Raw genomic sequence first — 70,921 nt, 5'->3', positions numbered from 1 at the left:
TCTCTGCCCTTTGAGCCACTGTTCTCTCCCCTTTAGTGTGCGCTATGCATCTGCGTTATACATTAACTAGATCCCCTTAACACAGGAATGCTTACTCGCCAAAACAAACAAACAAACAACAGCAACAAAAACAATTTCCTCCTGGTGCCAGCAAGGTAACTCTTTAGGAGGTAACCTTCCTTCCTTAATCCTGTAAGGGGTCACAATGACCCACCACTTGCCTTGTTGAACTGTGTAAACTGTCAGTGTATTACTTTGATGCATAACTCTTTAATGTATAACACTTTGTCTCAAAAACGTATATAATTGTGCTTTGACCTCTAATGGGTGGCACAGTCCTCAGAGCTTTCTGAGAGACTGTCTTCTGGGTTATAATCCTCAGGTTGGTTCAAATAAAATTCTCTATTTCTTTCTTACATTGACTGTTGATTAATTAATTTTTTTTATCTGAGTCCTTAATCTGTGAGGTCTGACACTATCTCCAGGTAGATGATGTTAGAATTGAGTTAAATTTGTGGGACACTCAGTGTCCGCTGAGAACTGGAGAACTGCTTGGTGACCTTAGCAAACACAAATTGGATTTTGTTTTTTTTTTGACTTAAGACATGAATTCAACTATTTTGTTTTTGTTCTTTGCACTCAAGCCATAGATAATTTGTTTTGCTTTTCATGAAAATTAGTATTACGGTCGGAATTGAAGAGCTGGGCACACACGTGGTGTTGGCTGTAGGGGAAGGGGAGTAAATGCCGCTTCTATTTTGTCTGTGATAGCTGTCTGTGTGTGGAGAGCTGGGACTCAGCCATCTTGTTTCTCTTGTTCACTGTTCTCTCTTTTAGTGGTTATGTAGGTGTCCATCCTGTGGAGATAGATTGATCTTCAGAGTCGTTGCGATCACTGGCAGTCCTCCATAATTTCCAGGCCTTTGATTGTCTCAGTGAGGACGTTGTAGAAACAAAGGAGAAATATTTCTAAAAGCATGAGCTTGACGCTGCCTAGTGGTTCTGGCGACTGTTCCACACGTGAATAATAAACGATTCAAGGGAGAGAATATATTAGCATTATTTCATGGAAACCACTGCAACTTTGGCAGTTTTTCTGCCATCCATGCGGTTTTACCCAACATGAACTGACAGTGGGTTTTGGTGTCACCATTGATGATAAGAACATTCCTTTCTTCCACATAGCTCTTATTTATTTATGGCTGCGTTGGGTCCTGGTTGCTGCAAGCAGGTTTTCTCAAGTTGCAGCGAGCGGGGGCTACTCTTTGTTGTGGTGCGCGGGTTTCTTATTGCGGTGGCTTCTCTTGTTGCGGAGCACCAGCTCTAGGTGTGCGGGCTTCAGTAGTTGTGGCTCGCGGGCTCTAGAGCGCAGGCTCAGTAGTTGTGGCACACGGGCTCAGTTGCTCCGCGGCATGTGGGATCTTCCCGGACCAGGGCTCGAACCCGTGTGCCCTGCATTGGCAGGTGGATTCTTAACCACTGCGCCACCAGAGAAGTTCCTTCCACATAACTCTTATATGGTCTTTCTCTTTGGCATAGCCAGCTGGGTTACATGCATTTTTTTTTCCATCCAAATTACTCCATTTAGCAACACAAATTTAAGAAGGGACACCAATGTACTTTTTCCTTCTTTTAGTTTCTGGTCATGATAGTAGGTGGGTTTACCTTGCACTAAATCTGCTTGTGCTAGTTTGAGTTCAGCAAATGTTCCCCAATCATGTGCCCCACTCCTCACTCCCAGGGGTGAACTGCCCTGTCCCATGACCTTGGGTGCAGCCACATGTGGCTCAGAAACTGGCCACTCCATGAAATATTCTCTTTCTCATCCTAGAACCTGTAAATATTACCTTGTGTGGAAAAGATATGAGTAAATCAAGGATCTTGAGAGGAGGAGCTTATCCTGGATTATCCAAGTGGGCCCTAAATGTCTCTTTATAGGAGAGAAGCAGAGGGAGCACTGACACACACAAGGAGAAGATGACGATGGTGGCAGAAACTCGAGTGATTCGGCCACAAGCCAAGGGATTCCTAGAGCCACCAGGAGCTGAGAGAGGCAGGAAGACCCACACTTAGAGTTTCTGGAGGGAGCGAGGCCCTGCCGAAACCTTGATCTCAGACTTCTGGCCTCCAGAACTGGGAGAGTCAATTCCTGTGGTAAGCTCCCCATTTGTGGTAGTTTGTCAGGGTAGCCTCAGGAAGTTAGCACATCATGGGCCCTCATTGGGCGATGGCAGGTTAGAAGGGATGGTGCCCACTTCCAGAGCAAGGGCCTCTGGTGCAATGAGTTGCACTTCTATCCTGCACCCCGAGACCTGCACATCCCAGAGAGGAGCTGCTTCCTGAGCCCAGAAGGAGAACAAGTGAGTGGAAACTGCAAGCTGGAGCCAGCAGCCACGGTGCCCAGCAGCCCTGGAGCTTGCCGCTGAAAGTCACCGAGGCTGTCTTTATGCAGCACTATCACAGAAGAAATGGGGAGCAGGGAAAGTGGTCCCCACCTCATATGGCAGGAAACTTCACAGAGGCTGGAAACCAGCACTTCTCCTTGTGTAGTGATACCGTTGCCTGTTTTGGTATAGAGTGTTAATAGCACAAGTGGAGGTTGTTAGCTGCATTCAATAAGGTTTTACCAAAAATAAATACATAAAAAGATAAACTTAGAAAAGAGCTTGGCTCGTTTACAACTAGGGGTGAAAGAGAAAGGAGAGAATGCTGATTCCAGGTTTTATCAATCAGGATTCTCCAGAGAAACAGAACCAACGGCATGTATAAAGAGAGAGATTCATTGTAAGGAATTGGCTCACATGATTGTGGGGCTGGCAAATCTGAAATCTGCAGGGTGGGCTGGAGACCAGGGAAGAGTTGGCGTGGCAGGTCCAGTCTCAAGGAAGTCTGAGGTCATTGGGGTGGGCTAATCCTGTATGATTGGTGTCCTTATAAAAAAGGGGAAATTAGGACACAGACCCCCACGAAGGGACAACCATGTGAGGACACAGGGAGAAGAAGGAGTCTACACGCCAAGAAGAGAGGCCTCAGGGCAAACCAGCCCTGCCCACACCTTGATCTCAGGCTTCTGGCCTCCAGAACTGTGGGAATATGAATTTCTATTGTTTAAACCATCCAGTCTGTGGTACTTTGTTTTGTTAGTACTAGTAAATTAACATACCAGGACTCTGGGTAGCCGTTGGGCTGCTGGTAACAGTTTCATAAAGTTGCTTTGCTATTGCCATTTTGAAAGCACTTGTGCTTATAAGTTCTGTGCAGTATACTCTTGAGAAGTTTTGTGGGTGATAAACACCTAGAAGACAGGATCTGTCTTTCGTTGATGAGTGTGATTAATTATGTCCCTGAAATATTAAACCAAATTCTTTCAGCTGACTAGGACGGTCTAAGAACTCAGGGAAATATTTATGCATGAAATGATACAACATCTTGGATTTTTTTTTCAAAATAATCTAAGCGAAAGGAGGGCAGATGTATAAATGAGTCAAAATTAGTCTTAGGCTGATAAATGCTGAAGTCCAGTTCATTTTACTATTTTTTCTACCTTGGCACATATTTGAAATTTCTCATTTTTTTTTTTAAAGAAAAGAACTCAGCTATTTAACACATTATTTTGGTTCTTCTTGAGTCTCAACCACAAAGACTTTGAGGTCACCCTACTTGGCCTGACCCTGATCATATGGTCATAACCAAAGTCATGGCTATCTCTATGTTTAGCATTCGTCCTAGGAGGGTGTAATTTTATTATTGTCCTCATCTCTTTCCACTGAGAGTAGATGAGTTCTGCCTTGAACACATTTTGTATCCCTGTATAACCATAATGTTCACTCACTCCAACCTCCCACAGGTTTCCGGTGATGGCCATATTCATTCATACAAACAGGCAAAAATCCCCTGGCCTCAAAAAACTCAGAGAAATAGTAATACCTTCTGCTTCTTCATTAGTGTTCTCTGGCACACCCCAGTTTCAATGTGTGATTTTTTTCAAAAAGAAACATCCAGCTTTGTTATATCCCTTTTTGTCAAGCCATCTGTGAATGTCCCTGATGAGAATGTGAACCCTACCACCTGTGGAAGAATGAGCTTCATTTTTACTGCATATCCTCGGTGATTTGAATAATGGACAACTAAATAGGTCCTAAGGGAAAATTTGGCTAAAGAAGTCTGTGGTAGGCAGACTGCAACCTCCCGCTTCCCAAGATCTCCACGTCCTAGTCCCAAGGACCTGTCAGTAAGTTCTGTCACACAGCCAACAGGGCTTTGTAGCTGTCATTAAAGTTGCAAACCTTAAGATAAAAAGATTATCCTGGATTTTCCAGTTCAATTGCAGGAGCCCTTAAAAGCAGAGAACTATCTCTGGCTGGAGGAAAGAAAGATACAGCACAGAAGTCAGAAAGACTGGAAGCTGGAGGAGGACCTGCCCTGCTCTCGGTGGAAAGGATTACCTGGAGAGCATGAGAAGGAATGTGGGCAGGTTCTAGGGGAAAAGACAGTCCAGCACTCACAGTCAGCTGGGAAATGAACCTCATCCAGACAATCCTAGTGAGCCTGGGGGCACAATTATCCCCCAGAAAGGAACATGCAGACATCCTGAATTGAGGTAATGAGACTCAACAGAGGAGTGAGGTGTGCCTGGACTTCCAAACTGCAGAACCTCAGGATAATAAATGGGTTTTGTTTGAAGTCACTACATTGGAGGTAATTTGTTATGACAGCAACAGAAAACTAATACGAAGTCTGTTTTAAAGATAACTAGGAGAGTTTGGGTTAATAGAGAGGCTCTTGAAATCTACTTTGCTTTAGAAATAAGAGCCCACTTGCGGCTGGTGAACCTGGAGGATATCTGAGTACTTTGGGATACAGAGTCACTGGGCCTTGCTCTTTCCTTCTTCAGAACAGCAGTCACATCTCACTGGTAAGCCTTCCTAGGAGCAGAAATGTACTTCCAGTGGAGACAGCACAGGTCCTTGAAAAAGTGGATGGCATGGAAGGTCCTATTTTTATGGTTTACATTCAGATGAGGACTTGGATAAATTGAACATCTGATTGGATTTGAGAGAACATTTAAATGAGCATGAACAGTTCCACTCTCTAATTGGATAAAACAGCTAGGCATGTCAGCCAATCAGAACACAGATACTTCAGCGGCCCTTCAAATAGCGCCCCTAGCGCCCCTGTCTGGAACTCTTGCCATCAGAATGAAGCTGGGTTACTCACAGGAAGGCAGGGACTTTTCAACATGGGGAAATCTATAAATATGACTCAGTGTTGATAGATGAAAAAAGTTCATAATCATTACTGGTAAAAAAAGAAATAACAGGGCTTCCCTGGTGGTACAAGTGGTTGAGAGTCCACCTGCCGATTCAGGGGACATGGGTTCGTGCCCCAGTCCGGGAAGATCCCACATGCCGCAGAGCGGCTAGGCCCGTGGGCCATGGCCGCTGAGCCTGCGCGTCTGGAGCCTGTGCTCCGCAACGGTAGAGGCCACAACAGTGAGAGGCCCCGCGTACCAAAAAAAAAAAAAGTATAAGAATAGTCTATATATAAGATCATGTGATTTGCAAATAGAGGTGGTTTTATTTCTTCCTTTTCAATCTGGATGTTTTCTTATACTTAAAATCCTAGGGACTGTATTAAACTGTTCATTTCTAATCTAGGCTAATGCTGTATTCTATCATTTTTTTCTAAGTATCTCTCTTAAAAGAAAATTCTTTAATTGGATTGAGATACAGATTATAATAAAACTTTTATATGACATATATATATGTAATAAAACTTTTCATAACTAAATTGTTATTTTAAATGAGTTAGAGATTTTTAAGGCCTGAAGTATTGAAGAAATGCCAGGCCTCCAGGAAAATTACTGCTAAACTATTAAGAAATATAAAATTCTACTGATAAACAAATTCTCCCAAAATAAAGGATGAAATAAAACCTTTTTTTTTTGCCTTCTGAAGAAAATATAATGTTGCTATTAAAATGAATAAAGATGACTCACCAAAGGGGAAAAAAAATTACAGACTGTAGTCACTTATAAATAAGTAAACAGAAATTATACTTTAAATATTAGCAAACTGATTCCAATGCATTAAAAAATGACAAATTGCAATTGGAAACTGCATAAATGGTGTTGGCTAGTGTGTTGGATGAGGTCATTTTACATCCCTTTGGAGATAAAGGGTGAATGCACCAGGATGGCCATAGGCGATATATAAGAAAGGAGACACATTAAAGTAGAAATCTATCAAGGAGTGTATTAGTTTTCTAGGGTTGTATAATGAATCCCACATACTGGGTGCTTAAGCAATAGAAACTTATTGTCCCACAGTTCTAGAGGCCAAAAGTTCAAAATCAAAGTGACTGCAGGGTCAGTTTGTCCCAGGGCCATAAGAAAAGTATTTGTTTCAGGCCTCTCTCCTTCATAGACAGCCATCTTCTCCCTGTCTCTCCTCACATTGTCTTCCCTCTGTGCATGTCTAGCTGTCCAAGTTTCTCCTTTAAATAAGGACATCAGTTATATTAAATCAGGGCCCACCTTAATGACCTCATTTTACCTTACTCACATCTGTTAAAGACCCTGTCTCCAAGTACAGTCACATTCTGAGGTACTGACGGTTAGGTCTCTAACATATAAATTTGGGAGGACACAATTCAACCCATAATGGAGAAGGAATTAATAAGCAATGTAAAACTTGTTTTCTGAATCCACCTATGTTGATATGTTTCCTGCTGGAAACTGGAGTGAAAGCTGATGGGCGGCACAGCTCTTCTGACAGTGGAGGGAGCTCTGAAGAGAGCCATTGGTTCTGACGCTTGCTTGGAGCTGGTGTACTTGGTGCCCTCAGACACAGTGTACTTGGCCAGCTCACTGGGCAGGAGAAGGTGCATGCTGTCTGCACCTTTCTGGAAGTGATGGTCGAGCACCTATTACTAACGCACCAGGCAGGAACGTGCTCAGAAAAGAATTCGTCTCTCTTAAAAAAGACTTCCCCCTCTTCAGACACCAATCACAACTTCAGGATGTCACCTGTGCTTCTGACTGACTGGTTATAGATCAGAGGCTTCCGTGACCCCCTCCTCAGGTTCAATTAATTGCTAGAGCAGCTGACAGAGCTCACAGGAACATTTTACTTAACTAGATTAACAGTTTATTATGAAAGAGTAAAACTCAGGGACAGCCAGATGGCAAGGCATGAGGGAAGGGGTGCAAAGTTTCCACACCCTCTCCTAGTGCACCGCTCTCCCCAAATCTCCACATGTTCCCCAACCCTGAAGCTCTTGGAACTGTCCTTTTGGGTTTTTACGGAGGCTTCAGTACTAGGCGTGACTGATTAAACCATTGTCCACTGGCAACTGATTCAACCTCCAGCCCCTCTCCCCTCCCTGGAGGTGGGGGGAGTGGGACCCTCTAATCACATGGTTGTTGCCCTGACAACCAGCCCCCATCCTTAGGGGCTTCCCAAAATCCCTCATAAAGATAACAAAAGACACCTTTATTGCTCTTATCACAGGAAATTCTAGGTGTTTTAGGAGCTCTGTGCCAGAAACAGGAACAAAGACCAAATATATACTTTTTACAATAAATCATAAGATCACACACACTTTCATTGGCCTTACTTTCAGGGACCCCACCAATTTCTCTTTGTGAAAATAGGAGAAAACTCCCCTCCTGGTTCTGGCCAAGGGAGGAGAAAAGCAACCATTGTGAAATATACTCAGAATGTTCTCCACAACAGGGGAAGACAAGCAGAGCTTTATCCCACCAGGGAAGGGCATTTCTCTCACTCCAGCCCCTCTCACCCTCCTGTCTCACCTAAAGAAGGCAAAACAGCTAAGAAACACCTGTGAAGGTCATATCCCAGGGACACAAGATCACCAAGAGATTGAGATTTAATCACAGCATTATGGCACACTCCCCCTGCTCACAGCCTACCACCACCCTAACAGGGCTCTAGTATAATAAGAGCACATCAGGTTTGAGAGAGCTGTAAGAGGCAGACTGTATCTGAGACAGAGTTCTTAGAGAGGCTCAAAGACAACAGGACAGACAAAAATAAGGACCTCAGGAGAATTTAAAGCTTCTGGTGCCTTGAGTTAAAATCAACACTAAACACAGCCCAACTCTAGTCCAGACCAGCTCCAATCCAGAATAACATAAATCCTCACACTCAAAGCCAATTAGCCATAGTTCATATTACCCAGTACATCATGTCCAGCTTTCAACCAAAAATACTAGCCATTTCAGAAGGCAAAAAAAGACATAGTCCAAATTCATAAAGAAGCATAGAACCAGACTCAGATATGACACAGGTGTTGGAATTATCTATCAGACCAGAATTTTAAAACCGTGATTAAGATGTTAAGGGCTCTAATGGATAAAGTGGACAGCATACAAGAACAGACAGACAATGTAGGTAGAGAGATGAAAATGCTAAGAAAGAATCAAAAGGAAATGTTAGAAATTGAAAACACTAACAAATGAAGACTGCCTTTGATGAGCTCATCAGTCAACTGTCTATGATCTAGGAAAGAATCAGTGAGCTTGAAGAAATGTCAATAGAAACCTCCCAAACGGACATCTAAAATGAAAAAAAAATAGTAACAATAAATAGAAAACAGAATATTCAAGGACTGTGGGATAATTACAAAAGGTGTGGCATACATGTAATTAGAATAGCAGAAGGAGAAGAGAGGAGGGATAGAAGAAATATGTGAATAATGGCTGAGAATTTTCCAAAATTAATGATGGAGACTAAACCACACATCCAGGAGGTTCAAAGAACACCAAACAGGATAAATCGCAAAAAAACTATACCAAGGCACATCATATTCAACTACAGAAAATAAAATATGAAAATATCTTTAAAGAACCAGAGAGGGAGAAAACACTTTAACTACAGAGAAACAGGATAAGACTTCTCATCAGAAATTACGAAAGCAAAAATGTGTGGCATGAAATATGTAAAATGATGATATAAAAAAGTCACCAACCTAGAATTCTGTATCCAGCAAAGTTATTCTTCAAAAGTGAAGGAGAAGTAGACTTTCTCAGACAAACAATAATGGATGGAATTTCACCAGTAGACCTGCTTTGCAAGAAATGGTAAAAGGAGTTCTTCAAAGAGAAGGAATATGATGAAGGTCAGAAACACAGATCTACATAAAGAAAGGAAGAGTATTACAGAAGGAATAAGTGAGGGAAAAATAAAATCCTTTATTTCTCTATTCTTAATAACTGATAACTGTTCAAATAGTAACAGCAATAATATATTGGATGATAATGACAGCAATGTTATAAGGGATGGAAGGGAGGAAATGGTAATACTCTATTATTCCTGTTTCTAAGTTACCTGCACTACCCATGAAATGAAATAGTGTCATTTGAAAGTGAACTGAGATTGGTTATAAATCTATATTTCAAACTCGAGGAAATCACTTAAAAAAGCTTAAAAAGAAGTATAATTGGTATGCTAAATTGAGGATAGGGTATGGAATCATATCACAGTACAGCCATGAAAGAGATCTCTAAATATCCTTAACGCCCATAACCACTCTCAAATGACAGCAGTTACAAGTCTTCCCCAATTAGAAGTTGTTATTTAATGCATTGATAAAAGTGTACATTTATAACTATCTGACAAATTTATATATATTTTGATAATTTGTATATATTTTGGTAACTTATTTCAATATAATTGATTCTTTGCAATTTTGTATTTTATGCATTTAAAAACATTCTGAAGCATTTTACTTTATGCATTAAAAATATTTTTAAATATTATGAGCTTTATCAAACTACCAGAGTGGTTCATAGAACCAAAAAAAGAAAAAAAAAAAGATTAAAATTCTTGCCATCTATTAAAACTAAACAAAAGTGAAAACTCCTAAAAAAAGAAAAAGTTACAAAGGCTCATTAGGAAGGGTATTTAAGATGTGACAGAATTCTTTCTTACCATTGAGGCAGTGGGGGTTCACTACAATGGAGATAACCTCAAGCTGAACCTCATAAAATGGATATAGACACAATGGAGACGCCATTATAAGGAACTTGGCTGGGAGAGTTTTTAAATTGGAGAATGGGTGCTTCAGAGGAACTTTCATGCTTCATGCATTCTGTGGATACTCCAAGGTAGGTGATGATGTGAGGGAGCAGGGTGGACCCCATCCGCCCATACTGAGTGTCATCTTCTCTTGGGGTCCTTGTTATCAGGCCAAATGTGGAGTGCAAGCTTCTAGAAGTTTCTTCCCTCCTTGGCCCATAGAGGAGGAGGAGAGTGCTGAGGAAAAACAAGGGAGCTGTGCACGGAGATGCAACACCCACGATGACGCCAACCGGAACCCAGACCCGACGCCCACCCCAACCCAGACCAGCTCAGCCTGCAAGCTGACTGGCGTGCTCCACGATGCCAACCTGACTGTGGGGTCAAGCCCATGCAAAGCAAAAACAAGGGGCAGGCGCCTAAGCAGAATGCCTCACGGACCAATCAGAGCTTAGCCTGTCATCACGCTGCCTGGCACCTGGCCAATGGGAAGGCGGCAGCCTATATAAAAGCAGGCAGGCTCGGGCTTCCCTGGTGGCGCAGTGGTTGAGAGTCCGCCTGCGGATGCGGGGGACACAGGATCGTTCCCCGGTCCGGGAGGATCCCACGTGCCGCGCAGTGGCTGGGCCCGTGCGCCATGGCCGGTGAGCCTGCGCGTCCGGAGCCTGTGCTCCGCAACGGGAGAGGCCACAGCAGTGAGAGGCCCACGTACCGAAAAAAAAAAAAAAAGAGGCAGTCAGGCTTGCCACTTACGCGTCAGGGAGCAACTGAGGAGGCTGTAACAGCCCCTTGGGTTCTCGGGATAGCAGAGAAATGGCACGAACAAAGCAGACGGCGCGGAAGCCCATTGGCGGCAAAGCACCTCGCAAACAACTGGCTACCAAAGTAGCTCGGAAGAGCGCGCCAGCCACGGGGGGCGTGAAGAAGCCGCACAGGTGCTGGCCGGACACTATAGCACTGCGCGAGATTCGTCACTACTGGAAGTCCCCAGAACTTCTGATTGGTAAGTTACCCTTCCAGCGCCTGGTCCGGGAGATTGCGCAGGACTTTAAGATGGACCTGCGTTTCCAGAGCTCGGCTGTAAGGGCACTGCAGAAAGTCTGTGAGGCATACCTGGTGGGTCTTTTTGAAGACACCAACCTATGTGCCATCCATGCCAACCGTGTCACTATTATGCCCAAGGATATTCAGCTGGCACGCCATATCCACGGAAAATGTGCCTAAACTGCGCAAGCAGCCATTGATCTCACCCCAAAAGCTATTTTAAGAGCCACTACCTGCTCACAAAGGGCACTGTACACAAACCAAGTAGCGGGTGCCTTTTCTCTCCAATAAACCAGAGGCCTAGCTAGCTGTGTGTCAGCGTAGTCCCTTACTGGGTTTTGTTTCTGTTTTTTGTTTTTGTTTTGCGGTTCGCGGGCCTCTCACTGTTGTGGCCTCTCCCGTTGCGGAGCACAGGCTCCGGACGCGCAGGCTTAGCGGCCATGGCTCACGGGACTAGCCGCTCCGCGGCATGTGGGATCTTCCCAGACCGGGTCACGAACCCATGTCCCCTGCATCGGCTCTCAACCACTGCGCCACCAGGGAAGCCCCTTATTGGGGTTTATTGATATGAAATCACTGGTTAGTTCCTAGTGTTTGAAGACGAAGAGATTTTCCTTTGCAAGTTAACCTTCAGAACAATAGCTGATCATTTTGTGTGCACCTGGTAACAAGTTTTCCAACCCCATAGAACAGTCTAAACTTGCTGAGAAACCCTACAACCACAGAGGTTCACCATGCTCCCAATAGTTGAGCTGTTTGGAGACAACCTGAGCATGGGTTTGAGGAAAAGAGTGTAAAGATTGCTTTTTTCCTACATTGGTGCTGCTTGGAAGCTTTTATTGAGGCTTTATTAAGTTGATAAAAGCGAAGCACTGTCAGGTCACTAGTCATACAAAGGGGACAAAATCCATTCCCTACTGTCCCTGTTTGGTCTGCACTTTCAGGATGCTTACAGCTGAGTGAAGGAAGTCTGTACGTAGAAGCAGTTAACATGCAGTGTGCTTTAGTGATAGCTCAATGTTGTCAGTATGCAAGAGTGGGTTTCTGAAGTTTCTTTGAGCCCAGTTTGTTATCCAGTAGACTTAATATTCAAAATCTTCATCAATTAAAATAGTGCACACAAAACTTTTTATTTAAAAAAATTTTTTTTAATAAATTATTTTATTTTTGGCTGTGTTGGGTCTTTGTTGCTGCACGCAGGCCTTCTGTAGTTGCAGCGAACAGGGGCTACTCTTCATTGCAGTGCATGGGCTTCTCATTTATTGTGGTGGCTTCTCTTGTTGTGGAGCACGGGCTCTAGGCACGCGGGCTCAGTAGTTGTAGTGCACGGGCTCTAGAGCGCAGGCTCAGTAGTTGTGGCACATAGGCTTAGTTGCTCCGCGGCACTGTGGAATCTTCCTGGACCAGGGCTTGCACCAGTGTCCCCTGCATTGGCAGGTAGATTCTTAACCACTGCGCCACCAGGGAAGCCCAGTGCACACGAAACTTTTGAAGATTGAAACTAGTATCTTTTAAGTTTTAGAGTATATGTAAGTTCATGGGTGACAAGTCTTTGAAGGGCCATCTGAAAGCCAAGAGTGTCCAGGGACAGCTATGTTCTGGTTCTGAAGTCAGTTCTAACCTTCAATACTAGACTCCTTTTAAATAAACCCAGGCCTGAACTCTGTGCCTTTTTTGTGCTTTATGAAGTCTTTATCTTGCAAGGAATAGACTCTTGAATTCATATGATACACCTAAAGAAAGCACCAAATCCTGACTGGATCTGCACATCACCTGGTGACCCGAAAGTAAAGATTTCCTGGAATGACATGTGGAATTGAAGCTTTTCCAGGATATCCAGACCAGGCCTGTTGGAAGTTGGTCGCCAAGCCTTTGGTGGTGACATACTGCAGGTTATCTCCAATATCTATGATCTTGGTAACATATGGATTTCAGATTAAAAGTTCCTGAGAGATCTCCCTCCTACCCCTCCTTTTTACTCAAATGTGACCTTAATAGGTTTCCAATCTGTGCGCTTTCTTTCCAATGTGAAAGAAAGGACCCAGGAACGGTCCTTCCTGACATTGAGACAAAAAGTCACTGAAACTAAAAAACCTGACTCTTGATCAGCAGTGTTTTCAGAGAAAGATCTTGATCAAAAGGGAGTAAAGTAAAAAATTAATAAACCGAAACCTCAATTAAATAGAGTTAGGGTACCAGAACAGGGAGCTGTCATGCCCTGAGATGGTAGCAGAGCCCAGCAGGAAAAAGAAAGACTCCTCTTCTTTCCCTGCAAGGACTCAGGCAATGGAAAGACATGGACTCTTTTTTCTTTCTTTCTTTCTTTTTTTTACTATAACCCTTCCAACTTCCTTTTCTCTATAAAAGCATTCATTCTCGTTCCCTTACCTTGTGGGCGTCTTGCACAAGGCTCACCACAGTTGCAGACCCAGGATTGCAATTCTCTGCTGATCCAGAATGAACCCATCTTTGCTGAAGAAAACTAGTTTATGTGTTTCAGGTCAGCAAGTTAAAAGGAAGTCACTAGGGTGGTCTGGGCCCTAATCTCACGTGACTGGCACGCTTAAAAGAAGAGGAGATTATGACATACAGAGGGTCGTGTGATGACACAGGGAGAAGACAGTTGTAATATTGTGATTTACAATTAGAAATATATATTTGGTCTTCCTCCCCATTCCTAGTACAGAAATCCTAAAACCTTTGGAACTTCTTAAGTAATTAGAGTGATAATGGTGTCTTTTGTTACTCATAGCAAGCCCCTTTCAATCACAACAGAGTTTATGTTAATGAGGTGATTTTGGAAAGGATAAGGGCTGGTTCACAGGGGAACCAACCCTGTGATTAGAGGTTTGGAACCTTCATTCCCACCCTTGACCTCCAGGAAGGCTACAGCAGCTGGAGGTTGAGTTCGACCACCAATAGCCAGTGATGCAGTCAACCGTGCCTATGTAATGAAGGCTCCATGATAATCCCTGTAGTACTACTGGAGATTTTCTAGGTTGGTTAACAAGAACTCATACACGTGCCGGAAGGGTGGTGCACCACAACTCCGTGGGAACAGAAGCTCCTGCATTCAGGACCTCACTCTATGTATCTCTTTATCTGGCTGTTGATTTGTATCCTCTAATATCTTTTATAATAAACCAGTAATCTAGTGAGTAAACGGATTTCCTGAGTTCTGTGAGCAACTCTAACAAATTAATTGAACCCAAGGAGGGGTCATGGGAATTTCCATCGGTTGGTCAGAAGTACAGGTGACAACTTGGACTTCTGATTGGCATCTGAAGGGGGAGGAGTCTTGTAGGACTAAGCCCTTAACCTATGGGGGGGTCTGATACTATCTCCAGGTGGATAGCATCAGAATTGAGTTGAATTGTAGGACACTAGCTGGTGTCGAGGATTGCTTGGTGGTGTGCGGAAACACCCCCTCCAACACACACACAGAAGTATGTTTTTCCATAGCAACTACTGTCTACATGCCAAGGAGAGAGGAGGCCTCAGGAGAAACCAGGACTGCTGACACTTGCATCTCAGACCTCCAGCCTCCAAGACAGGGAGACAATAAATGTCTGTTGTTTGAGCTGCCCTGTCTGGGGTATTTGTTACATAGCCTGAGCTGGCTAATAAATTTTAATAATTACAATTAAAATTAGTGTTAGTATTAGTTATTTCCCTCCCTCCCACCCAGTGGTGGATTTTTGGCTTTGGGGACAAAAGAGATTTTTTTTTCACTCTTGCTCTGGTGGACAGAGCTGAAAAATCATGAGACTCTGGAGCTGTTGGTCACAGCTTTTATTGTCATGTGGAAAAAATCAGAATAAAACAGCAGGCACTGAAATAGCAGAGATGGGAGATGAAAGACAGAGAAGGCTGGTGCTAGGGACTATGATCTCATTGTTCCCGGGGGGCCTGCTTGCTGAGAGCCCTGATATCCTTTGATAAATGTACCAGACTTTTAACCCAGTTCAAATTGGGGTTTGTCCTTTGCAACCAAGAGTCCTAAGAAATATAACACTGTCCTTATTGTGACATACGGTGACTGGATTGGTTTACTCTCATGATTCACAATTACATAAGATAAAGTATTTAAAGTGCATTCTGACTTGAGTACAGCGAGCCCTGGTGGCCAGTGCCTAGAGGGCCCCATGAAAGGAAGGGCAGTGGTGGTGCTAGGAGTCCACTCTGACTACATGCACACCTGCACTTGTTGGAGAAATATAATTAAAAACAAATTTAAAGTGAGAAGAGAAAGAAAATAGTTTATTCTTCAGTAAGGACAAAACCAGAACGTGATGTACATCACCAGCAACCTAAGAGACTACAAAGACAGAAAGAAGTCTCATTCTTTTACAGAGCTGAGTACACGCAACCCATTCAATACTTTAGGCACATTTTGCAATTTGGAGGCAGGTGATAGCTGAAGTTAAGCTCATTTCCTCTGGGGAAGTGGGGAGATGTGATTATGAAGAGGATCAGAATATGCCACCCCAAAATATGCCACTTTGGCATGTGGATTATTTTGAGTTGATGGTAATTGAGAATCAATAGATGCAGAAAGACACCTTCTCAGAGCTTCCCTTATCTGACTAAAAGCAGAAACTTCTGAGAAATTAGGACTGCCATAAAGCCCCTCCCTGGGGGAGTTTTATGGGCATGAAGAAGATGGAAAGTTGCACCAAGATGAGTGCACAAACAAACCTCATTAGACAACACTTACCTGCCATACATTTCCTACTCACCTTCTCACAATGTAACACCTTTTGGTAAAATGGTATATAAGCTTCTGACTCTAACCACTTCTTGGTTTTCACTTTTCTGTGAGTGCCCCCAAGCATATAAAAGTATTAACATCAGTAGAATTTGTATGCCTTTTCCCCTGTTAATCTGTCTTTTGTCATGTTTGCAGGTACTGAATCTAAGAGGGTAGAGGAAAAGTTTTTTCCTCCTCTGCAATTACATTTCAGAGATGGCTTCCGGGTGCTTGGGGAAACATTCCTGAGATGTGAGACTGACAAGGTTAGCCACTGAAAAGATTTATATACATTTGAAAAGGACAGAGGGAGAAATTAGGAAACAAAAGGGAGATGGGAGTGGGGGGAAAGTGTCCCCTTAATTTCAACAGGCAGAATTAAGCCTCTTATTTTTAATTTGTATTTTCCCTTATACATCAGTTCTTTGCCTGTTGCCCTCATACCAGCGTGATGTGGGATATTCAAGAAGTATTTGTAAAAATGCTGCATCAGCCCCAGACGTTCATGCTCTGTTTGGACGCCCCAGGTTATTGGGATGAGAAATATATCACCTTCATGATAAACTAATTGGAAACAATCTTAATAGCTTCAAAAGGGAAAACTGTGAAGTCATTAGGAAGAATCAGATAGTTCTTACATGTCTTGATAAACTGTCAGGTTTAACAAAAGGCAAGTTGTAGAACAGCATGCATAATATGTCATCATTCAGATAAAAATAATAATTAGATGATTGAATATGTACCTCTTGAAGAATATACAAGGAATTCAATCTTAAAAGGGAAACTAGGAACTGAGAAAACCCCCAATTGAGGGAGACTCAAATTTCACTATAAACCTGTTGGAATTCTTAAGTTTTATACCATTTCTATGGTTTCCTTTCTGAAAATAAATAAAATATTTAAGTCACATCAGCAATGTAAATTCTGAAACATGTCTTATTTCGACTTTTATAAGGTAAGTATCATTCAAAATTACAGAACTCTTTACCTGAATAAAACCGATCCGGGTACATTTTTAAACAAAAGGCCAATGTCTGCTTTATCAGATGTTCCTTTTCCTGTTTTATGTCTAACAGACAACACCATGAAGTTACTTAAAATAAGAATCAGCTTCCCCCTTACTGTCACCAGTGGTTACTCAGCCAACAGGTCTTCCTGAGCTTTCACAGACCCCTTCTCCTCCATGGCACCTGCAGAAGACTTGTGCCTTGAGGTCACAGAATAACAGGCCTGATTTACACCATGAAGCCCTCCTTCAAACCAAGTTTGGGGCCAAAATCTGAGGTTGTCCTCCTCCTGAGTTACATGCCGCCCAGTATCAAGAACTGTTACTTCCTTTTTACTTCAGAGACTTTATAGAACCTTCTTCTAAATTTATTTTTATTGAGATATAATTGGCATATAACAGTGCATAAGTGTAAGGTGTAGATTTGATACATTTATATATTGCAATATAATTACTGCCATAGCACTAGTTAACACCTCTATCACATCACATAATTAGCAGTTCTTATTTGTGGAAGGAACAATGAAGACCTAATCTCTTGGGACTTCCCTGGCAGTCCAGTGGTTAAGACTCCACACTTCCAATGCAGGGGGCGTGAGTTCAATCCCTGGTGGGGGAACTAAGATCCCACATGCCGTGCGGCGTAGCCAAAAAATAAAAACAAAAATACAAAAAATCTTAAAAAAAAAAAAAAAGACCTAATCTCTTAGCAACTTTAAATTTATAATACAGAATTGTTGACCATAATCACTAAACAGTGCATTAGATCTCTAGAACTTATTTATCTACTGGTTACAAGTTTATACCTTAAATAGCATCTCCTCCCACAGAACGTTATGGGCAACTCCCCTTCCCTCTCCACAGGAGCTGCACCCACAAGCTGGGAACTGCAATTCAGGCAGAACAGAGTTTTTCCAATGGGTCGCCCCCTGCCTGCCCCCCGCCTTATGAGGACATATGGGTTGCCTGTCTAATTGACCCCACCAGGACCTCTCTGATTGCCCACCTGCCTGGTCCTTGAGAAGGAATGCAGGTAGAAACTGGAACAAAGCAGAGGAAGGAGCCCTGGCTCACATTCATCACTTACCAGGTACAGAGAGTGCAAACTGAACAGAGGGGCACAGTGGCTCTGGCTGTGAAGAAGAGCCTCCAGAAGTGGGTAACACCAGATCCCTAAACAGGAAAATCCATTAGTTGTCTAATAAAAACAACTTTGGACCATCATGGACTGAAGGTTCGTGTATCATCTTGCTGTCTTTTCCTTTCTCCCGGGAGACCCTGCACAGCTCCTCTGCTGGGAGTTCGCTGTTGCAGTGAGCCCATAAACACAACAGGGGTGTCCTCCGTGTTCTCAGGCTGCCTGGCTGGGATGTCCACTGGGTTGCCACCACTTCCTAAGGTAGCTGAGGCCCCAATAGATGCTGCCAGCCATCACTAAGGAGCCCTGTGTCTCGGGTCCCAGTGGCTCAAAATAATTAAGGGCTTTGTGAAGCCAGAGGGTGACCTACTGGCATTTTCTGGAATAACTGGCTTTGAGAGCTGGTGACCCCCATCCTGGCAGTTGGCAATGTTCCAGTTGGTAGAGGCCATGAACTGGCCTCCTGAGAGAGGACACGTTACAGTGAAATCCCCAAGAGGCTGAAGGGGATTGGGACGTGCCACCCCAAAATATGCTCCTTTGGCATATTGATTTTGAGCTGGAGGCAATTGAGAAACAACAGATACAGGAGGAGCGCTCTGTCCTCCCTCTCTCTGCCTATAAGCAGGGCAGAAGTTTCCCATTTTTAAAGAAAATTTCCATGTGTAAAGGTGCCCCCTCTCTTATACCAAAAAAAGGAGAGGGACTCATCACCTGAGATGAGACTGAGATGAGTCTGCATAAACAACCTTTATCTGTCATTAGTGCCTCCCATACATTTCCTTAGTTACCTTCCCACACCCCCCTCCCCCAGAATTCCAGACCCCCTTTCCTTGATCTAGTCGCTTCTCCACAATTTAGTGTTCTTTGTTAAAATGGTATAATGGCCCCAGGGTCTAACCACCAATTTGTGTTTTCAGTTCTTTCTAGGAAACTCCCATACATAATTAAAAACATAAGAAAATTGGATGCTTTTTCTTCTATTAATCTGCCTGATGTCAGTTTAATTCATAGACCTCAGGAAAACATAAGAGGATGGGGGGAAAGATTTTTTCCCCTCCCCTACAAGGCCCATGATGCACAGGCAGTGGACATGAGAAATAACCTTTGCTGTGGTGTATCTTCAGAATATGGGGCAGTTTGTTATTATAACAAAATCCCGACAGATATGGCAGGCTCTGTGGTAACTACAGAGAAAAACAATCATGTTAGTGAGATATCCGGAAACCAGGCCAAGTTAAGAATGGTGGCAGCAGTGCAGGTATTATGGTTGAAACATGGACAACCTGTTAGGGGCCAGTGGGGAAGGTGTGGGGTGGATAACAAAGTGGATACCTCCAGATACTTGAAGGACTGGCTACATGAGGCAGAAGAAGGAGAGGATTACTCTGTTATTTCAAAAGGCAAAACTGGAACCAGGCCTGGAAGTTGCAGGGCTGCAGACGCTTGACCTAAGCCCGTTCCCACCAGATTCCCGAAGGAGGACAGGCACACATCTTTTTCACTAGGAGGTGGGTACCTGTCTTGAGGATAATTGCATAAAGGATTCCACTTTTGCAAGGCGAGTAGACCAAAATCCCACAGCTCTGTGGAAATGACACCCCAAAACGGTATTGAATGTACTTAAAATGTCCCCTATGTTATATTCCATAAAATACCAACTTGAAGGTTTACAGGAATGCTGATGGTTCCCCCGGTCATTTTGGACATCACTGCAAAGTATGCAAATGCCCGTCAGCTCCCACAAACCAGAGGGCAGCTTGCAGTGCCCCCAAAGTCTTAAAGCAAGTTCAAGCTTTATTAATGACAAAGACTCTCCTCCTTGACCAAACTCCAGCCAGGCTCCTCTGAGCCCTCCTCAACAAGGCCTGGACCTTGGGCGTCTGTGTTCATTCTGGCCGTGCCCTTAGCAAGGATCATGTTAAGTCAGTTTAGTAAGATGTGCCCCCAACCCGCGATGTCTGATCTAGTTCTTCATTCCCCACCTTTGGTGTATACATACACCCTTGTCCTGCCTTGAGCAAGAATCCTGTTAGGCCAGTGATGTAGACCACTTGATGGCCTCCCAAAATTTGTATATTGAAATCTAACCCCCAAGGTGCTGGTATGAGGAGGTGGGGCCTTTGTGGGAGGTGCTTAGGCCAGGAGGGTAGAGCTCTCATGCATGGGATTACTGACGTTATAAAAGAGACCCCAGAGAGCTCCCTCATCCCTACAACCACGTGGGGACACAGTGAGAAGGCCAGTCCATGAACCACGAGGTAGGTTCTCACCAGACACCAAATCTGTCAGCGACTTGACCTTGGACTTCCAGCCTCCAGAACTGTGAGAAATAAATGTCTGTTGTTTACGAGCCACCCCATCTATGGTATCCTATTACCACACACTGAACAGACTAGGACAGGCAGTTAAGCAAGAATCCCCCTGGTGGATGGAATTTTCACATACTGATGTATGGAGAAGTCATTTTGGCTTATATATGATTTAACTTGAATTTTATGCTAACTAGAACAGCCCGTTTGCAGTCTATCAAACATACATTGTACAACTGCTTCAGTCATTAAAAAAAAAAGGTGCATTGATCAGAAGTAAAGAATGTCCATTTAAAAGATAAAGATTATTTAATCTTTAGTCTTCCTTAGGACGCCAGTACAAGCACTCCTTTGATGATAAGACTCCCTTCCCAGGCACCAAAGCCCTACTGACTCACTGCTGATCTGGTTTTATTTTTTAAACCTTGAATGAATGTACCCGCTATCTGTTTGATGTTCTTTGATCGGACAAGATATAAAACTATGCTGGAAAACAGGCTTCTCCAGAGCAGTTCCCCAGAGCTACCTGAGAGGCTATCTCCCAGGTTATAGTCTTCAGTTTGGCTGAAATAAAGCTCTTTTCTATTCTTATTATAGATTGTTTATTGATTATTTCTGTCAACACCCCCTTCTCACTGATGTTTCCTCTTAGTAATTTTCCATCCACTCACCGTCTACAAATCCCAGCTGTCTTTGCAGTATTCAGAGTTGAAGTCAGTTCTATACTGAGGTCTCTTTCCCCTCTTACAATAGTACTGGATGAAATCTGTCTTTACCACCTTTAACTAGGGTCCGGCTTTATCTTTGACAATAACCTTTGAAATGGATTCGAATATGTCATCCAAAATATGCCTGTTTTGTGCCAGTCTCAGCCTGACAATAGTAATGCTATTGGCTAGAAATGCCAGGGGGTGGGGCAGGGGGCACTCCCTGAGCCTGGTGAGGTTCCCACAGAGCCCCTTCCAAACTAGTGTTACAACTGGACCAATCCTTGTGGGTTTTATTATGATTTTGCAAGATGCTTTTCAGCAATAAGTATTAGGAAACTTTGAAGAAAAAAAGAATTTTTTACTTACAGTTCTTGGAGCATAGAAGGCATGTGGTGGGTGGTGGGAGAGAGAACACGAATGGCCTGGTGGCCTTGTTCTGCTTTCATTGGGGTCAAGGGTAGGGGCCTAGTGTTTTATTAGTTCACTCTTTATTGATGAAGTTAAAACATAAGAGCAAGAATTTAGTCACAGGAAGAAGAAAAAGAAAGAAAAGGAGAAAAACCAAAGAAATAAAACCCAAGCAGCCCAAATGGCCAGTTAACTAAATCAACCAGGATCGCTAAAATAAAGAAGCCTCTCGGGGGGCGGGGGCAGGAGTTCGGAGGTGCCTGCTCAGGTCCTGGCTCTTTATCTAGTCATGTGGCTGGCTGTATATTTATCTGAGATAGGCTTCAGAATGCCCCCTTTGAAGGGGACGCCTCAGCAATCAAAGTTTAAGTCAGGCACTTACATTGCATACTTTGCAAAACGAAAGGGTAACTGTCAGAGCTTACACCACAATGCTTCTTGGCCATAGGATTATTTTGAGCTGAAGTCAACTGAGATAAAACAGACACAGAATGAGCTCTCTGCTCTCCCTCTATCTGCCTAAATACCCCTTGCATAGGTGTCCCCCCACCCCTGTACCAGAAAAAGGAGAGCACCAAAGAGGATGATCCCACCTCAACACTGAGGTGAGTCTGCAGAAGCAAAACTTGCTAAATAACCCCTACCTGTCATTCCTTTCCCCATATATTTACCTTCCCATCACACCATGCCAAGAAGCTCAAGCTTCCTTCTTTTTTCTTGTTACTTCTCCACCATTTATCTCCTTTGTTAAAATTGATATTTTTGCCAACTAAAAATTGGCACTTGCCATTTGCCTCTACAAAGATTGTCACTTGCCAACGCAGTCGCTGACCTTCAACACACCCCGAGAGGAGTTCAGGGTGGAGATCAGGAATGAGGCACTTTGTGCTCTGGGGAAAACTGGCAGAACAGACCTTTGGACAGTTAGATATTTTCAGGAGAAGATTATGAGCCAAAATTCTTGCATCTTATAGCTAGAAAAGCACTAAAATCATTAACAGAGACATCTGCTCCTCATGACTAGCAGCAACCTTCCGCCAAAATACTTGCTTTATTGCGTGTATCCCCCTTCACCAAAATCACATATACACTGACTCCCCATATCCCCGCTTCTTTGGAGCAGTTCCTCAGATCTATCTGAGACACTGTCTCCCAGGCTATAGTCCTCATTTTGCCCCAAATAAAACTTAACTCACAACTCCCACATTGTGATTTTTTTTTTCAATCTAAATATAAGCCCTTGAGTCTGGTTTTTTTTTTTTTTTATGGTGGGTGGGGTCAGTTCTTGTCTGTGAAGCCCCCATGCACATTAATTTTAAAACAACATCAAATAAAATGTGTATCCTTTTCTTATTATTCTGTCTTTTATCAGTTTAGTTCACATGTCCTTGAGATGGTAGAGGAAACAATTTTCCTTCCCTACATCTCAGAAGAATAAATGCTACAAACACATCAAAATCATCATTTGAAAGTTTATATTTCCTTTTATATTTAGTTTTGTATATTTCCAAAAAAAGACTGTTTGATTTTAAATTTTTGGTTTCTGTCCCTCTGGCTAAAAGTGGCAAATATGGATGGAAACAAAAACCCAAAATAAAATGATTCAAACTTTACAAAAGTAATTAAGTAGAAAAAAGAGCTAGAAATGAAATTGTAAGTCCATGTCATCAGGCATGAAGTGATGTGAGGCTCCGAAGGCCACAGGCTCAGGCACCCAAGTGTTGCAGGAAGAGGGACCCCTTCCAGGGCCCAAGAGTGGGCTCTTGTCTAACACTCAGAAATGAATTGTCCAAGGAGACACACGTGCTGACAAAGCAAGAGACTTTATTGGCAAGGGGCATCAGGGTAAGAGAACACAAGAGAACTGCTCTGCCACAAGGCTCGCAGGCTCAGGTTTTATGGTAATGGAGTTAGCTTTCCGGGTTGTCTCTGGCCAATCATCTTGCTTGTGCCCATATTTGGTCTGACTCAGGGTCCTTCCTGGTGGTGCACACATCTCTCAGCCAAGATGGATTCCAACGTGATTTCTGGGAGGTTGGCAGGACATGTTATGGGCTGGTGTCTCCTCCCTTCTTCTGTCCCCTCCCGAATCCTTCTGGCTGGCAGTAGCTTATTAGTTCCATGTTCCTTTTGGGGACCTTGTGTTGTGAGATAACTCATGCAAGCAGTTATTATGCTGCCTGGCCAGGGCAGGTGGTTTCAGTTAATGGTTCCCTAACACAAGTACTCCCTAGCCTTACCCACTGGTTTTTTATCCAACTTCTGCTCGGATCCATGGCCTTCCTCTACTGTCTCCAGGCACCACAGCCTGAGCTGATTCTCTGCAGCTAGCTCTCCTGCCAGGCCGAGCTCTCCACACAGGAAGGGTGAGGGGACCACCAAGGACAGCTTCGGGGTGGGCAGGAAACCACTGCCCCACGTGTGGTCTCAAAATATTCCTCTGGAAACCACTGGGCTGAGAAGATGGTCTCTCCCCCGGTCAGACAAGCCCTGATCTAACAGCAGCTTCACACCAGTTGGAGACTGAACATAAAAACATTGGTCAGATCATATATAAAAACAGAACTCTGACCCACAACGTGCAGCAGTCTTGTCTTAATCTGCTCTGACTGCTGTAACAAAATACCATGACAGGCTGTCTAATAAGCCACAGACCTTTATTTCTCACAGTTCTGGAAGATGGAATCCAAGATCAAGGTACCAACAGATTCGGTGTCTAGGGAGGGCCTGCTTCCTGGTTTACAGACAACCATCTTCTTGCTGTGTCCTTACCTGATAGAAGGGGCAAAGGAGCTCTCTGGGGTCTCTCTTATAAAGGCACTAATCCCATTGATGAGGGCTCCACCCTCCTGACCTAATCAACCTCCCAAAGGCCCCACCTCCCAGGGGCTAGGTTTCAACATATGAATTTTAGGGGCACACATTCAGTCTATAGTAAACCTGTCCAGGAAACCAAAATACGCTCTACATGAACCAGCCCAGGAAGCCAGTCTGCTGCCAGTCAGACTTGTGGGACATCAGACTGCTATCTCTAGCGACAGTCCAGGACACTCCACTGCTAGTCAGCTGCTCCAGTTCCCCAGACCCACAACCTCCATCAGGGAAAAGATGAAACCTTCTCTTTTTCCACAAGGAAGTTCTCGCACCCCACTGATTGTCTCTGAATTGCTGCCAAGGGACGGTGGCCATCTCCCTTGCTGCAGAGAGCTATGAATAAACACCCTCTGCTCGCTCTCATTTGGGTTGTTTCCATTGACTTCCACGTTGGAAAGAGAATAGGGGGTGTTGTGGGGAAGAAGCTGCCTCTGGGAGGATGCATGCTCTGTGCTATGACCTGGACCATTTGGGTCCATGTGTCCTTCTGAGCAAGTGGCATGGTGTCACGGCCAGTAGTAGAAGCTCATAAGGGACCAGCAGCCTCCCCGCTGGGCCTCCAACAAGCTGCACAGATGATGCTGGGCCATAATCCGCACTCTCCCTGCCTCAAATTCTCAACAGTCACCAAAGGCTCTCCAGCCCTGTTGCAGGTTTAACGGTCTTTCCAGTTCTTCAAAACTTTGCTTCTGCAGTACCTGCAGCCACACCCACACCTGTACACGATATCCTCGGCAAAGACGTGAGTCTGAATCTGATCACCATTAGTTCTCTACTTTTGCTGCACATTAATGTTGGGGAAATATAATACACAACGAAATCTGCTCCCAACCCAGAAAACCTCTCCATAAAGAGAGAAGAGAAAAAAAAATTTTTTTGTTATTGAATGAGCATTCAATCAGAACATGACGCTGATCACAAGCAATAGCTAAAGGGACTTCAGAGCTGGAAGGGAACCTCACCCTTTTCTATGGCTAAGTGGATACAACCTATTACTTTCATGTCTTCACAGTAATGTTGCTAATTTTCTCCTACAATTATGATCAAAGGTGATTTGAAGTCAGATGGCAAGTTAGGCCCATCTCCTCCCAGGCCTCTGGGAAATGATTACATTTCAGGCGTGCTCCTGGGTCCTTGAATCATTCCTGATATGTGAGATGGGCCAAGAGGCTTATTTAGCCCGTAAAAAGATGTACACACATTTGAAAAGGACAGAGAAAGAAATGTTTTAAAAATTCTGTGATTCTATTTTCTAAATTGAAAGAAATCGTCGGCCCAGAATCACCTTACATGCAGAGGAGGTTCAGGAACTTCCAGGGAATTCGAATTAGCAACCAGTATTCCTTCATTCAACAAGCTGCCTGGCCCCCACCCCCATTCACTGCCCTGGCACACACAGGGCAGAACCTTGAACCGCCAGACTCCATCCTAGAGACGTTAAAGAAACAAGAAACACACCTCAGCCAGGCACGCCTGAGCGGGGAGAGCGGAGCTGCGGGAGCTGCGGGAGACCTGGGGCCTCCTACGGACCAGCGACCACCTTCATCTTCCCCAAAGGGGTGCCTGAGCCCTGCTGCCTCTTCCGTCCTCACGTCCCTGCCAACACGGGATCCGCCCCCTGCCTCCCCACCGGTCTTCGCCCCCACCACGGACAAGGCTCCCATCCCCATCTACCTCTTCCCCTCCCCTCTTGGCTACCAAACCCCCTGCCCTGCTCCCTCTCCCTCCCCACCCCCACCTCTGTGCCGGCTCCTAGCGCATCAGGAGGATCCTGCCTCCATCCCCAGGCTGCTGACAACCTCTCGCCAAGGTAAACCTCTCCGCCCCGCACCCTGATAACGGGCCCCGCCCCTCGGCCCCCGGCTCCTGCTGCCGCCACAAAGCCCCACAGCCCTGGCGCCCTTGCATTCCCGCCCGGATGGTCTCCATCGCGCAAACGCAGGCTTTTCTGGGCCGCGTTTGCAGGCGTGGCTGGGGGATCCAGGCGAGGTGCAGCGTGCACCCCTTTCCCCCGTGAGTACCAGCCCCTTGAGGGAGCAGGCAGGTGGTCACCCTGTGGGCGCTGAGGCTCAGGTTGGGACCCCGTGCACCCCCTGCCCTTAGTAGACTGGCCGTCCCAGCTTTGAAGGTGGTTGTAACTTGGGAGGAGCCAACTATTTTAGCCCTACATTTACAGAGGAACATTCTGGGGTCCAAGGAGGCCCGTCCACCGTCACTGACCCAGAGCCCTTGGATAACTTCCCCCAAAACCTGAGCCGGAGCTTGAGCCCCAGCCCACCAGACTGCCCTACTGTCACCCAGCTTCTGTTGGGTGGGCAGCAGTTGGGCCTAAGGGCAGCTGAAAGCAGAGAGACTGACCCCAAAGGCTCTTCACAGAGACAGCTCCAGGCAAAGTGAGCCAATGTCAGGGACTCACGAATCTGCGGAATCCAGCCGCCATCGTTTCAGATTGTACAAAAGGGGATCTGGATGGTGCTTGTAATTCAGAAATGATGTTTTCAAATCCAGTCTCTAACTCAGCCCTAACAACTACCCAGTGCAGTGCACAGGGGAAGATTTGGATCTCCACTGGATAAGGTCATGGGTATTCCAGCCCCAGAGTGTGTGTGTATATGTGTGTTTGTGTGTTCAACTGTGTACACGTGTGTAGGTGCCTCTGCATGTGCTTTTGTGTATGTGTGCCTGTGTGTGAACATGCGTGCATACATGTGTACGTGTGTTTGTGTGCATGTCTGCACGCAGTAGCCTTCCTTTGTCTTTTCTGCACAGCACCTTGTCAAGGAAAACCAGAGCTGGATGGTATTTAGAGGGGTAAAAACAGATTTTATTCAGGACTATTGAAATAGGAAGAAAGAGATCAGCATAGAACCTGGGGTTCTATGTAGAACCCCATGTGAAGCTCAGTTCTGAATACAGCATGGGCCAGTGGGGAGGTATAGCCAAGGAGTAGGTTGGGGGTAAGTTATGGGAAATTACTAAGAGGACACGTCTTAGTAGCAGGGGTGGGGGTGTGTGTCTGGTTAAACCCACTTAGTGGGATTCTTGCTAAACTCGAACAATGCAGAGACAAACATGGAAGCCCAAGGCCTGGCTGGAAAGTTCAGGGAGGCTGAGCTAGAGTTTGGTTAAAGAGAGAACCTTCGTCAACCCCGCTCCCTAATGGAAGAGAGAGTGTTGTTCCTCTAAAACTCCCTTTTTCCTTAGTTCTGCAGGTGTTCTGTTAAAGAGAAACATGATGCTTGTTAAAACCGTACGCAAGACGTTATTTAAGACTATTGCAATTGCAGAGGGAGATGGGGGGTCATCTCTGATTGTAGCCAAGACAGCTGGGGATCTGTAGCCAAGGAGCAGGGTGATGGGGTTCAGTGATGGAAAATCACTAAAAGGCGCCATGAGGAGGGGGCTTCTTGCTAAACTGGCCTAACAGGATTCTTGCCCAAGGAGGGTCAAGGACATGTGTTCATTAAAGGTGGGAACGAGGAACTAGATCAGATATTATGGTGGGAGTACTGTGAAATTCTCACTGAAACTGGGTGGGGCCGGCTAAAGACAGGCCTACAGCTCAGCGGAAGCTGACTGTGGTTTGGTGAAGGAGAGGGTCTTTGTCAGCTTCCAGGGAGGCATTTGTGCCTCTTACTGAAGATAAGTCAGGGTACCCTAACAACTCCGTGTTCAGACTCCATCTGCAAAAGGATGCTGAGAGAGTACTGTGGAGAACCCAGACAGAGCTCCAGACAGAGGATGTGGCAGGACACTCCGTTCCTTCCCCAGGAGCCATGGACGCTGTGGAACTTGCCAGAAAATTGCAGGAGGAGGCCACTTGCTCCATCTGTTTCGACTACCTCACAGACCCCGTGATGACCAGCTGCAGTCACAATTTCTGCCGAGAGTGCATCCGGCTGACCTGGGAGAAGGCCAAAGGCCAGAAAACGAGGAAAAAGTGTAAGGGCTCCTTTCCCTGCCCCGAGTGCCGCAAGCTATCCCCCCAGAGGAACCTGCGGCCCATCCGTCTGCTGACCAAGGTGGCCGAGATGGCGCGGCAGCACCCCAGCCTACAGAGCAGGCACCTGTGCCAGGTGCACCAGGAGCTGCTCAAACTCTTTTGTGAGGACAACCAGAGTCCCATCTGTGTCATCTGCAGGGAGTCCCAGGAAAAACACCGGCCCCACAGGGTGGTCCCTATTGAGGAGGCTGTGCAGGAATACAAGGCGGGCCTGGGCTGGGGGCCAGGGCAGGGAGGTCCAAGTGTCCCCACACTCCCACGACAAAACAGGCTGGTGGCCAGGCCATCGTGGTGTCACCTCTGATTATGCAGGAGTCCAGACTGACAAAGTCCCCACATGGGCCTGTCCACATTCCCTGGTCTTTGTGCAGCCATCTGTGTGGGGAGGCCAGGCAACCCTCTGTTAGGTAAGAGGAGGGGAGCCTTTCTCCTCCACCTACTTGAGGCTCTTTGGCTGGGGGCCCATAAATTAGATTGAGCAAAGACAAATCAAAGAGAAAGGCAAACCGTTTACTAACACATGTGTGTGATGCGAGTTACTCGGGAGAAACTGCAGCAACAGTAAAAAAGGGTCAGTTAGAACTTGGGCTTATCTAGAATCTTAACAAAGAATAATACATTTGGAGAAAAGCAACAAGACAAAGGCAAAGGTTTCAGCCTCCCAAGGGTGGCAGACTATGGGGAAAGTGTCTCAGTCTGCTTGGGCTGCTGTAACAGGATACCACAGACTGGGTGGCTTATAAGCAGAAATTTATTGCTCACAGTGGGAGGCTGGAAGCCCAAGATCAGGGCACCAGCACAGTCAGGTGAGAGCCCCTTCCTGGTTCATACATGGCCAACTTCTCACTGTGTCCTCACATGGAAGAAGGGGCAAGGGAGCTCTCTGGGGTCACTTTTATAATGGCACTAATCACATTCATGTGGGCTCCACCCTCATGACCTCATCACCTCCCAAAGGCCCCACCTCTACCATCACATCGTGGGTTAAGGCTTCAATATATGAATTTGGTGGAGAGGGACACAAACATTCAGAGCATAGCAGAAAGTAAATATATAGGGAGAAATCAAAGGAAGATAAGGGTTATTAGTGCAGGTCCATCTTAACACCAACCTTCCACCTTCTTCGTGGGCATAAAACATTCCCAGCAAGGTGCTTTTGCTCAGGTAATGGGAGCCCCTGGAAGGCATCTTTCTGCATCTGTTCTCAGTTGCCTCCTGCTCAAAATAGTCCTCATGCCAAAGGGGCAGATTTTGAGGTGGCGTATCTCCATCCCCTTTGCCCCATTAGGATGGTCTTTGGGGTGGGTGCAGCTTCAGAGGGCACCATCTAGATGTGGGGCATGCAGGGGGCCCACTGACCCCAAATCCCATGGTTTGGGTGCCCCACAGTTGAAGTTGGAGGAGAACACGGGATACCTGCGAGAGGAAATGATGAAGACCGGGAAGTTGCAAGCCAAGGAGGAACAGACCTTGGCCGAATGGCAGGTAGGTGTTGGGGACCACGCTCAGCAGCTGAGCAGGGTGGGGAAGGCCCAGCCAGGCCCCAAAGCATCCACAGGGTCTCCTGAACCTGTGGAACCCCTTGAGGTAGGAATCACTGTCCCGTGTGGATGTGAACGTGGGACCCCAGACAGGCAGTGATTTCCCAGGTCACAGAATTCCTGCCAAACCAGGACTGAGAACAGTGCCCTCAGCACAGACTGGCCATTTCAGAGATGCGGGGAGCAAGGGCACACGGATGCTTGGAAGTTGCCATTTGGGGCTCAGAGTAAAATTATGCTACAGTGACAGTGCAGGGGGCCTCTGTGTGGCCCCTGGTCTGCCAGGTTTGCTGGTTTTCTGTGGGTCACTGGCATTCAGAGATGTGCCATTGTCCCCAGAGCGGCCCTTCCAAGCTGGTGGGTTTGGTTGGTGGGTGGGGTCTGAAAGCAGGCACTTGGGGTGGTGGGGCCCTGAGCGGTACCTCACCTAGGACCCCCACCACTACCACCACAGAAGAAGGTGAAGGAGCGGAGGGAGCGCATCGTGGCTGAGTTTGAGAAGATGGGCCTCCTCCTGATGGAGGAGAAGCGGCGCCTCCTCCAGGCTCTGAAGGAGGAGGAGGAGGAGGAGACAGTGGCAAAGCTGCAGAAGAGCATGGCCTCACTGGACCAGCAGAGTCACTCCTTGAAGATGCTGCTACTGCAGCTGGAGGACAGGAATGAGTGCACACCGCTCCAGATTCTGCAGGTGAGGTGGGCACACCTGTTCACCTGGCTGGGGGTGGGGGGTGGGGGCATGAGCTCTGGCTCAGGTGTGGTTAGGGTGGGCTGACCTGTGGCAACAGATTCAGGCCAACGGGAAAGGCTCTGTCTCAGTCAGCTCAGGCTGCATAACAAATACCACAGACTGGGTGGTTTAAACAACAGACATTTATTGTTCACATTCCTGGAGGCTGGAAGTCTGAGCTCAAGTGGGCAGAGCTGGTTTCTCCTGAGGCTTCTCTCCTTGGCTTATAGACAGCCATCTTCTCCCTGTGTCCTCACATGGTCGTCCCTCTGTGTCTGTGCCCTGATAGCTTCTTCTTATAAGCACATCATCAGACTGGATTACAGCCCACCTGAATGACCTGATATTATCTTAATCACATCTTTAAGACCCTATCTCCAAATACAGTCACATGCTGAGGTGCTGGGGGTTAGGGCTCCACAACAGATGGATTTCGGGAGGGGCCGATTCAGTCTATGACAGGCTCCAATCCTAGAGACCTGTGTTCATTCCCTTCACAGCCTAGGGATGTGGCCTGAGGGCAGCTGTTGTCCACAGTGATGCAGGGCACAGACACACTGGCCCAGACAGTTGCCCATGACTTCTCAGGCAAGAGCAAGTCACATGATCACACCTGCCAGCTATGGAAATGGGGAGAAGGTGCAGCTGGCCTGCCAGGGATAGGCCTGCACACCGAGGCCCTGGAAGGGGCAATTATGTTGGCCAAAAAGTGGGTAACTGGCTCATCAAGTGTGCAGAGTGATGGAATCCATAGCAAAAAAACACATTTCACACTGTGAGCCATTATACACACATTCACAGGAATGTGTTTACACAAGTGAAGCAAATGCCACATGCAGGGTACCTGTATCTCCCAGTGTGCCTGGGTCAATCCAGTTTTATGCCTGTTATCCTGGCATCCTGTGGGTTTTGTCCCCAATAAGTGTCCTGGTGTAGACTATACTATACACTCGCTCTACCTTTGGGGGAATACTTTGTCTTCTATCAAAGAGCAAGCTGTGGGCTTCCCTGGTGGCGCAGTGGTTGAGAGTCCGCCTGCCGATGCAGGGGACATGGGTTCGTGCCCCGGTCCAGGAAGATCCCACATGCCACGGAGCAGCTAGGCCCGTGAGCCATGGCCGCTGAGCCTGCGCGTCCGGAGCCTGTGCTCCGCAACAGGAGAGGCCACAACAATGAGAAGCCCATGTACTGCCAAAAAAAAAAAAAAAAAAGAGCAAGCTGTTTGCAACCCACTAAACTGACTCCTGACCCACTCAAGGCCCAAGGCCCACAGGGTGAAAACACCATTTGGTCTCCCATGCCTTCATGGTCCATCATGAGCAGGACAGCTCCCCTGTGTCCTCATTCATTGTGATGGGTAGCAGGAGGCTTGGGTAAGTCAGATACCTTACTGTGTACAGCCAAAAGACAGCGTTACACTCTGGGAACTGCAAACAGGGCCATGGGAAAACATCATAAAGCCCTTCTAGCCCATACTGGCCAAATGTCGACACAGGGTGCTCAGCTCCACAGATCCCTAAGGAGACCTTGCCAATCTCTCTTCCTCCTTCTGTGCCTTTTGAAGGATGTGAAGGACCTCCTGGGCAGGTACGTAGCCACCTGCGGTGGAGGAGGTGATGGGTGCAAGGAGGACTGCAAGTGGGGCCAGAGGGGACAGTGAGACCTGTGTCCACTGGAGGAAGAACAGCCTGAGTGTGCAGTACCCAGAGGCCACCCCCACCATGCTGAAGACCGTCTGCAGGGTGCCGGGCAGATAGAGGTGCTCAAGAGCTTCCAAGGTAAGTAGTGGGGGCCCAGGTGCTCTTGGCAGTGCCCCACCCTGCTCCTAGCCACTCAAGGCAAGGGCCACCAACGGGGAGCGGGTCTCAACCACACGACCTAATGCTCAAATGGTTCCCCAGCCCCATCTCCTTGGCACCACCAATATCCACAGTTGGGGTATGGGATCATGCAGCAACTCCAGGTCCACAGCTGAACTCAGCCAATGGGAGGCCTGGGTGGGGGTTAGGATGAATGGGGGATTATTTGGCCCCTGCTAGGGCCTCACCCTCTCCACCCTGGCCGTGAAAGGTCCCTCTCTCCCCTCCACTCCGGGCCCGTCTCCAGAGGATGTGGTGCCCGACCCCTCCACGGCATACCCCTACCTCCTCTTATATGAGAGCCGCCAGAGGCGCTACCTGAGCACCCCGATGGACGGTACACCCCACGGCAAGGACAGGTTCCTAGCCTACCCCTGCGCAGTGGGCCAAGAGACCTTCTCCTCAGGGAGGCACTACTGGGAGGTGGGCATGAACCTCACTGGTGATGCACTGTGGGTCCTGGGCGTGTGCAGGGACAACGTGAGCCGGAGGGGTTAGGGTCCCCAAGTGCCCAGAAAATGGGTTCTGGGTGGTACAGCTATGCAAGGGAAAGAGGTATGCACCTGCCACGTCTGCCCTGACACGCGTCACGCTGACTGAGCCCCCCAGCCACATGGGCATCTTCCTGGATTTCGAGACCACAGACGCGTCATTCTACAACGTGAACAATGGGTCCCACCCGCATACCTACTCCCAGCCCGCCTTCTCTGGCCCCCTGCAACCCTTCTTCTGCCTTGGGGCCCCCAAATCGGGCAAGATGGTCATCTCTACAGTGACCCTATGGGTGAAATGACAGCGGCGCAAGGAGGGGGAGCCTGGGCAGCCCTGGTTTCTCCAGAAGGTGATGTGGTCCAGCTCAGCAAGGCCCACCTGCCCAGCTTATCTGGCACGAGGCATTTGAGAGCCATCGGCTGTGTAGGGTGGTTTCACAAAATATAATAAATATAATCATGATTAAAGCAGTTAAACATTAAGAGGCTATATTTACAGATGCTTCATAGAAAAGAAAACTTCCATAGTGGGTCAGTTTCTAAAAACATATGTACCAGGCACAGTGTGGTGCAGTGGTCTTTAGCCATGTCCCTCACTCTCCACTTGAGATGCTGCCATTCATTGGCTCCTCCGTGGTTCAGGTTTTTATATGTAGAGCCAAGTCCTCAAATATCTACCTTCTTTGTCCTCCACAAATTCCATATTTGGGTCCTTCACAGGGGGAAAATGAAAAAGTGAAGAGATTTTTCAAGCTGAAATCCTAAAAGCCTCAGAGCTCCCCACCTCCATCCCTTCTACCCAGGGAAGTTGCAGGGGCAAAATTCAGAGTGAGGATCAGAAAGGGTCCTTTCTTCTCACTCCCTCTCCACCGCCCACCCCACCACCTCCCCCTGAGCCCCGCCGCTGCAGACGCATTAACAGCCAGATAACAGTTGCCAGAAACCTAGAATTCTGGTCAATGTACTCGTACCCCAACAAGGCCAAAGTCCCTGCGGGCCAAGCCCGTCACCCAGTAAGTTCTGACCGTTCCCAGCCCGGGGACGCGCGAAGACACCCAGGAGCGCACGGGGAACGATTTGGGGCCCACGACACAGCCTCAGCTTGCCCTTGTCCTCGCGGTCTCTGCGCTTCGCGGACAGCCCAGTGACCGTGCGGGGCACCCCGCTGGCCCCGACCCCTGCACCCCACCTTTCCCCAGGCCCGACGGAGAGGCCACACCGTGCAACACCGCAACAGCCCAGAGGCAGCAGCGCAGGCGGCGGCGGCGACGCAAGGTCAGCGGGTGAGCAACCTCCAATTCTGTCCGGCCCGCGGGCCGCGTGACAGGCCACGGCCAATCCGGAGCTAAAGTGGGTTGCTCCAAAGGAAAAAACAAAAAAACCCCAGCTGCTTCCTGCTTCCGTCCCCGCTTCGACTCCTCTTCCTCCCTGCGTACGGTATTCCTAGGCCCTACGTTCCCGGAGCCTCTGCAGTCCCGGAGCCGTATATTCCGCATCCCAGGAGTCGCGCAGCCTTGGACCCCGGAGCCCTTGCGCTCCGAAGCTCCCGAGTCCCCTGGTGCCCTGCACCTCGCGTCCCCGGAGACCCCGCGTCCTTGCGCGCTCCCCATAGTCCCGGCAGCGGCCGGCCACCGCCCGACCCGGCGGACCACACTGCCCTCCTCCGTTCCACCGGTGCCATGGCCGCCCCGGACCTGTCCACCAACCTCCAAGAGGAGGCCACCTGCGCCATCTGCCTCGACTACTTTACGGATCCGGTGATGACCGACTGCGGCCACAACTTCTGCCGCGAGTGCATCCGGCGCTGCTGGGGCCAGCCCGAGGGCCCGTACGCGTGCCCCGAGTGCCGCGAGCTGTCCCCGCAGAGGAACCTGCGACCCAACCGACCGCTCGCCAAGATGGCCGAGATGGCGCGGCGCCTGCACCCTCCGTCGCCCGTCCCACAGGGCGTGTGCGCCGCGCACCGCGAGCCACTGGCCGCCTTCTGCGGCGACGAGCTGCGCCTGCTGTGCGCGGCCTGCGAGCGCTCAGGGGAGCACTGGGCGCACCGAGTGCGTCCGCTGCAGGACGCGGCTGACGATCTCAAGGTGTGGGCAGGTCCAGGCGGAGCACGGCCTAGCAGGGCGTCGCTGCGGGTTGCGGGGACGTGGCTTGGGCCTGGGGGGTTGGGGGCCCCATCCTGGCCCAGGTTGTGGGCTCGGGTCCCAACCGGGTCCGGGTCTCGGGGGTGTGTAGGGGGGTGTAGCCTGTCCCAAACGGCACCCTAGAGGGACTGGGGCACCGCCCACCAGTGAGGCGCTGGCCTGGGGACCTGGTCGTGGGGAGGGGGCGTGCTTTCTGAAGTCTAGGTCCCACAGAACCGGTGGGAGGGCTGCCTGGGGTGGGGCCTGGGCAGGTTTGACTGACCTTTGGCAGGGATGGAGCCGGGAGAGGAGAAAGTGGGAAGGGAACCTCAGAGGTGGCTGGTCCCAGGTGGACGTGCACGGATGAGGACTGAGCCTTCAGAGGGTTGTGGGCAGGGCAGGCCAGGGCCGTGGGGCCGACGCCAGTCCTGAAGTTCTGGTGAGAAGAGATGGGAAGGCAGCCAGGAAGCCGCTGCAGAGCCCCAGGCAGGGATCAATGCAGGGACAGAGCCATTGCCCCAGGAGGCGGACGCCGGGGCCCACCAGGCTTTCCCAGTAGGATACTCTGCCAGCTGACAAGCCAGGGCTCAGCCCTGCTTTGAGCCCAGGCTGAGATGCCTTGTTTCTCTGTTCTGGAAATGCATTTCCTTAAAATCCAAACGAACACCAGCACTCCTTTCTCTGCTAAGAGCCTCAGGGCAAACACTTAACCTGGCTCACCTGGCCAGCTGCCTACTACATTCCTGCGGGTGGGTTTGCTTCTGAAACCGAAGGTATTAGGTACACGGGTGGCATCTTTCAAACTTTTTGACTGTGGTTTGCATTTTGCTTTATGGCCAGTAGTGTCTCTCTGCTGAGGTGCGTCAAGTACATGCTCTAGTCAACGTTAGAATCAGTACTCTGTCACTATCATAGAGCAAGCCTCTGGGACAACAGAATAAACCTATACCTGATCCGCATCACCGGGCTTGTCCTGACACAATTCTTGTGGTTTTCTTCTCACTTTGAGGTATAACGTGCATACAGGAACACCGCCTCCTTACATCAGTCTAGCAGATTTGCGCTTCTGTCACTGAGGACCCCAATCAGGGTGTAGAAAGTGACCAAAAGAGCAGAGAATGACCAGCAGCTCTCTAGAGGCCTGTCCCAGCTGACCTGATGAAGTCTCATGTGGTAGCAGTTAATCCTGTCTATCATAGGGGAGGAAAAGTGTTTTCTTCTACAGTGTCGTGTTCTATGACTGAGGCTTGCAAATTAAAGTGACAAAAGAGATCAACAGGTGAAGGGACATATACTTTTAATAGTCTTTTAAATTGTACGTGGCACAAGGGTTTCACAGAAAAGTGAGAAACTCACAGGCTTATAGTCCATTTTAACAAAGGATGATAAATTGTGGAAAAGCAACTAGACAAGCAACTAGAAAGGGGATTTGGGCTTCTAGGGCCAATAAATTGTGGGAAAGGAACAAGGAAGTATATTGAGGGGAAGTAATGGAACATCAGGGTTATTTGACTAAGGTTTGTTTAGGTAGACTCATCTCAGTGTCAACAACTTGTCTCTGGGTGGTGACTGTTCCCCTTCCTGGTACTGGGTAGGAATCGTTCTCGTGGAAAACTTATGCCCTGCGTTTCGGCAGAAGGGAGGAGAGCAGAGAGCTCTTCCTGCATCTGCTGTTTCTCAGTCACCTCAGCTCTAAATAATCTTGATGCCATAGTGGCGTGTGTTGGGATGGCGTGACCCTTCACTGTATTGGTGCTTACTTTGTCTTAATGCTGGAGAAGATGCCCCAGCAAACTGCTCTTATCTGCCATCCGTGGGCTGTGGCTGGTATTTGCACAGCCTGGGAGTGCTGGCTCTATAAAGCGCAACCTCCCAGGGCCCTGGTGCATCTAGAACATGGATGGAGGGAATAGTGGAATCCCCACCAGCGCTGCTGTCACTCTTGTGATGGTCCTTCAGATCCTCCTGCATCTCGGGCCTCCTGGCTTTCCCAGGTGCCAAGTGTGTCGTAAACAGGGTTGAAGTATGGGTTGAAGTAAATGTTAGGCATAGGCCTGAAATCAGGACCAAGGAGCCGGATACAGATGTGCCCATCCTGTGGCTCGTTGCAGTTAGCTGAAACCCAGCAAGCCCAGTTCAGGCAGAGAGACACGAAGGGGTTTGGAAGAAAGAAGGTGGTGATGCAGTGGGAAGTTGGGTTGTGGGAAGGTTGCCCTGAGATTAGGGAGGGGTGGGAACAACAGAAGAAAGGATATTCAGGCAAGGGGAAGTAGCTGGTTAGGGCAGTGGTGGGAGGGATCTCCTGGCAAATTTGAGTTTGCTCCACCTGTCATGTCTCAGGCCCAGTTTTCCACAACTAGTCCCTGCCAGCTGAGTTCAGGCTTAGCTGGGGTTGGGCAGGTGGGAGCAGGTATAAGGCCCAGCCTGGAGGCCTGGCCGGGGTCACTCTGGGCTCACCTCCCTGTAGGGCAAGTTGGAGAAGTCCCTGGAGCATCTGCGGAAGCAAATGGAGGATGCACTGCTGTTCCAGGCCCAGGCGGAGGAGACCTGCTCCTTGTGGCAGGCAGGTGGCCAGGCACCCAATGTGGGTGGGGGCAGGGGGCATGAGGGCCGCCACCGCAGGACGCCACTGTTCACATTCAGCCTCATGCTTCTGGGCAGCACCCCTGCCCCAGACCCCATGTATAACCCACCTCAGGGTGGGTTTGGGGGTTGGGAGTGGGGGTCAGGGAGGACCAGGCATGTGGGGCCCTGGGTGTATTGGTTTGGGGATCAGGGAGGGATGGGTATGAGGGCCCAAGTGGTGGGTTTGGGGTCAGGAAGGGATGGACGTGGGGGACCCGGGATTGGGGGTTAAGGTGGCTCCAGGTCCTAGGCCCTCAGCTGTCCTCCCTGACCCCCACAGAAGATGGTGGAGACCCAGCGGCAGAATGTGCTGACGGAGTTTGAGAGGCTGCGCCGTCTGCTTGTGGAGGAGGAGCAGCGGCTGCTGCAGAGGCTGGAGGAGGAAGAGCTGGAGGTGCTGCCCCCCTTGCGGGAGAGCGCGGCCCGGCTCGGACAGCAGAGCGCCCAGCTGGCCGAGCTCATCACTGAGCTGGAGGGGCGCTGCCAGCTACCAGCACTGGGGCTGTTGCAGGTGAGCTGGCACCCATTCCTGGGGGTGGGCATGTGGGGGGTGTCAAGGGAAGGCCAGGCATGGGAATGGAGAGCGGGAAAGTGGAGGAAGCATTGTGCAAAGCAGGCTGACTGACTGGTGCTTGACTGGACCTCTCAGGTCCTCACCAGCTGGTCTCCTTCCTATGAAACACAGGGAGTGGACACCACTGCTGAACTGCACGAACTGCTGTTAGCTCTTGTCTGGGAGCCCTAATGGGGACAGGCCAGTGGGTCACCACCCAGCTCTCTGAAGGTTTGGGCCCACTGTGCTGAGAGGAAAAGCCAACAGGTCTCCCACAGGGATTCCTGCATGGGCCCAGTGCTACCCCTGAGAATCTGCTCAGCTCCTGGCCCCTGCAATTTGTGCCCGCAGGTGGGAGCCAAGGATCCTGCATGTGCAGCCCAGGGGGCTTCCTGTGGGAGGTGACCCTCCTTGGAGCCTCAGAGCTGAGTGGGCTTTCAGGGACCAGTAAGAGGCTCCCAGTTGCCATCCTGGGGCTAAAATTTAGTCCTTTGGCCTTTGCTGAGCCATCAGGTGATCTTAACCCTGGGAAGCAGGAAGAATCCCGGACAAGTGTGTGGCGGGGATTGAGGGAAGTCAGCAGAAGTGGGCTATGGTCAGTAAAGCGGTGGGAGGGCTAGGCAGGCAGCTAGGAGGTGAGAGGGAGCAGCCCTCAAGGATGAGTGAATGTTGCTGGAGAAGCTGCAGGAAGCAGAGGTTCTGGAAGGAGGACGGGTTGGCCCAGGAGGACGGGTTGAGATAAGAACCACAGGTTTATGTGAAAAGCAGTTTGGCGTCTCAGCTGAGATGTCCCAGTGTGGGAGTGGTGTCAGCTGGCCTGGCTGCATTTCATGCCCTTCACCTGGGGGATGGGTGCTGACGCAGTGTGTGTCTCTCCCACAGGATATCAGGGACACCCTGCGCAGGTAGGAGCTTCGGACTCTCCCCAGGGAGGGTGGGCAGGGTTCAGGGTGGGCCCACTGCAGGGGTGACACCTCCACTGCCCCTCCAGAGTCCAGGACGTGAAGCTGCAGCCTCCTGAGGTGGTGCCCATGGAGATGAGGACGGTGTGCAGGGTCCCAGGGCTGGTGGAGGCCTTGCGGAGGTTCCGAGGTGAGTGTTGTGCAGAGGCCGGGGGGATCCCACGCGCTGTCTCCAGACCAGAGGAAGTGCCAGTCCTGAGCTTTTGCTGGTGGGCTGGGGTCTGTGGTAGGAACAACATGCAGGCTCCCAGTTCATGGATGAGAAACTAGGAGGGATCAGGGCTATTGAGCAGAAGATAGCAGCTAAGGGAAGGCCAGGTCCAAGCTTTTCACTGATGCATTTAGGGAAAATAGAGGTGGGAACACCTTCCTAGGGTCATTCAGGTGCCAGAGGCCCCGTGTGGACCCCAGGTTTGTGGAATCTGGGATGAAAGCTGCCCTAGAACACACACACAGTTCTCTCTGGGGACTAAAAGAATGGACACGGAAAGCACTCAGGGTTTCCTTCTGTGCTCTAAGGGGCATGAATCACAAGGAAGCGTGGACTGCTTTCTAGAACGTTCCAAGATACAACTAGAAGTGGTTAGGGCATCTTTTCAAGTGAGAAGGGGCGTGGTCAGTTTGTGGGCAGTCACAAACTGCAAGGTTGTATGGGTCTGGGGCAGACAGCTTCGAGGATTGACCACTGTTCTGTCTGCAGGGGACATGACCCTGGATCCTGACACCGCCAACCCTGAGCTGGTACTATCAGAGGACAGGAGGAGCGTGCGGCGGGGGGACCTGCGGCAGGCCCTGCCCGACAGCCCTGAGCGGTTCGACCCCGGGCCTTGTGTGCTGGGCCGGGAGCCCTTGACCTCGGGCCGCCACTACTGGGAGGTGGAGGTCGGGGAGCGGGCCAGCTGGGCCCTGGGCGTCTGCAGAGAGAACGCCAACCGCAAGGAGAAGGGCGAGCTGTTCGCTGGTAACGGGTTCTGGATCCTGGTGTTCCTGGGGAGCTACTACAACTCCTCCGAGCGGGCTTTTGCCCCTCTCCGAGACCCACCCCGGCGCGTGGGCATCTTTCTGGACTACGAGGCTGGACATCTGTCCTTCTACAGTGCCAACGATGGGTCGCTCTTGTATACCTTTCCTGAGACGCCCTTCTCGGGGACCCTGCGGGCCCTCTTCTCACCTCTGTCCAGCAGCCCAACCCCTATGACCATCTGCAGGCCGAAAGGTGGGCCTGGGGACATGCTGGCTCCCCAGTGAGCAGGCCTCTCATAGCCCCTTGTCCTGCCTTCCGAGTCTGCGAGACACTTGAAAAACCTGAGAAGAGGGTGCTTGTCCTCTGAGCTGTGGAAAACACTCATAATGCCACTTGGATACGTGTAGCAAACTGAACTCTGTCACTGCCACTCCCAGGAAGCCATGTGAGTGTGTGCGGGCTGGGCTGTCCTCCCTCGGGGGACTCTCCAAGGTCATCAGATGCTGAGACCCCATTCACCAGTGCATCACACACAGTCCTTTGCAGAGCCCTGAGCCTAGGGCCCTGGTAGCTCTGGTTCCAGGAGCCTCACCAACCTGCCCCACCCAGCCTCAGTCTGGGGTGAGACACCAGGGCCTGCAGAACTCTCACGCTGCAGTCTGAGCACCCCCTCAAACGCTGGCGCCACACCTCGAGAAAGCTGCTGTCTTGTGAGACTGCTGGCCAAGGGGTGGCTCCAAGCCCACCAGCCTGTCTTGGGGTCTGGTCTAAACTTGTGGGGGGGTGGTGTCTGGATGTAGTTGCCTCAGATTAACTGGGGTGCAGCAGAGTCCTCAGGTGACAGGTGATGTGGGAAAGGCCACAGGGAGGGAACTGGGAGCAAGTCACTGAATAAAGTGGTTGATTAACTAGGACACACAGGTGCCCTCAAATCCCCCTGAACGTGGCCCACTCAGGCCTTCTGGAAAAAGCTTCTTCCCTGGTTCCCAGTGCAGAGGTTCAGTTCTGGGAGGTCTGAGGGCCTGGAGGTGAGTGTGAGGCTCCGAAATGACACCTCACTGTTTCCATCTGAGCGGCACTGAGAAGAGCAAGCTGGCGTTGCCCTCTCAAATGCCTCTTCAGTGGCCCATGGCATGGTCCCTGAACTCAGAACCCAGAGTCTCCTGCCTGGGGGAGCGGGGGAGGCCACAGAGAGCCCTGGCTTACAAAGTCCAGGGTTCATTTTTGCTTTAAGTTTCGACGCTTCTTCACCTTTCTCAAGAAGGTGTGATGCGGCGTCTCTGCACCCCTAGATTTTTATTAATTGTAAGGACCATTCTCACAGTAAATAAATTAACAGTTGTCTGTAGTCCCCTTATCTTTAAGGTTGGGGGGTGGGGAAATCCTCCAGAGGGCCCACCCTCTGGGAGGGGATACAAAAACAAGATGCTCACTGGTAAAGTCGGGGATGCAACTGCTACCCACACAAGCACAGCAACTCCCAGGTATGGTCTCGATGTTCTTTGGCTCAACACGTGTGTTCATTTCATGCAGGGACTGTGGGCATTTTTCCCCTTTTTTTCAGATAACCTGCTAAACATTTTCCATGTTCCTCTGTGTTCAATAGCCAGTACTATTTCATTTACTGGATTATTTACTCATTCTCCCATTCTTGGGCTTTTTTGTTATTGTTACTATGTATACACCACTTTTGAATATCTTGAACAACAATTCCTTCAAATTATGTACACAGGGGGAAGTATTTTCTCAGTTGAGTCAGGAGTCTGGCCATGTTTTTGGCTGGGGAATTATTCCCATATGATTTCCCAAGGCACGGGGCCCGCTGCTTCACTTCCTGTTGAGAATCTGAGCATAGTGTTTGGTTGCTGCCTGCAGCAAGATTTGGACTTTAAGGTTTGGGACTTCCACAATGGCCACTGGAAACCTAGCCTGTGGGGCAGCCTCGTGAGTTTAATAAATGAGCACACAACTGCCCCGAGGACACCAAGACGCCTCTGGCTGTGGCTTTAGAACAAAGCTGGACACAAGTGTAAGGGAGGAAAAATCATTTGCCCTCAACCCTTCTGAGTTCTTGGCTGAGACCCTGTAATAGAGCTAAACAAGAGAAAAACAAAGACGTTTATTGACACGTATACCTCAGGCATGCATAGGAGAAACCCCAGGAAAATGAGTAACTGAGAGCAGCAGCTTAGATCTCTGGCTTAGACAGCATATTCAACAAAGAACAATGTTTATGCAGAAATGACAGGGAAAGCAGTTTTAGGCTTCCAAGGTCCTAAAACGAGCAGGTAAACTAATGGTACCTAATGCTAGTTAGTAAGGTTTGTTATATGTAGATCCTGCCCCCCGCCCCCCCCAGCCCCGTACCATCTCCAAACTGATGAGATTAGAATTGTCTCCAAATCTTTCTTGTGGAGAGGGGACAGGAATACCTCTGTAAATGTGTGTCCTGCTTTTAGATAGATGGGGAAAGGCAGGGAGCTTGTATTTGCTTCTCAACACCTCCAGCTCAAAATAATTGTTACCAAACCAAACTTGGGTCTGCTCGACCATGTGCAGTAAATCCAATCCACTAACACCGGGTTGTGATGAAGGTAAATGCAGCATTTATTGTAAAGGCGCCAATACAAGGAGGATGGGTGGCTCTAAAACCCCGAACTCCCCCTGAAGGGTTTCAGCAAGGCATTTTTAAAGGCCAGGTGAGAGAGGGGGGGAATCTCAGGGTATGGGATCAGCTCCTGCACAATTCTCTGATTGGCTGATGGTGAGGTAACAGGGTGGTTAACAGTATCAACCTAAGGCTCCAGTAGGTCTGGGGGATCGTGATCATCAAGTAGTTAATTTCTTCCATTTGGTGGTGGTTTTAGCATTTGTAAAAACTCAGGAAATGTGCATCAGATATCAGAGGATATGGGGGAAGGGTCTGTCCCAGGAAAGCCTCGTAGGGTCCTGCTTGGTTACATAACCTTTATGCCAAATGAGGTGTTTTGGGGTGACATGCTGCTACCGTCCACCAGTCGAGAGAGAAAAAAAATGAGCTTCAGTGATACCTGTTGGCAAACAGACTGATTTTCAACTTTACAAAGGTTACTCCTGCTGACTTCTGCATCCCCAGGGTACCACCCAGTGTTCTAGGTCCAGAGAGACCACAATGAACATGCAAGCTCCTGCAGGTGCCCTGATATGTTTGTGAGTGACGGGTAGCAATCTATGACATATCTATCCTACAGCGGGTGAGCCCCTACACTGGTAGTAGATGATCTCCTACACTGGCATTAGGTGAACTCCTACACTGGCCACTAGGGGAGCTCTTGCGTTGGCAGTCAGTGCTGGCGGTTGGTGACCCCTGTGCTAGCAACAGATGACTTACACTAGCAGTTGATCTCCTACACTACCAGCAGCTGAGCTCATACGCTATTATTCGTTGGTGAACTCCTACTTGGGTAGTTGATAAGCATTCCGGAGGAAAATAAAGCTGGATTGATGTAGATTAAGCCAGGGCAGTGCAGAATGTGGTCAGCCATTCCTGGGGCTTCCAAAACAACCATAAGTATTGCCTATGAAGTTTTTAAATGCCCAGAACCTCTCCCCCTAGGTGACTCAGCCAGCAGACCAACGGGGAGACAGGAAAGAAGCTGTGAAGATAAAAATCATTCTGGGTTGATCAGTGCTTAAAAAGCAATTACTCAGGATGGCACAACAGAGACCTCAGAAGGAGGAGGGAGTGGCTACTACAATACTTAAGGCATTAGTAACTGTGATCAATAGAATGTTTGAAAAATAAAAACAGCAGTCCTGGGTCTATGTCTGTGGTCAGTCTCTGTCAGTCTCTTTTGCTTCCCCATCTGTACCTCTCCTGGGCATGTAATGTATCCACAAGATTGGGTTAAAAGACAAAGGGTCCTTTTTCACTTGTTTCCTCCACATTAACTCATCACATCTAATAGCAAGTCTGTGTGGTAACATCCCACTTCACACCTGAGACAACAGGAGAGGAGGGCTAAGTCTTCTGGAACAGAACTGAGATTTTAAAAAACTTTACTGCCTAATTTTCATACCCCCAACCTCACTGGTTTGCAAATGTAGAATTCAGTGATTTTCATTAACTTCCTGGTCGAGCAATGTGCGCTGTGCGCCCTGTCACTCTTGGCACACGCTGGAATCATTCCCAGAGTGGAGCCTGGCCGGCGGCCTGCAGGGCGAGACTTCGCGCCCTGCACCCCTGTTTTCAGCCGCGCCTGCCCTACCGCAGCAGTGACCCCAGTATCCGAAAGTCCTGAGAACTACATCCCAGCTGGTGGTTCTGAGGGCACCTCAGGTAGTATCCGCACCACCTGCACCCGGGCGCCTGGAGCTGCGAGGGTCTAGGACTACCCAGTCTTATCTGCGGTGCGTGTGACTGCTGGCTGCTTCCTGACGCCCCGCACCCCATGCACACCCCCGGAACCCCTTGAGTCCCCAAGCTCCTGCGCTCCCTCATGGAGGCCGTGCCCTCCTCGACCCCTGCCCCCTCAGTGTGCCCTTCCTGCCCGCAACCCCACCCCCACCCCCGGTACTGTTCGCGCCTAGCACTCCTCCATGTCCATCCCATGTCCCTCCACGCTCCCCCATTGCACCCCACACATCCTTCACGTCCCCTGCGCCTTCTGCCTCTCCGTGCCCTGCAGGACCTTCCTTCGTCCTCACATCCCCGCTGCGGCCCTGTCCCCCACGTCCCGCATGCCGCACCTCCATACCCCTCTGAGTACCGAGGTCTGTGTGCTCCTCCCCAAGCTCCCCTCGCGGTTCCCCGCATTCTCCCACCTCCCCTGTCTCGCACCCCACGCCTCCTGACGGAGGTGGCACAGAGCCACCTGTGAGCCCGCCTGACCCTCTGCGCCTGACCCTCTGCCCCGTCCCTGACCAGGACGCCTGCACTGAACCCTGCACAGCCCAGACCTTTCTCTTCCTATCACTCATGTTTTGTAACAACCTTATTGTGGTGTAATTTTCATACCATAAAATTAAGCTGCTTCAAATGTGCAATTTCTACTAAATCCATCACCACAATCGATTATTAGAGCATTTCCATTACCTCAGAAATACCCCTCCTGTCTATTTCTATTCTATGTACTACATAACTGATTTTCAGATGTCAAACCAACCTTATATTCCTGGGATAAATCCCATCTGATTCTTTTTAATATGCTGCTGGATTCCATTTGCTAATGTTTTGTTCAGGATTTTTACATCCATACTTAGGAGGGATATTGGTCTGTAGTTTTCTTGTGGTGTCTTTGTTTCCTCGATTGTTTTCTGAAAGAGTTTGTGAAGGATTGCTGTTGTTTCCTTGTTCAATGTTTTGTGGAATTCTCCAGGGAAGCCATCTGATTCTAGGCTTCTCTTTCTGGGAACATTTTTAATTACTATTTTGATTTCTTTATTTGTTAGGGCCTGTTCAGATTTTTCATACCTTGAGCGATGTTTGTCTTTCTAGGAATTTGCCCATTTCATCTAAGTTGTCTAATTTTCTGACATAAAGTTGTTCAAGGTATTTCCTTATTATCCTTTTAATTATTTAAAAATTGGTCATAATGTTTCCTCTTTCATTTTGGCAGTTTGTGCTTTTTTTTCCCATGGTCAGTAAAACTAACATTTTGTCAAAATTATTTTTATCTTTTCAAAGAACAACTTGATTTCATTCGATATTCTCTATTTTTTCTATTTTTTTTAAATTTCAGTGATTTCCACCATCATCTTTATTATTTCCTTCTTTTCACTTCTTTGGGCTCAGGTTGCTCTTCTTTTTCTAAAGTTGAAGCTTAAATTATTGATTTCAGATCATTCTGTTCTAACATAGGCATTTGCAGCTATAAATTTCCCTTTACACACTGCTGTAGTTGCGTTCCATTACTTTTGTTATTCTGTTTTCATTTTCATCCAGCTCAAAACTCTTTCCAATTATATTTGTGATTTCTCCTTTGACACATGGATTATTTGTAATTGTGTTGTTTAATTTCCAAATATTTGTGAGTTTCTCAAATTTCCTTCTATTGTTGACTTCTGATTAAACTCTGTTGTGGTCAGAACACATACTTAGTATGATGTTAGTTGTTTTATAGCCCTGTCCTGGAGAATGTTCCAGGTCCACTTGAGAAGAATGTGCTTTCTGCATCTGTTCAGTGGAGTGTTCTATTGTATCAATAATTGTACCCGTGGGATTTTTTTTTTTTTTTTTTTTTGGCTGTGTTGTGTCTTTGTTGCTGTGCATGGGCTTTCTCTAGTTGCAGTGAGTGGGGGCTACTCTTTGTTGCAGTGCGTGGGCTTCTCATTTCGGTGGCTTCTCTTGTTGCGGAGCATGGGCTCTAGGTGCGTGGGCTTCAGTAGTTGCAGCACGCAGGCTCAGTAGTTGCGGCGCACGGGCTTAGTTGCTCCGTGGCATGTGGAATCTTCCCGGACCAGGGCTCGAACACATGTCCCCTGCATTGGCAGGCAGATTCTTAACCACTGCACCACCAGGGAAGTCCCCCCATGGGATTTTAATTTATGGAGGTGACTGAGTAACAACACCCTTGAAAGAAGAATTTACTACATTTATATTTCTCAAGAGAATGGGGCATGACATGCCACACAGGGCCACGCCATGCCACACACGGCCACATGGGGAAGGACCAGTTTTAGTCAGGAGGCAGAAAGGAGTGAGAGGAGAGAGCCAGAGCTTTTATTTGGGTTTCTATGGGAATGATGAAGCAGAACAGAATAAACAGTTTAGGATTGACTAGTTTGAATAATTCTGGTGGGCTTTGGGGCATAGAAGCTGTCCCTCATTGTCTGGTACCTGGCCCTGGGTTGATTTGGGCAAGGAAATATTGGCTTAGTATGTGAGCATTAGATATAGGAGGTGTTTGGTGATGTGGGCTCTGGATTGGTTAGTTTGCATATGAAGGGTGTGCTCCCAATTGAGCCCTAGCTATCTCTAAAACTTGACTAGCCCTTGAAGGGGCAGCTTTACCCCAGTCAGTCAGGATACTAATGCCAGAGCATTAAAAATACAGAAAATAAGAAACATAGTCTGTACAATTGGCACTGTGATGAATGGATGCCGTGAGCTAATGGAAAATATATATGTTGGTCTCCACCCCCAGTTCCTACACAGAGCTCCTAAAAACCCTTGTAAGTTCCTAAGTGATAAGAGCACTATGAGCATCTTTTGTTCTAATGTTTGGTCTTTGACCCTGTCTCCTGACACCACATTCCTAAATTCCTTGGAATGTCCTGAGTGATAGCAGCATTTTTTTTTTCTAGTGAAGTGACTCTTGGTGGGCTCCATGATGGCTCCTGGATGGGGGCTGGTCACCAGAAACGCCAAACCATGATTAGAAGCAGAGAATTTTCAGCTCCACTCCCAATTTCAGAGAGGAGAGAGGGGCTGGAAATGGATTTAATAATTGATCATGCCTACGTGATGAAGTCTCCATAAAAATCCCCATAGAATGGAGTTTGGGGAGCTTCTGGGTTAGTAAACACATGGAGGTGATGGGAGAGTGTTGGACCAAGAGAGGGCATGGTACCTCTGTGCCTCTTCCCACATACCTTGCCCTACACATTTCTTCCATCTGGATGTTCATCTATATCCTTTATTATATCCTATTATATCCTTTTATAATAAACTGGTAAACAGTAAGTAAATAGTTTCCCTGAGTTCTGTGAGCTATTCTAGCAAATAATGGAATCCATGGGGGAGGAAGTCATGGGAACCTCCAATTTGTAGTTGATAAATGGAATATTTATAAATGGAATATTTCCTGCCATATCGATAAACAAAGGATGTCACAGTCACCAATAATTGCAGCCCTCCAACGTGAGCTGGTGAGGCCTGAGGAAACTCAGGGCTGAAAAGAATACCTGCCATCTAGCAGCCATCAGACTGCAGCCACTCCCTGCTGTGAGCGCTGTGGAAACTCAGGACCTGAAAATACTGGCCCCAGATAGCTGAGGTGCATATCAAAGGAATGACTTCAGTGAGCCCAGACTCTTGCATCTTCCCATACATAGAAAAGCGCTAAATTCCTTACCTTGAGATGTCTGGTTCTCTTTATTTAACAACTTTGAGGTTCCCAACTGTCTGCTCTTTGTTTCAAAACTCCTCTATATCCTAGCTCCTCCCCTCGCCTCCTTGGAGCAGTTTCTCAGAGTTATCTGAAACGCTGTCTCCCGGGCTGCAGTCCTCATTTTGCCCCAAATAAAACTTAACTTGCCACTCTCACGTTGTGCATATATTCTTTTAAATCAACATAGTCAAATTGGAGAGAAGCCTGGGCACCCACCACTTTTGATTGGCATTTGAGGTGGGACTGAGCTCCTGTGGAATCCGATACTATCTCCAGGTAGATAGTAGCAGAACTGAGTTAAGTTGTAGGACTTTCTCTAGTTGCAGTGTGAAGAGTGCTGTGAGTGTGGTAGTAGTGTTAAAGGAGAAGCACTTTAAGTTAAAGGAGGGAGAGTGAGTTTTTTCCCACTCAGAGGCCAAATAGACAAATCCGGAACTTAAGGACACTAATAAAAACTATGGATGTCAGCTTTCTAAAGTTGGTTGATGGTGTCTTATAAGTCTTTTATATTCTTGCTGATTTTTTCTAATTATTCTATCATTGAGAGGGAGCTATTTTTGTTGAAGTGTCTATTTCTTCCTTTAATTTTGACAATTTTTACTTCATGGGTTTTGAGGCTCTGATTTCAGGTGCATATATGTTTATAATTGTTATATCTTTCTGATGAATTAATTGCCCTTTAATCATAAAATGTCCCTCTTTGTAATATTTTTTATTTTATTGTTTATTTTCTATTATATTAGTACAGTGACTTTAAAAGATATATCATTTCTTGTCCTTTTAACTTCAACCTATGTGTGTCTTTTAATCTAAAGTGTGTCTCTTGTAAACACCACTTATTTATTTATTTATTTTTGCTTTTTTCCCCCAGTGATGATCTCTGCCTTTTGATTGGAGTATTTGATGTACTCTAGTATTATTTTATATGGTTTGCTGTAGGTCTATCACTTTGCTATTTATTTTCTATCACATGTCTTTTGTGTTATTGTGTAGCTCTTTACCACTTTTTTTTATATTAAATAAATATTTTCCAGTGGTCCACTTTAATCCTTTTATTAATTAATTTATTTTTGGCTGTGTTGTGTCTTTGTTGCTGCACCTGGGCTTTCTCTAGTTGCAGAGAGCGGGGGCTACTCTTCATTGTGGTGTGCAGGCTTCTCATTATAGTGGTTTCTCTTGTGGAGCTCAGGCTCTAGGTGCATGGGCTTCAGTAGTTGTGTCATGTGGACTTCAGTAGTTGTGGAACGCTGGCTTCAGTAGCTGTGGCTCACAGGCTCTAGAGCATAGGCTCAGTAGTTGTGGTGCATGGGCTTAGTTGCTCCGTGGCATGTGGGATCTTCCCGGACCACGGATCAAACCTGTGTCCCCGGCATTGGCAGGCGGATTCTTAACCACTGTGCCACCAGGGAATCCCCTAATCCTTTTTTTTTTAATTAGGGAGTTCTTAGTGGTTACTTTTGGGATTGCAATATGCATCTTAATTTATCACAATTTACTTCAGATCATACTTACTTAATTCCAGTAAAAAATGGAAACATTTATTTATTATAGCTCCATTTACTCATTTAGTCTCCCCTCCCGTGTGTGTGTGTGTGTGTGTGTGTGTGTGTACATATTACCACTTTTTTTTTTGTCCATTCATCTGTCAAAAAAACTTAAGTTGTTTCCATGTCTTGGCTGTTGTAAATAATGCAATGAACATGGGGGTGCAGATATTGTTTTCTTTGGATACATACCAAAGTTGAACTACCAGATCATATGGTAGTTCTATTTTTAATTCTTTGAGGAAACTTCATGCTGTTTCCATAGTGGCTATATCAATTTACATTCCCCCCAACAGTGCATAAGGATTCCTTTTTCTACACATCCTCATCAGCATTTGTTATCTCATCTTTTTGATAATAGGCATTTTAACAAATATGAAGTTATATCTCATTGTAACTTTGATTTGCATTTTACTAATGATTAGTGATGTTGAGCACCTTTTCAAGTACCTGTTCACCATTTGAATATCTTGTTTGGAAAAATATCAATTCAGGTCGTTGCCCATTTCTAAATTGGATTATTTATTTGCTATTGAGTTTTGTAAGAGTTCTTTATATGTTTTGGATATTAATCCTTTATCAGATATATGGTTTTGTAAATATGTTTTCTCATTCCATAAGTTGTGTTTTCACATCATTGATTGTTTCTTTTGCTGTGCAGAAGTTTTTTAGCTTGATGTAGTATCACTTGTTTTTTATTTGTTTCTTGTGCTTTAGGTGTCATGCTCATTAAAAAATCATTACCAAGACCTCTGCCAAGAAGGTTTTGTCTTATTTTTTCTTTTAGAACTTTTATGATTTCAGGTCTTACATTTAACTCTTTAATCAATTTTGAGTTAATTTTTGTGAGTGGTATAACATAGGGGTCTAGTTTCATTCTTTTATATGTACATATCCACTTTTCCCAGCACCATTTATTGAAGAGACTGTCTTTTCTCCACTGAGTTTTCTTGACTCCCTTGTCAAATATTAGTTAACCATATTTGCATGGATTTATTTCTGAAGTCTTGATTATGTTCCATTGCTGTTTTTAATTCAGTACTATACTGTTTTATTACTATAACTTTGTAATATAGTTAGAAACCAGGACATGTGATGTGTCCGGCTTTGTTTTTTCTTTCTCAGAATTTCTTCGGCTCTTTGGAGTCTTTTGTGGTTCTATATAAATTTTAGGATTTTTTTTTTCCTTTTCTGTAAAAACAAATGCCATTGAAATATTGATAGAGATGGCTTTGGGTAGTATGGACATTTTAACAATATTAATTTTTTCAGTCCATGAACACAGGATACTACTCCATGTCTTTCAGTGTAGAAATCTTTCATCTTCTCAGTTAAATTTTTCCTAAGTACTTTATTGTTTTTGATGCTATTGTAAATAGGATCATTTTCTTTATGTCTTTCTCAGATAATTTGTTATTAGTGAGTTTTGTAGTACAAGACTTGTAGTTTTAGTTTACAAGACTTTCACCTCTTTGGATAAGTTTATTCCTAAGTATTTTGTTCTTTTTAATGCTCTTTTAATGGGATTGTTTTCTTAATTTTCTTTACAAATTCTTCATTGTTAGTGTATAGAAATGCAACTGGTTTTCATGTGTTGATTTTGTATTCTGCAATTTTGCTGAATTCATTTATTAGTTTTAAGTGTGTGTGTGTGTGTGTGTGTGTGCAACCTCAGGGATTTCTTCATATAAGATTATATTGTCTGTGGAATGAGATAATTGTCCTTTTTTGTTTCCAGTTTGGATATCTTTTATTTATTTTTTTGCTGAATTGCTCTGACTAGGACTTACAGTACTATACTGAACACAGGTGGTGAAATTTAGCACCTTTGCCTTGTTTCCGATATTAGGAGGAAACCTTTCAGTCCTTGTTGATTTGTAGCTATGGGCTTCCTATATGGCCTTTATTATGTTGAAGTACTTTCTTTCTCCTCCTAGTTTATTGAGAGGTTTTTTTCTTAAGAGTTTGAATTTTGTCAAAGGACTTTTCTGCCTTCCTTGAGATGATCCTATGGGTTTTTTCCTCATTCTGTTATGTTGTGTATTACATTAGTTGATTTTTGTATGTTGAGCTATCCTTGCATCCCAGGAATAAATCCAATTTGGTCATGATGTATAATCCTTTTAATGTGCTGTTAAACTCTCTTTGTTAGTATTTTGTTGCAAACTTTTACATGGATATTCACTAGGAATTTTAGTCTGTGTTTTTTTTTTCTTGTAGTCTTTGTTTCCTTTGGTATCAGGGTAATGCTGGCTCATAAAATCAGTCTGGGAGTGTTCTCTCCTCTTCAATTTCTTGAAGTTTGAGGAGGATTGGTGTTAATTCCTCTTTTTTTAAAAAAAATTATTTTTGGCTGCATTGGGTCTTCAATGTTGCATGCGGGCTTTCTCTAGTAGCAAGTGGGGCTACTGTTCATTGTAGTGCATGGGCTTCTCATTGTGGTGACTTTTCTTGTTGCAAAGCACAGGTGTGCAGGCTTCAGTAGTTGCAGCACGAGGGCTCTATGGCATGAAGGCTTCAGTAATTGTGGCATGTGGGTTCAGTTGTTATGGCTCACAGGCTCTAGAGTGCAGGCTCAGTAGTTGTGGTGCACTGGCTTAGTTGCTCCACGGCATGTAAAATCTTCCTGGACCAGGGATTGAACTTGTGTTCCCTGCATTGGCAGGTGGATTCTTAACCACTGCGCCACCAGGGAAGTCCCACGACCTAATGCTTCTTTAAATGTTGATAGAACTTACCAATGAAGCTATCTGTCCTGGGATTTTCTTTGTTCAGAAGTTTTTGATTAATGATTAAATCTCCTTACTAATTATAGGTCTGTTTAGATATTTTTATTTCTTCATGATTTAGTCTACATAGATTCTGTGTTTCTAGGAATTTATTCATTTATTCTACATTATCCAGTTTTTTTTGCATACAGTTGTTCATAGTATTCTCTCATAATGCTTTTTATTTCTGTAGAATCAGTTGTAATGTCTCCTCTTTCATTTCTGATTTTAATTATCTGAGTATTCTCCCTTTTATCATGGTTAGTTAAGTAATCAATTTCATTGTTCTTTGCAAAGAACAAACTCTTTTGTTGTTTTTCTGTATTGCTTTTCTGTTTTTATTTCATTTATCACTGTTCTAATTTCATTATTTCCTTCCTTCTGCTATATCCAGGTTTAGTTTGTCTTACTTTTCTCATTCCTTGAAGTGTAATGTTAAGTGGTAGATATGAGATATCTTTTCTTTTTTTAATGTAAAATTTACAGATATAAATTTCTTTCTTAACACTGCTTTTGCTGTATCTTATAAATTTTGGTAATTTGTGTCTTCATTTTCATTTATATCCAGGTACTTACTAATTTTCCTTGGCATTTCTTCTTTGCTCCATTGGCTGTTTAAGAGTGTGTTGTTTAATTTCCACCTATATGAGGTTTTTTTCAGTTTTTCTCTTGCCTGTTGAGTTTTAGTTTCATTCCACTGTGATCAGAAATGATAGTTTGTATGATTTTCAGTCTTTTAAAATTGCTAAGGCTTGTTTTGTGACCTAACATATGGTCTATTCTTGAGACTATTCCATGTGCACTTCAGAAAAATGTGTATTCTTCCGTTGTTAGATCAGTGTTCTGTACGTCTGTTAAGTTCAGTTAGTCTGTAATGTTGTTCAAGATTTCTGTCTCCTTATTGATTGTCTGGTTCTATCCATGGTTGAAAGTGGGATATTGAATATTCCTACTATTATTGTGGAGCTGTCTATTTCTCACTTGAATTTCCTCATGTTTGCTTCATATATTTGGGACCTCTGACCATATATATATATTTGTTGTGTCTTCCTGATGAATGGAAGATTTCTTTCATTATCTTTCTATAATGTCCTCCTTTGTCTCTTATGATGAATTTTTACTTAAAGGCCATTTTGTCTGATTTAAGTAGCTACCCCTGCTCTCTTTTGGTTAACCTTTGTGTAGAATACCTTTTTCTACCCTTTTACTTTCAGCCTATGTATGTCATTAGATCGAAAGAGAGTCTCTTGCAGATAGCTTACAGATGAATCTTGTCTTTTTACCCATTCAACAAATCTATGTATTTTTTTTTTTACACGGGCCTCTCACTGTTGTGGCCTCTCCTGTTGTGGAGCACAGGCTCCAGATGCGCAGGCTCAGTGGCCATGGCTCACGAGCCCAGCCACTCCGTGGCATGTGGGATCTTCCCAGACCAGGGCACGATCCCGTGTCCCCTGCATCGGCAGGTGGACTCTCAACCACTGCGCCACCAGGGAAGCCCTATAAAACTCTTAGAGGAAAACATAGGCAGACCACTCTTTGACATAAATCATAGTAATATCTTTTTTTGATTCACCTCCTAGAGTAATGAAATTAAAAACAAAAATAAACAAATGGGACCTAATTAAACTTAAAAACTTTTGCACAGCAAAGGAAACCATAAACAAAACAAAAAGAAAACCCACAGAATGGAGAAAATATTTGCAAGCGAAATGACCAACAAAGGATTAATCTCGAAAATTTACAAACAGCTCATGCAGCTCTATGTCAAGAAAACCACCCAATCAAAACATAGGCAGATCTAACTAGACATTTCTCCAAAGAAGATATACAGATGGCCAAAAAGCAGATGAAAAAAGGCTCAGCATCACTAATTATTAAAGAAATGCAAATCAAAACTACAATGAGGTACCATCTCACACTGGTCAGAATGGACATCAGCAAAAAGTCTACAAACAGTAAATTCTGGAGCGGGTGTTGAGGAAAGGGAAGTCTTCCACACTGTTGGTGGGAATGTAAATTAGTACAACCACTATAGAGAATAGTATGGAGGTTCCTTAAAAAACTAAAAATAGAACTACCATATGATCCAGCAGTCCCACTCCTGGGCATATACCTGGGGAAAACCATAATTTGAAAGGATACATGCACCCCAATGTTCACTGCAGCACTATTTAAAATAGCCAAGACATGGAAGCAACCTAAATGTCCATCAACAGAAAAATGGTTAAAGAAGATGTGGTACATATATAAATACAATGGAATATTACTTAGCCATAAAAAGAATGAAATAATGCCATTCACAGTAACATGGACCAACCTATAGATTATCATAGTAAGTGAAGTAAGTCAGAGAAAGACAAACATCATATGATATCACTCATATGTGGAATCTAATTTAAAAAAGAAAGGAAACAAATGAATTGATTTACAAAATAGAAACAGACTTACAGATATTAAAAACAAACATATGGTTACCAAAGGGGAAACATGATGTGGGGGAGGGATAAATCAGAAGCTTGTTTGAATACACACACTCTACTATATATATTGAATAAGATAGATAACCAACAGGGACCAACTCTATAGCACAGGGAAATCTACTCAATATTCTGTGATAACCTGTATGAGAAAAGAACCTGAAAAAGAATGAATATATGTACTTGTATAACTGAACCACTTTGCTGTACACCTGAAACTAACCTAACATTGTAAACAATTTATACTCCAATAAAATTTTTTAAAAAAGGAAATTACAGCATATGTCGAGAAAAACACTTATGAAACAATGTTTTTAGAAGGCTAAAATGGCACACAGACCAGGTGTCTATAATCAGGAGAATAAATGAGTGTCTTGTCACTTGTTTTTACCACAGAATATTTGTCAGCAACAACAAAAACAAAATACTTATACACATAATAATAACATAGATTGATCTGAAAAACACTGTTGACTGAAAGAAGTCAGATACAAAGGAAAACATAATGTATGGTTTCATTTATATGAATTTCAAGAAATGGCAAAACTAAACTTGGTGGCAGAAATCAAAACAGTGTTTGTCCATGGGGTGTAAGGATTCAAGGGGCATGAGGGAAAATTTGGGGTGATGGAAATGTTCTTTATTTTGAGTGGGGTAATGGGTGTATGTGTGTATACATGTAAGTGGGGTTTATCCCAGGAATACAAGATTGTTTTAACATCCCCAAACCAATTGATATAACACACAATATAAGTAGAATAAAAGAAAAAAGAAAATAAATGCATCAAGATACCAAGAAAAATATTTCTCATAATCCAACATCATCCATGATAAAACCTCTTTGTGACCACCTAAAGTGGTGGGATAGGGAGGGTGGGAGGGAGATGCAAGAGGGAGGGAATATAGGGATATATGTATACATATAGCTGATTCACTTTCTTATACAGCAGAAACTAACACAATATTGTAAAGCAATTATACTTGAATAAAGATGTTAAAAAAAATAGGAAAGAAGGAGAGAGAAAGGCCAGAAGAGAGGAAAAAAGAAATAAATAGGAGAATATTCAGAGAAAAGAACCCACTGAAATATGTAGACTGACTTGCAATAGTAATTGAGTTCATAACATCTCAAAAGATTTATACTGTTTTCATACCTTGCTCAACTGTTTTTCTGCATGCGTCTATTTCTATGCCTTGTTCTAAGTCATGATTAAAAAAAACACCAACTTTGAATAGCTAAAACTGAACTCTACAGAAATGTATGTGCTGTAAGAGACAGTCTTTTCAAAGTACTCAAGGTAGAGCCAGCACAATCTTTTGTTTTCTGATTGATTGATGCCAGGTAGGAAGATTTTTCAATCAAGGTTGGCATTCAGGAGATATAGTCCCTTCTTATCTAATCAGAATTAAGTGTTCTAGGAGTCCTAATTTGAATACAGGTTATATGAATAGGCTGCTCATGTCACACTTGCAATTTCCTTTTTTCCTAAATCAGGCTTGTTTTCTCTTCCTTTCAATTTATGCTATTTCCCGAAGGTTGACCAGAAAATTTGCCTAAAATTCTCTAAGAAGGAGATGCAAAGCAAAGAAAAAACTGCAGGAAACAGTGTCACATTTGGGATGTTTTCAGCCATTGTTAGTTGAACTATATATATATATATATATATATATTTTTTTTTTTTTTTTTTTTTTTTTTAACAAAAGCACAATCTCCTCTCCTTCTGGGACTTCTATGAGACAAAGCAACCTCTATGGCTGGATCAGCACAAGGGGAATAGCAGTCCTGTCCTGTGACTTCTCAGAGGAACTGAGTGAGGCTAATTTTAGCCACAAAACAAAATATGTGCAGTGTAATGTTATCTTTGGGGAGACACAGTGCAGTAACCACGGCAAAGTAAGCCATCTTTTTGTCTCCTGAGTGAATGGGCATTTTTTTCCTCCAGTCTATAATTTTAATGATTGTATGGCCCCTTGAAGTTTCTGGCTGTATCCAAGAATCTCAGTTCCAACATCCTGCCTTGCTCCAGCCCAATGCCTTCTCTAATTTCCCTGAAACCGTAAAACAGCACATCTTTCCTCCCCGATCAGCTGACCCTTTGCCTTCCTCTTAAGGCTGAATTGGTGTCAGATATAAAAGTGTATAAATCAACAAGGACTGTAAAATAAAAACAGACACAAGTCATCTCTGCTGATAACATATGGGGAGGACAGATACAGATACATCTAGCTGCAAAGTTAATGAGTAACACTGTTTAGCCCAAGGCCATGCAGCAGCTGTGAAATGCCCAAGTATCCCCCACCCTGCCTTTTTTTTTTGGCTGCCTTGGGTCTTCATTGCTGCGCGTGGGCTTTCTCTAGTTGCGGTGAGAGGGGGCTACTCTTCGTTGTGGTGCACGGGCTTCTCATTGCAGCATCTTCTCTTGTTGCAGAGCATGGGCTTTAGGGTGCGCAGGATTCAGTAGTTGTGGCGCGCGGGCTCAGTAGTTGGGCCCACAGGCTTAGGTGCTCCGTGGCATGTGAGATCTTCCCAGACCAGAGATTGAACCCATGTCCCCTGCATTGGCAGGTGGTTTCTTAACCACTGTGCCACCAGGGAAGTCCCCCACCCCATGTTTTAATGACTCCTGTTTTATATCAGTGATGTTTCAGATCTCCTTTACTATACCATGCAATGCCTGGAATATACAATTGCTAAACCACCCTTGCCTCATGACCACATCCAATTTTTGGTTAACTCTTGCTTCTCTTAATCTTACCCCAGACACACCATTAATCCAGAACTGTCCTTTGCTTCCCTGGACCATCCTCAGAATCCGTCAATGGGAACGTACAACTTACAAATGATGATTCCCTTCCCCCTCTTGTCTGGATGCCTTCCCTCACTGCATGGAATCACTAAATCTGACTTTGGCCCTGGTGGTCTTTCCTGATCGGGCTTTCACTGATTGCCCTTAGAATGCTGGTTTTAGGTTTTTGTCTCTTCTTGTTCACTCCATGCTGTATATGAAGCTATACCTGGGAAACATTTTATCAAGATGTGATTGAGGTCTTCTACTCCACTATAATATGAAGATTTGAGGTCCCTATGTAGTTTTCATTTTTTAAATAAACTACTTGATATGTTTTCTTGGGGGGCTTTAAAATGGTTTTATACATACATATAACCAGTGAAAGTGTCAACATAATGAATATATCTATCATCCCCCAATTTTCCTTGCCTCCCTTTGTCATTTCTCTCCTGTGCCTTCTGCTGGTCTTCAGGAAAACACTGACCTGCTTTCTGCCACTATAGATTAGAAAATACAATCTCTATGTAACAACAGGAAGCAGATAGTGGTTACCTACTGACTGATATGGAAATCAAGATCCACACACAGACTGACCAGCAGTGTAGAGAAACTGATAGCAACAACTTTTAATTTTTGCTTTTAATTTTTATTTTTTTTCTATTTCTCCTACTGTTTCTCTACACTGTTCATACCTTTCTAATAATCTAAAATCTCTCTAAGATTGGTTTCCGTAAAAAAAATAATGCAGGCCTAAATTTCAGTCCTTCCTAAAAATTTAGGAAGTTAAACTAAGTGTTGTGATATTTTAAAATTTCCTAACATTTGTTGAAAGTTGTGAAAATAATATATATCACAGTGCTAGAGGTTGTGGGAAAAAAACCCATCAGGTTTAGCAATAGGTGGAGAGAACACAGTTGCTGATGAAGGAAGCCAGACTCCAACCAAGAAGGCAGGCGAAATCTGAATGGCTGAAGGAGAATCAGATGGGAATTGAGAATACAACTTTTTATACAGTACATAAGTAGCAGCAAAGAGAATGGAGATCTATTTGAGGAGCCCTAATTTTTTTTTTTTTTTACAGTACGCGGGCCTATTACTGTTGTGGCCTCTCCCGTTGCGGAGCACAGGCTCCGGACGCACAGGCTCCGGACGCACAGGCTCAGCGGCCATGGCTCACGGGCCTAGCCGCTCCGCGGCATGTGGGATCTTCCCGGACCGGGGCACGAACCCGCGTCCCCTGCATCGGCAGGCAGACTCTCAACCACTGCGCCACCAGAGGAGCCCTAATTTTTATGTCAGATAAAAAGTGATGAGGGCTTGTGAGTGACATGCTAATGTTACTCTATTTGGATGGAAGGCAGCAGCTTGCCTCTTTTTTCTAGCATCCTGTAACTTGTGTGGTTTTGCTGCATGGGGGTCATGTAGCAGTAAATGATCAAGGGTGGTGAGTTTGGTTGGATCATGCAACCAAAAATTATAGGAAGTAAATTTTATGACTGCCTTGTTGGAGGAAACTTCAAATCCAACTTAGATAACTTAGTTTAGGATGTGAGAAGAATCCTGAATCGACAAAAAAGACGGGGGAGTAGGAACTTCCAGTCTGGACAAGTCAGAGTAGACACGTCTTCCTTCTTCCTTGCTCCTCTCTACCAAGCACAACTACAAACCCTGGAAATAACATAAGAATTACTCAAAGCAGAACTCTGAAAGGCAGTGAAAAGGAAAAGTAGCAGGGTGCCTTAGCTCTCCCACTTAACTGAAGAACGAGACCCATCAGGTGTTTCCCACAATCTACGAACACAAGGCAGCCAAATAGGCTCATTCCTCCCCAGATTGACCAGAGGCCCTATGACAGGACAAGGTGGCTCCCAGGCCCAGCAGGATCAGAGGGGGATGTATCTAGTGCTCCTAGAACAACGAGGAGCCAGTGAAACCTCCTTCCTCTCAACCAGGACTGAGACCTCTGTCCCCAGCAGAACTAGCTGAGACACTAGGCAGTACCTGCAAGAAGGACCCTTACAACCAGCAGTGGTTCAAGGAAAATACACACACGTCACAAGGTATTCTTCCTGCCTTCCAGAGGACACTGTCCAGGGCTTGTGGTTGCCTGTGGCCCCCATGCGACACGTTCACAGACATTAACAAGGGGACTTCCAAGGCACCAGACCTCGGGAGACTGGGAAACACTTGGACCTAGGAAAGTTCTCAACATGGAACCTGCTCCAGCACCTCATGCACCTGTGGGGCAGCCCTTCCTGCTGCCGCCACTGTGCTTCTCCTGTTCCTCTCCTCAGAGCTGGAGTGGCACTCTATCTTTGGGAACTAGCAGAACCCCAAAACTAAAGCACAAACAAGCCCAGCCCTGCAGAAGGGAAAGTGTCAGGTTGGGGCAGGAGTGGCCTATTTATAGTTGCTATATTCAGATGAGGACTCCTGAAAGCCTTGTTCTGATTGGACAAGAAGGAAATATCCACTCTGATTGGATAGTCCTCCTACAGGGCATCAACCAATCATAAACCAAAAGGTTGAGGTGGCTCTACAAAGAGTGCTTTAAAAAGACGTTCCCTACAGCAGGTGCATCTTTATAGAGTTCATTTTTATGGGTTTTTCTGTTCTTTTTTAAAAATTATGACCAAAGCCAATTCATAAAAATACAAACATGCAGGAAAAATAGCAAAATATTGAAAGTTTTAACCTTATGAGATGCATTTTGTGTCTTTTTTCTTGTATTTCATTAATTTCCTTTCTCTCTTTCTCTCCCTCCCTTCCTTCCCCTACCTTCCCTGCCCCCTTGCCCTCTTTCTTTCATTAATACACTGTATCTAGCCTCAGGTTCTTCCTGACCTGAAGTTTAGACAAATCACAGGGATGCCTGGAGGAACCAATCAGAGCAATCCGCCCGAAGATGTCCAAAGGCTCAGCTAACAAGCGTTCCCCCTTTCCCCTGGACACTGCAATTGGTCCAAAGAACATGTGCGATTCCAAACTGAACAAAGAGGACTTTCACTGCTTCAGAACTGTAGATTGAGAAGAAAAGTGATTGTGGATTGCTTGGGTGGTTTATGAAGAGTTAAGAATGTGTATCTAGAGCTACCAGTGAACGCGATCCCTGTCTCTCAAAGCAAATTAAAAAAATAATGGGGGTGAATAGAAACAAGAAAATTTGCCATACTGTAAACCGGGGGTTCAGGAGAAAGAGAAACTGAAGAAGGCATGTGGATCCCGGGTTTAAGCTCTCAGGTGCCTTCCATTCAGCAGCTCTGTTTCCTTTTCCGTGTGCTAAATCAGCAAGTCTGAATCGGGCACCAGGAAGACGGCTAGACAAGTGGTTGATCTCAGGAAGGCAGACCACAGGTGCCAGGTCCCCAATTATAGGGAGTCTGTGTCTTCACGGGAGGATTCTTTATGTGAGAAAAAAATGGACGAAATTTGAAGACACAATGAAAAGGAACTAATTAAATAAATTGCAGTATATAGTGTGTTAAAAGACAAACTGAGAGGGCTTCCCTGGTGGTACAGTGGTTGAGAGTCCACCTGCCGATGCAGGGGACACGGGTTTGTGCCCCGGTCCAGGAAGATCCCACATGCCGCGGAGCGGCTCGGCCCGTGAGCCATGGCCGCTGAGCCTGCGCGTCCGCAGCCTGTGCTCCGCAACGGGAGAGGCCGCAACAATGAGAGGCCCGCGTACCGCACAAAAAAACAAAAACAAAACAAAAAAAGACAAACTGAGGCATGTTAAGTTTTTCAAGCGTTTTTTTGAGAATACATCCATCCCAATTGGGCTGTGCTAAACTGGAAGTGGTTGGAGCACTCTACCAACAAAAACTAGGGGAGAAGGGTTTTTTATACAGAAGATTTGGAAGCAAAGTGTTGTGACTTTGTTAAATTAACATTCGTTAATTAGAGCCCCCAAGATGTCAGCTGGCCATCGAGGGTTCAAGAAAACACCACTAGGGAACTGAAATAGTGAAGTTTATTACTCACAGGTCCTGGTGGAAATACGTGGCTCACCTTGAGGATACATGCAGGGAGGTTAAGGCAGGGTGCAGGCAGGGAGAGCAGGGCAGCACCGGGGGCCCATGCCTTTATTAGGGTCCATGGGTGGAATGCTTTGATCCAGGGCTAAGAGTGGTCAATTTCAAACCGAAAGTGTGGGGTTTTGGTAAGCATCTTGAGGACCTTCTCGTGGGAGTTAAATATTCCATGTACGTTTTGTTCCAATTTCTGCTCAGTCGAATGAAGAGTCATCTTGTTTCTATAAATTACTATTTCCCTCCATTCTCCAATAGGTTGTGTCTTCTTCTTCTCATTAATCTGGGGATTCTTTGTTACATGAAAAGTGTACATAAATCATCAAGTCCTAGAGTACAATTTTCAAATCTGAGGTTTTCATTGCCTAAAGGACTCTCATTACATATATGGCTTTCTCTCTCCCTCATTATAGCTTTGCTATGCCGTGTCCAATGGGCAGAAAACTTTAATTAGATGCTGAAAGCTCTGTTCTTCTGTGAAGCCTGAATATTATTTTCATCTGGACTTTTTATCAGTTACCCTTAAAATTGAATGTCTTTTCTTCCTCCCTTGTGTTTGTTTTCACAATAAATGGCTTGGGAATATCTAGTTTATTTCACATTTTCCGTACCAAACCTAGTCTATGGCCATTTATACAACATTAAATATATTCATTCATTGTCACTTTTGATTCTCCAGGTAAATATTAGACCTAAAATGTTATATCATGTGAAATATCTGTTGATTGTAGAACTCAAGAGTTTCAAGCATAAAACACTATCTAACTGGGTTTTATATGCTGTTTTAAAATATTTGTACAGTATTTTATTACGTGTGATAATGATATTTTCATTAATTCTTCTCTTCATCCACAAGATACTAAAGGTACTAAAGTACTAAATTTCTTACAAACAAAAACATTTTATATCTTATATTTAATATGCCACCAGGATAATCAGAGTTGATAGTTGAAAATGAAAAGCAGAATAATGAGAATCACTGAAGCCTTGTAATGGGTACTTTTGACAGGGTTAATTATGTAATTATCCTTATCATTGTTAAGATTTCAAATTTTCCATGATAACTTTAAATAAAGAATTTAAGAAATTTTGTAGTCTAGTGACATGAGCAAGAAACCAGAATATGAATCACTAGAAAATCTTTTTCCCCGCAGGCACACCAAGTCAACAATACCCAAATCAATTTACTTTATGAAAAATGCAGAAAGTAGTTAAGAGGCTTTTGCATCTTGGGTGAGTGTGAAACCAGTCACATCAATGCTAGTAAGGAAAAAGGAAATGCCCTCTCCTGACATGCTCTACCCCCATACTATAGACTGAATGTGTCTCTCCCACAAATACATACGTTGAAGCCTAATTCCCAATATGTTGGTATTTGACATGGTGGGTTTGGGCGGTAATTAGATCATAAGGATAGAGCCCTCATGAATAGGATAAAAGAGGCCCCAGAGAAACCCTTTACCCCTTCTACCATATGGAGACACTGCAAAAAGACAGCCATCCATGAACCAAGAAGTGAGTGCTCATCAGACACCAAGTCGCCTGATGCCTTTATCTTGTACTTTTCAACCTTTAGAACTGTGAGAACTAAATTTCTGTTGCTTATAAGCCACCTAGTCCATGGTATTTTGTCACAGCAGCCTGAACGGTCTAAGATGTTCTGGTGCAGCACCACTTGACCCTGAGAAAACTCTCCGTTCCCAAATTCTCCCTGGGAGGGAAAGAGTGGGACTACTTGTAAAATTTTCCAAAATTTCCCATGGCTGCCCAAGGAACTGGATTCTCTTTTACGTATCTCAGAGTGCTGATGGAACTCAGCGTATAGATGGCTGGGGACTGCTAAGAAAAAAGACAGTGGTTTGGACTAGGAAGGATGAGAGTTTTCCAAAATCTCTGGTAAGGATGATTGTTGAGGGACTTCTCCTGTATGAGGGCATTTTGTGAAGACTGGGAGAGGCGGCTGTTTTGTCTAATGCACATATCCTGAGTTAAGGACGCACTGAATTAAGGACACACTGAGGACACACATTGCAGGACACACTGAGTTAAGGAAAATGAAGAGGCAAGAAAACATGTTCTAAACAAAGGAATAAGATAAATCTCCAGGAACCAATTCTAATGAAACAAACATGTATGATTTACATGACAGAGAAAGCAAAGTAATTTCCATAAAGATGTTCAGTGTTGTCAGGAAAACAATGCATGAACAACATGAGAATTTCAATAAAGAGATAGCAAATATATACTCTAAATGTACCAAACAGAAACCATGAAGCTGAAGAATACAATAACTGAACTGAAAGATAGAGTAGAGGGGTAGAGGGGTTCCAGAGTAGACTAAATCAAGCAGATAAAACGATCAGGGAACTGGAAGAGAGGTTGATGGGATTGTCTTGTCAGAGGAGCAAAAATAACGAAAAAGTGTGAAAAAAGCTTAAGTGACTTAGATTCCAATAAACCAGACATTATGAGGGTCCCAGAAAAAAACAAAAAGAGAAAAGGGCAGCAAGCTTACTTAAAGAAGTCATGGCCAAAAATTGGCAAAGGGAATAGACATCCAGATCCAGGATTCCCAACAGGTTCTAATAAGAGAAACCCAAGGAAATCTACAAAGATGCATTATAATCAAATCTTCAGAAGTTCAAGACAGACAATTTGGGAAGCACAAGAGAAAAGGGATATGTCACATACGAGGGAATACCCATAAGGATATTGGTGGATTTCCTAGCAGAAACATTGCAGGCCAGAAAGAAGTGGGATGAAATATTCAAAATACTGAAAGAAAAAAAATGGCTAACCAGGAATACTACACCCAGAAAAAATTGAATTTTTTGATTTGATGATTTTTTTAGTGGTATGCTTGGATTGCTCTCTCTTTCACTTTTGTGTTGCTACTATATGTTTTTGCTTTGGGATTACCATGAAGCTTACATGTAGCAACTTATATATTTACAGTTTTTTATATTAACATTATTTCCCATAACATATTCCCTTCATTTTTTTCCTATGGATTCAAGTTATAATCTAGAGCAATTTTCTGAGCCCCGAAAAGCTTTGTTCCCATCCACCTCTTTTCACATTTGTTGGGAAATACATTGCATTCCTATACTTATAGGGCCAACCATGCAATTATATACACATTTTATACAGTGGATTTAAAAATTAATTAAAATAAGAAAGGACAAAAATACGCATTCACATTATCTCTTATAATTACAAAATTACCTTTACTGGTAATCTGTCTTTTTTGTGCATTCTATCTGGGGTCACTTGCTTTCAGACTGAAGAACTTCCTTTAGTATGTAAGATGGCTAACAACAAATTGGCTCAGTTTTTGTTTATCTGGAATGTCTTTGCCTTTATTTTTCATAGCTTTCAGGGTACAGGATTCTTGGTTGAAAGTTTTTTGCTTGGTATTACATAAAAGTTTAAGAAGAAGTTTTAAGCTTCAAAGATGGCAACATTTCCAGACCTAAAATATCCATGTGAGTTGAACAAAAAAGTCATAGTGATGGTGGCTAATGACAGATGGGCCTAGGTTGTTGATGGCAGGAATAAGTGTAATTTTAGACTGCAGAAGCCTGTGGGGTGGGCGTTCCTGACTGAAGCCAAATGACGGACTTGTTTATTAGAGAAGCAAAAATGATTTGTGAGAAATAGACCAGGTTGAATTCAAACAGGCTGAGAACTGGCGCCCTGTGCTAGTATTCATAATTTCAGAGGAATGAAAGTCACCAAATTAGTATAAAATGAAGCTTGGTTAAGAAAGAGGGCCAAAAATGTAGCAAGGTTAGTTACAACAAGGATGGTGCTACAGAAAAAGTATTACCTGTTGCTAAAGGGTGGTGCCCTAATATTGAGCATGTGAAATAAAACAGCCCTGTGAGTACAAGCAGCAGAGGAGACTGAGACAGAACATACCACCAGAAGAACCTGACCCTTCACAGCAAAGCAAGATATCTGAGGACAGACATTTTACATCCCCAACTACAGTGCTTTTAGAATGGAAGTGTCCTTTCCATCCTCTCTGAATGCACCTGGAAAAGTACATGGGGGAGTGAAAAGCAGCCCGCCTTCTGCTCCCCTTCCCAGGTGCTCTTGCTTAGAGCTGTGTTCTCTGGAGGACAAATTCTTCACCTTGTAGGTCAGGATGAGAGGATATTTTCCTAATTCTCACAAAGGAACTTCTAGTTGAGTTATAACCTAAAATAGAGACCAATGGAGAACACTGGTGAAGACCAGCAGAAATCACTTGAACCCGTAGAGGTATGTTGGGGGCTCTGACATAAGTGTTCTACTTGTTTTGAATTTAGAGCTACTGTTAGGCTTCTTTTGTGTTGACAAGAACTGAGACACTACAATTCATTAGGGCAAGATGACCTAGGAAAATGAGCTCACACAGGGAAACATTTGGAACCCAGCTGCTTCTTTTCTGTTGTTTTCCAGCAATAAGGTATGTTCAGTTTTCCCTTTGGTGGTTTCCATGTCTAACAATCCCAAGATCAGGGCTTTCCAGATTCTACAGGTGACATGACTATGTCATGTGCCAGCTATGAGCCTGTGGGGAGATGAACTGAAGACATCCCTTCCTTATAATCAGACCTTGGGTGTCTCTTCTCACACATGGACTCACTCCAAAGACTCTGCTTGGTGTCTTTTTCTCAGTTTTATTTACCGAGAGAGCTCAAGACTCAGTTGAGTGGTGGGATGAGACAGGATTTACCAAATGAAGTGTCAGAAGAATTCTCTTCTCGTAATTTCAGTCTCATATCCTAGTTAATCATAAATAAATATAATGGATTTTTCCAGATGAAAAGATCAATTTCATGAATCTTATCAGGCATTAAATTTATAGATTTTTGAAAGTAGCTTTATAATTTTGTGACATTGTGTTTTAATTGGAACTGCATTTGATATTTCAAACTATTTCTAATTTTTCTCAATTTTACTTACTGTATGTACTTAGGTGAATTTTTACCTTTGAAATATAAGTTATCTAAACAAATTCAGAATGATCTAGTCACATGTCTTTGTTCTTTTAAGTTTGTAGATACTTTAGTCTACTTATAATATTTACAACTTTTAAAAATCATGATGTCATAAAACAAGATGTTATTGTCTGAAAAAAAAAAAAAAACACTGCCTGATAGGACTTTTAGGGTTTACCAAATTTGTCTTGATTTGTGATCAAGACCTTACAGTGTTTTTCTGTCTCTTTTGCAGTGATACTCTCCCTTTCTATGATTTTCCCTAAGAGAGCTGAGAATTAATATCTTAAAATTATAAATATCTTTGTGCTTCCAAGTGCACCTGATACTAAGCTCAATTGTCATGTGATAGCAGTTGCATTTTACTTATTCAGTGGCATCTGATATTTATCTTATGAATTTTTTGAAATTTGACTCTTCATAAAGGTCTTATGTACTAATCACGGTGAGAAAGGGATTTTCCATTAATGACATTGCCAGCTTTGTTTTTCATGTTACTAATTATCGCCACTGAACAAAACTGAACCTCCCTCCTCTTGTCACCTGAAATTCTCATGATCGCTTTATGCTGTCGATGTCCAGTCATAGATCTTTTAAAAACATTCATAGATTATGGGAAGTCTGATGAGGAAAATGGCACTTTCACTAACGTAATACTAGTAAAACAATATGCAGAATGTTATTTTATCATATAGAATACATACTTAAATACACCAGAGTAAGTACGAGGAGCTTATATACATTTATTAAATAAAATACTCTAACAATTTCACATTATTATAAAAATAAGGAAAATATTTTATTAAACTTCACTTTCTTCAAAAGAACACATTCATCTTGTGCAAGGTAGCACTTGGGTTCTTGTGAAAGCCTTCTTCATTTCATTACACTCCTTCTCTTTAATCCAAATGTCTGATCTAGGCTCTGATTTATGGTCAAGCTTTTGTTCCTTGTCCATTCAATACCATTCTTTTCCCCAGAAATATCTATGATTATGTGTATAATTTGGGGCTCATAATATTGAGATTAGCCTAAGGTTAAAGACAATATAATGAGAATGGACTTGATCTAGGTTATCTGTTTACTGAGAGTGGTCATGTGCTTCACCCTTAGCCCTAGCAACACTGGTTGCCACTTCTCATAGTGAGTGCTCAGATGTGCATTCAGATTTTTAAGTCTTTAATGTATCAGATAGGACCCAATATGCTCCTTTGCACTTTGATGAATCTCTGAGTTCTATGGATATTTCTTCTATTTCCGTTCTCTCAAGTCAGCACCATATTATTGCATGTTCCATGGGTCTTCCATGTTGGAATTTCCAGATTCATCATATAAATACACAAAACAGAAAGTGAAATTTAAAATTCAGATAGGGAGGGCCCTTGTGGTCTAGTGGTTAGGATTCAGTGCTTTCACTGCTGTGACCTGGGTTCAATCCCTGGTCAGGGAACTGAGATCCCACAAGCTGCATGGTGTGGCAAAAACAAAAAACAAAAAAACCCAGATACATATCAAATGACGTTCTTTTTCGATGCAGAAGTATGTTACTGGCAACTAATCAGTTAATTTTTCAGTTCTTACAGTTGAGATAAATTTTCAAAATATCTAGTAAGATTAGTTATACTTTAGTAGTCAACCCAAATCCATAAGAACCATGTAACTTTCCTATCCAGGCTGAACACCAGTTTCCTCAAGAGCCTCATTGGAGAAAGATGCCATTTAATGATCACCTCATTTTTAGGACATGATAGTCCCTTGTTGAGTGAGGGATACAAATTAGAGGAGGTGAGCTGGATAGCTAATGGGATGAGAATAGAAAGTATTAAAATTATTGTGTATATTATCTAATTATTTTAATTTTCTTTTTTAGTATAAGGTTCTGATACATATGGTATATTAATAAAATATTCATATATGTATGTAAATAATTATACATTAATATAATGCTAGTCCATGCTTAAATATTCTTTTACTATTAGTGAACTGTGATCCTTAAAATGTGGGGACTATTAAGTCTTTAAGTCAATATTATCCTGGTGCTTCTCCTGACTCCAGCAGGACAGCAAAATTCATAATGTAATGAACATTCATATGTATGCTGGTGGGGATTATCAGTTGTTTGGTCCTGGCATTTAAGATATATACGTACCTTTATAGATTAAGTTTTTGGAGATAGAGTAACAATCACAATCAGTTATATAATTTCTCCTTTATAAATGTATGCATATTAAGTCATTTTAGAACAATACTCCATTTCTGAGCATGAGCTAAGAATACTGTCAAGATTTCTGAATTGTCCTACATATTTATATTTATTGGCCATCAACTTATGAGTGACCATGAATAAATAATTGAGTACTATTCTATATCAAATATATTCCTGAGTGAATATGATGGTTTTCCATTTTGTCAGTGTCATACAGCTGATTACTAGATTAAAGTAACTTGATAAAAATAATGATGCATGTATCCAGGAAACTAACATGAAATAGTAATTGCAAAAATATTTATGACATTTTACAAGGTGTTTTGATATTGGAGATATCTTGATTAAAATGAGAGGGAAAGTTTCTCTACTTTTAAAAACCTAAGTATTTTCTAAGGCATGGGAGGGTATCTTCATAGCAATGAAGTCTCAAGTAAAGGATCATTATGTGATTCATTTTGATGCAGCATCATGGATGTCATAAAGAGAATAAATGTAGTTTCTATCCAGTTGGTAATTGAAAGCTGGATTTTAGCAATTCTTTCTTGAGATCAGTACAGTTTATATGAGGGATCTCTGGGATAGAAACTCAAAACTGAGAGAGACCCAGAGCCATTTTGAAGTGATACATTTAGTAGGAGTTGTGGCAAGCAGAATAACACCCCCAAAGATATCCACATCCTACTCCCCAGATTCTGGGAATAGGAAAATAAGGGAGTATATGGAACTAAGTATTCTAATCTGATGATTTAATATAGAGAGGTTATTTCGTATTATTGGGGGTCCAATGTAATGATAAGGGTTCATAAATATAGAAGAGTGATGAATAATAGAAAGTGTCAAAATGCTGTGATATGAGAAAGACTCAACTGGATATTATTTTTCCTAAGTTTTGGTCATTCTTTCCACATTCATAAAATTTTACTCAGTTCAGCTTTATAAATACTATTGAGAAATTTTATACGTATATAACTGTTTTGAATCATTATTTGTTCATTACTAAATTAGGGAATGTGGAACAGAAAAAAATGTTTTGTAAAGAGTGAGGGTCTGTTATACAATAGGAGTATAGGTAATGTATACTGTATACATATACTGTATACATATACCTGTATTATAGATATTTTGGGATATATATTTATAATATTATAATTTTGTATTAATCTACAAAGTTATATATAATAGTTAATAAATAATATATATATTATATAATGTATTTAATATAAATATATAAAATGGTAATTAAATATTATATATAAAACAAATTACACATATTTCATATATAACTTGTCATAGAAAGTAAGGCTGAGGATTTATTTTAAAAAAATTGTATGAGGTAGTTAGGGTTAATCAAGAATAATTAGGGGAAACAAACCTGATAATTGTGGTGATCTAACTACTGAAGAAAGAACCTTGATAATGTGAGGTTTATTATTATTATTATTTGCATATACACAAAACACATTTCCTCTATGCCATTAAGAACATCAGTTTCCACTTACGTTGTCATTAAAAATGCTGGGTTTTTTTTTTCCAGTGTGGGGTTGGAGTCTCAGCCAATGCTTTTCTCCTTCTCTTCCACATTCTCATACTCATCCTGGATTGCAGGTCTAAGCCTAGTGACCTGATTTCCTGTCACTTGGCCCTCATCCATATAGTGATGCTCCTCACTGCACTCTTTGTGTTGTCTCCACACCTGGGTCCATTGGTAATTTGATAGGGATTGCATCGAATCTGTAGATTGCCTTGGGTAGTATAGTCTTTTTGATAATATTGATTCTTTCAATCCAAGAACATGGTATATCTTTCCATCTGTTTGTGTCACCTTCAATTTCTTTCATCAGCGTCTTATAGTTTTCAGAGTACAGGTCTTTTGTCTCCTTAGGTAGATTTAC

The 70,921-nt window shown here is 44.7% G+C and overlaps 4 protein-coding genes across 6 annotated transcripts; 3 read left to right on the top strand and 1 right to left on the bottom strand.

Moving 5' to 3' along the window:
* The first annotated feature begins 10,828 nt into the window (after nt 1-10,828).
* On the top strand, nt 10,829-11,278 carry H3-4 (H3.4 histone, cluster member). Its single transcript, XM_004284061.2, has one exon. It carries the CDS (start codon nt 10,854-10,856, stop codon nt 11,262-11,264), a length of 411 nt encoding a protein of 136 aa, XP_004284109.1. The 5' UTR covers nt 10,829-10,853; the 3' UTR covers nt 11,265-11,278.
* A 16,758-nt stretch (nt 11,279-28,036) lies between these two features.
* TRIM17 (tripartite motif containing 17) lies at nt 28,037-33,281 on the top strand. The gene is given in 8 exon segments (XM_004284024.2): nt 28,037-28,490; nt 29,675-29,770; nt 30,281-30,514; nt 32,118-32,140; nt 32,232-32,302; nt 32,305-32,331; nt 32,660-32,907; nt 32,909-33,281. Coding segments are annotated over 8 exon segments (1,428 nt in total). The 5' UTR covers nt 28,037-28,058; the 3' UTR covers nt 33,206-33,281.
* An 85-nt stretch (nt 33,282-33,366) lies between these two features.
* On the bottom strand, nt 33,367-37,675 carry LOC125963877 (uncharacterized). The gene is made up of 4 exons (XM_049707448.1): nt 37,484-37,675; nt 36,952-37,141; nt 34,093-34,920; nt 33,367-33,615 (listed from the first exon to the last, which is right to left on the bottom strand). Exons 1-4 carry the CDS (start codon nt 37,673-37,675, stop codon nt 33,578-33,580), a joined length of 1,248 nt encoding a protein of 415 aa, XP_049563405.1. The 3' UTR covers nt 33,367-33,577.
* Nucleotides 34,583-41,478, top strand: TRIM11 (tripartite motif containing 11). Of its 3 annotated transcripts, none has more exons than XM_033413538.2 (6): nt 34,583-34,990; nt 37,494-37,589; nt 37,935-38,162; nt 39,087-39,109; nt 39,196-39,296; nt 39,867-41,478. In XM_033413538.2, the coding sequence occupies exons 1-6, from the start codon at nt 34,583-34,585 to the stop codon at nt 40,412-40,414; spliced, it is 1,404 nt and encodes a 467-aa protein (XP_033269429.1). In that variant the 3' UTR covers nt 40,415-41,478. The 3 variants fall into 3 exon arrangements, with proteins under 3 accessions (XP_033269429.1, XP_004284071.1, XP_033269430.1); XM_004284023.4 differs by having other exon boundaries at nt 37,932-38,162; XM_033413539.2 differs by lacking the exon at nt 37,494-37,589 and having other exon boundaries at nt 37,932-38,162.
* Nucleotides 41,479-70,921: the final 29,443 nt, after the last annotated feature.

Source organism: Orcinus orca, chromosome 3 (genome assembly GCF_937001465.1).
Source record: "Orcinus orca chromosome 3, mOrcOrc1.1, whole genome shotgun sequence".
Classification (NCBI taxonomy): domain Eukaryota; kingdom Metazoa; phylum Chordata; class Mammalia; order Artiodactyla; family Delphinidae; genus Orcinus; species Orcinus orca.
Note: the sequence above shows the minus strand (reverse complement) of the source record. Positions and strands in the feature narration are given on the sequence as shown.

Bases quoted from the DNA above. Each gene is read 5' to 3' on its own strand.
- H3-4 (XM_004284061.2), top strand. From the start codon at position 10,854: ATGGCACGAACAAAGCAGACGGCGCGGAAGCCCATTGGCGGCAAAGCA.
- LOC125963877 (XM_049707448.1), bottom strand. From the start codon at position 37,675: ATGAGGCTGAATGTGAACAGTGGCGTCCTGCGGTGGCGGCCCTCATGC. The intron at 37,142-37,483 runs GTGAGCCCAGAG...GCTGGGTTTCAG, and splicing joins CCAACTTGCCCTACAGGGAG to CTAACTGCAACGAGCCACAG. The intron at 34,921-36,951 runs GTGGGGATTCCA...GAGCGCTCGCAG, and splicing joins CAAGAGTGACAGCAGCGCTG to GCCGCGCACAGCAGGCGCAG.
- TRIM11 (XM_004284023.4), top strand. From the start codon at position 34,583: ATGGCCGCCCCGGACCTGTCCACCAACCTCCAAGAGGAGGCCACCTGC. The intron at 37,590-37,931 runs GCAGGTGGCCAG...TGACCCCCACAG, and splicing joins AGACCTGCTCCTTGTGGCAG to AAGATGGTGGAGACCCAGCG. The intron at 39,297-39,866 runs GTGAGTGTTGTG...TTCTGTCTGCAG, and splicing joins GGCCTTGCGGAGGTTCCGAG to GGGACATGACCCTGGATCCT.